Source organism: Hippoglossus stenolepis, chromosome 1 (genome assembly GCF_022539355.2).
Source record: "Hippoglossus stenolepis isolate QCI-W04-F060 chromosome 1, HSTE1.2, whole genome shotgun sequence".
NCBI classification, from domain to species: domain Eukaryota; kingdom Metazoa; phylum Chordata; class Actinopteri; order Pleuronectiformes; family Pleuronectidae; genus Hippoglossus; species Hippoglossus stenolepis.
Window position 1 is genome coordinate 19,369,741 of NC_061483.1, and position 72,089 is coordinate 19,441,829.

At 41.7% G+C, this 72,089-nt stretch overlaps 1 protein-coding gene across 1 annotated transcript; it reads left to right on the forward strand.

The window, feature by feature from the left end:
- Positions 1–12,162: 12,162 nt before the first annotated feature.
- spata17 (spermatogenesis associated 17) lies at positions 12,163–47,343 on the forward strand. The gene is made up of 10 exons (XM_035158738.2): positions 12,163–12,306; positions 12,694–12,783; positions 13,943–14,024; positions 15,471–15,521; positions 18,376–18,479; positions 24,701–24,824; positions 28,437–28,676; positions 32,137–32,285; positions 33,013–33,109; positions 47,196–47,343. The coding sequence occupies exons 1-9, from the start codon at positions 12,239–12,241 to the stop codon at positions 33,095–33,097; spliced, it is 993 nt and encodes a 330-aa protein (XP_035014629.1). The 5' UTR covers positions 12,163–12,238; the 3' UTR covers positions 33,098–33,109; positions 47,196–47,343.
- The last annotated feature ends 24,746 nt before the right edge of the window (positions 47,344–72,089 follow it).

Here is a 72,089-nt window from a genome sequence, read left to right on the forward strand (position 1 = left end):
TTTCTTACACCCCAAGGATTATTAATCAAATATGAATGTTTCTTTGTATCTATTGCATGTGCTAATTGGCATTTCTTTCTGCACTTTGCTTCAAAATCCGTTCATGTGGTTTTAATCATCTGATAAATGTTGCAGTGAATCACATTTTTAGCCAAAGATCAAGAAGTCCTGTGAGCTAATATGTGATCAGAAATAAGAAATGTATGCTACTTTCCAAAGTGCAGTCATGGGAACTTCAATGTTGGGCACCCCTGCCCTCTATCTAAATCCTTGACCCACAACAAAATACACACACTCACACACACGCACACACACACACACACACACACACACACACACACACACACACACACACACACACACACACACACACACACACACACACACAAAAGGCTATTTGGCCAGGCTAGTCACCTGTGGCCAGGGCTGATTTCTGTTGATTTGAAAGTTGGATTGGTCGTGTGATCAAAGAGGCTTTTGTGTGATTGGTAACGGTCAGGGTGTAATGGACGATATGAACTCTATAACAGAAAAGTCTCATTACATTATGCTCACATATTTGTGTGTGGTGTTTAACCGATGAAATTAAAGTAAATGTTTCATGGAAAAGTATTTAATCCAGGAAATTACTTTTAGACCTACATAACTTACTTGATGAAAAAAGTTTGAGGTAATGGTTCAATCATAACGAATCACTTAGCAGTGAAGTGGAGAAACATGAGTGTGTATGTGTGTGTGTGTTGATAATGGCCAAAAGGCTAAACCACAAATGCATGTGTGTTGATGCGTGTTATAGTGTGGTCACTAACTACAACTGTAACTACTTTCAAGATACACTGTCTCATATGTACAATGGCGTATTACATATATATACTGTTTTGAGTATAAAGTCATTATTTACAGAAAAAAAAGTTATGATATTTCGAGAATGAAGTCACAATTTAATGCGAAAAAGGCATAATATGAGAATAAAAAAAATGTTCACTAGGAAATAATCAGCATGGGCAATCCATATCCATACCCAAATTTTGATTACCAATTTCATTGTTTCTTGAGAAACTATGAAACCCAAATATCCAACAGATAGCCACGATAGCCTTGTCCCACTACAAAACATGTCTTTATTCTCATAATATTACAACTCCATTCTCAAAATCTCTGTGTTGCCCTCCATCGTATCCCAATATTCAAGTATCACAACATTTTTCATCTGCTCCTTTACAGCAGGAATTGAAATCTTTTTCTTCGGGTCCGTCCTTCATCACAGATTCTCAGTGTTCTCGATGTTTCTGTGACAATGACAAGTTTGTGTAAGCGCCTCAGCCGTACAACAACTGAACCGGGCTGCACCTGAATGAACATGTACACATCTACACATACCAGCAACAGAGAAACACTTAGGTTGAAGCATGTGAGCTGTACTCCCACATGTGCACACACCACAGTCACACCCCCACTCACACCACAAACAGATAAATGGGATCATGGGCCTCTGTAGCCCATGAATCATGCACAGAGGCCCATAAGGGCCAAAGGTCAAGGTCTTTATGAGGAGCTGAAAGCCCCCTGCTCTGAAACGGAGAGTTGTAATGTACCTTTTGCCCCCTCCTTTTCTCTTTTTTCCTCTCTTTCAGATAAGAGCCAAGCGATTACAAGATAATTCTGGAAGGAAAAAAGCTCTATCCATCCACATGGAGTTTGGTTGTTGTGGTGGTCGAGTGTGGGTTTGGTACCTGTCTGGGTTGGGAAGCAAAAGTGACCGGCATTGTGCCACAGACGCATCAGTTGCTATGTCGGCTGGTATTTAGTGTTCATGTCTATTTGTCTGTTTTCCTTTGTCCACACATGTCATTATTTGTCTGGACCCAGAAACAAGTGACTGAAAAGTGGATTTACAGTGGTAACCAGTGTAATAATCCTTGTTCTCCTGTAACTGTCAAAACACATACCATCCTGTCACAGTGGTGGCCAATTTGAGTGCAGGATGCAGAATATGAACTGGCAGCCATGGAAGCAAAGTTCACTAAGGAGGGCACTAGACTACCTCACCCTGCTGCAGGAAACCCCAAACCTGGGCACTCGTAGCGCTTCCTGCCTGGTCTCAGTTTGTGGAACGACTTATAGGTTTTTTCCCAGTGCAGTCTATGTGTATGATGTCATCATTGTGCATGCCAACTGGGAGCAGGATCTGCAGATGGTGGCTGAAGTCCTGGGGTCCCCATGGTAGGACTCTTGGCCAGCCCCCTAAAAAGTGTGTAATTGGGTGGGGGGAGATACAGTGCCTGGGGAACCTGCTGGCCCAAAGGCAGGTGCGCCCACAGCTAGGTAAGTCCATCGCCATTACCAGCTGCCTGAGGGCCAGATTTAAAAATGATGTTAGGTGGTTCACGTGGCTGGGTGGCCTCTGGCTGTGGGGGCTTCATTCTCAACTTTTTGGTATTCAGCAGTCCCCTGACTGATCTGGCTTGGAAGGGAGATCCAGTTCAATAAACAGAGCAGAGCCAGCAGGCATTCAAGAAGGTTAAAATGTCCGACTGGTGAACCACTGTAAACTTCGCTCTCTTGTTAAACCCTGATGTTAAACCCATTTTCCACTGTTCAGAAAAGCCACTAAAACCCACTATGGCCATTGACTGCAATGGGAATAGATACAATCAACATTCACTCTTGGGTCTAATAACTGTGCAGTAGACACTGGTTTGTATCGGCTCCTGCTCCGATCGGCGGTGACACCGGGGTAAATGCGCTGTTTAGGTAAGACAGCCAGCTGAGAGAGTGCGTACATTTTTGGAATGTTTGTGATGTCAAACATGATGCATCGGGAGAAAACAGAGAGATGAACTCCTCTACTGACAATGGGAAAAGAGGTATCATAGACGGACTGATGGGATCCCTTTGGTCCCACTCACTATTAAAGAACAACAACAAATCTTTCACTATTCATTGGGTTAATGTTTCTAACTACAATGCGTTGGAATCATTCTGTCAGACTGAATTGGTAATTCATGCTCAGCACATGGGCTTCAAACTGGTGCTGAAGTTCACATAATTACATTAATGTACCATTATTCTACAAAGCCCCATCATGCATCCATCCATCCATCCATCATTTATCTATACGGTTTATCCTTTGAGGGGCACGGAGGAGCTGGAGCCAATCCCAGCTGACATTGGGCGAGGGGCTGGGTACACTCTGATCTGGTCGCCAGGGCCGACATACAGAGACAAACAATCATTCACACTCACTTTTACACCTACCATACATTTAGAGTCTCATATTAACTGCAAGTCTTTGGACTTTGGGAGGAAGCCGAAGTTCTCCTTCTACTATAACACGGGAAGAACATGCAAACTCCACACCAACCAGGATTTAAACCAGGACAGTGCTCAGCGCCCTCTATCCATTGTGCATTAGCCAAAGTATTACATTAAATATATGATAATAGAAAACATAGTCAACATGTCCTGTATCAGAAGTTCTTCAACCCAGCATTATAGTGTTTACTGTAGACATGAATGAAATCCTGTGCATTTCTCTGTATAGTATTATACTTATTCAGTCCTCTGGGAACGACACATCCCCAGAGGAGGCTGAACACAAGTTAAGAAGCGTGCGTAAAGGAACTTTGACAATAGCAACATATGTAGGTACAGATGTTCACACAAGAAGATATTCAATGAATCATTAAGTCGCTCCACATGTCACTGCCTCAAATAAACAAGGTCCAATGTATCTGAGCCAGTGCACGTTCCTGTGTGTGCGTGCACGTGTGTGAGTGTGTGTGTCCCTGTTTGTGTGTCAGGGCTGATTGCTCTTGACTTCATTAATCTCTGCAGTGTGGTTATGATTAGTTCTCTGAGGCATGCCAAAGGACATCTGACACACAAGCGCGTGCTCCACACTCACTGTCAGGTCCGGCCGCCTCTCCAGCCGATCTCTCTCACAGTCCAATTAGCTGCGAGCAAAGAGACATGGACCGGCTCCTGTGGTTTACAGGTCACACACACACCACACAAACACGCATGCTAAAGGTTTGTTACACTACACACAGGAGCAACACACGTGTGTGTGTGCGTGAGCCAAAACAACTGGGTGGTTTGTGCAAAGTTGTGCTCCAGGAATGAGATTTACATCATCAAGAGTTTGATGATGTCATTGGCTTGTATTTTTCACTGGAGCTGAACACAGATACCAAATGTAATTTATCTGGTTTTATTATGATTTAGCAACAGGGGAGACAAACAGGGAGAACAAGTCCTCCAACATAAAAGCTTTACATCACTTGTCGCTACACTTGTGTTCAACCATCAGGAGTGAGCCCACTGTGGCCACAATGTAACACAAACTAACTAATGGAGTTAAGGCTGTAGGATGGCCATGGCTTAGATTAAGGTAAAAAAAAAATAGTTGGGTTATGTTAAGAAGTTTGGGTCAAAATGACCCAAATTGACATGGTTATAATGATAACCAAGCAGTTAAGGTTGTGAAACAACACTCACTAACTCTCTCTCTGACACACACACAAACACAGACACACACACACACACACACACACAGTCAAATAAAGTTTAGGTAACCAGTTTAAAGGTGGTAGTTGTGGTCAGTGCAGATATAACAGCAAATATAAGATGATTTTTTATTCTTTTAATACTCATGATTACTATTTATCCAAACATTTTCACCCATCTTGCATGTTTTATTGTTTTAGACTTACATATGTATTATTATATATATTACTAAATTATTTATTGATTTTTTTTAGGAATTATCTCACTGTCACATTTGATGCTTTTATTACATCAAGCAGGACATTTTTTTTTTCATGGATAAAAGGAACAATGCTGATTGTTGGTTTAACATGGGAAATGAACATAAGTGAAAGTCCTGCGTTTCATCAACCCTTCCCACTATCCCATGTCTTGATATTCAGTCGCATGATAGTGCTCCCTTCATAATTACTGTGGTTGCTAGAGGTCGCCCTAAAAATAAAATTGTGACTATATGATAGGCTGCACACACGATCCGTGTAGTTGTTTTCCACAGGAGGACAGACCCACGAGAAACAAAGAGACCGAGGTTCCAAAGAAAACATTGAAAAGCCTGGCAAGACAAAGATAAAGCTGGTGTGCAATGCGAACCAGACAGAGCTCACAAAAGATAGACAGGAATCAGAACAAGAGAGCAAGAGATGAACGTATTAGCAGATGGGTGTGGGGTAGATGAAAAGAACAACTGAAGTGTAAGTGGTGAAGTGCTACAGAGACAGAGAAGATGGGAAATCCTCAGATGCATGCCTACTCCCTGCCATGATCAGAGTATGCACTGGATGATTTATTTTCCCCCTGCAATATTGAGTCCATGGAGGAAAAAAAATCTACATTCCATTAAACTACTGAGGATTTTATTTTGAAAGGAGAAACGTGATCGCTGGTGTGGATGTGTGGGGTGAAGCAATGGACATATGATGTGGCGATCCTACTACAAGAAATATCTACCCTCATTTTTCTCTTCTCCTTTTTGGTTGCTATTATGTTCTTCTCTTGTCCCTCCTTTGTGTAGAGAATATAATAAAATAAAGAAAGTGAAACAAAATTCCTGTATCCGCCTTTGTTGTCCGGATCCACCCCGAAATGTTTTGGTTTCTCTCCTGACCCATTCAGCGTTCTTCCACCAAGTTGGGTTGAAATCCGTTCAGTTGTTTTTGTTTAATCTTGCTAACAAACAAACAAACGGACGGGGCAGAAAACATAACCTCTTCAGAGGAAATATTGACAGAGAGAGAGTCTTGTTTACTAATCATTCAGTACTGATGCTAACTGCACAGTCACACGTGTTACAAAGCAAACTTTCACACCATCCTTTGAAATTCTCTAAAATGCACTTTGTATTTCAGGACTGATTTTGGATACTTTTGAGAGTGTACTGTGCAAAAAACTGAAGAAGATCTCAGGTGGTTTGCAGGTTGCAATGTTTCATGGTCACACAATTTGTGAGATGGTGTGCGATACTGGAGATGTTGTAATTTCATCTGTTAATGATCCCTATTTTCACATCACTACAATTAGATTTTTTTCAAATCCAATTTATTTTGGTAATTCTCGTTTTGACCCTTTACACAGAAAACACATTGCCACGGATGGATATGTGTGGGTCTGTGTGTGTGTGTCAACACAGACAACAAATGACAAATTGTTGAGAGGAAGAATGAGAAGAGTAATGATGGAACAATGATGCCACATGTGTACTGTAGCCTGCGTGTTTGTGTCAGTGTGTGTGCGCGCGCATATTGGGTGTGTGTGTGTGTGTGTGTGTGTGTGTGTGTGTGTGTGTGTGTGTGTGGTGATGAATCTCTCATTGTGACAGTGGGGCCGGCAGCAGCGAATGTCCTTCTGGGTGGGACACACACACACGCGCACACACACAGACACACACACACACACACACACACACACACACACACACACTGAGACACGCATACACAGATGGAAACGACCACACTAATGGATCACCCCTGTCTGCACGCAATCCGCCACAAATAATGATGAACCACCCCTGCATTAAACTATTTTACACAATGCTCAATTCATTATTTCTCTCTCTCTCTCTCTCTCTCTCTCTCTCTCTCTCTCTCTCTCTGTGGGTAAAGGTGAGCTAATAAAGGTATGATATTTCTCCTCTACTGGCACAATCATAGTTTTTATCCATTAGTAGGATATTAGGGTGGGGAATGAGGAAGGGAGGGGATGGGATGGAGAGGAGAAAAAAGAGATGGCTTCAAATTGGTTTAAAAGCATTGCCACTGTAAAAAGTAACAGCAGCCCCAGGTGGGAAATATGAAGGAGCAATTTGCATAGTTTTGGTAAGAAGACCAGGATTAAACCCTCAGGCCTTTCCCAGCTCTAGGTGAGCCTCTCATTCTGGTTCTATCCATATTCTCTCTAACGTTTTTAGTCTCACACAGATGACATCAGCTCCGATTGGAAGAGTTTTAATGTGCAGGGGGAATTTGAAATGTCTCGAAAAACAAATGCATGAATCATAAAGTAATTCAATAACAATTGGTTGAAATAGTTTCAGCAGACACTAAACTCAATTCAGAGAAACACAGAAGGTGCAGCCAGCTTTTGCATTTGTTCCTGTTGTTAAGTTTAAAATAATCATTAAGGTATTTTGTATATATATAATGTAGTGAGACATATCTGACTGTGACCTTTCAGGAGCTGCTCTTTTTAGAATTTGTGAATCAACAGAGAAAAATGTTTTTGCATTTAAGATTTCTTCTCAATTGATATTTGTACATATTCTTTTAAAAAATGAAAAATGTAGTCAGTTACTGTGATAGGAATTTGAACTGGCATAATTTGGGCATATTGACAGTAAAATGATGGAATTAGATGATGGAATAAAAGAGAAGACAGCCCAAAATGTTTGGGTTGTATTTGATTTTTATTTTTTTATTTGCAGATGAGCAGAGAGACATAAGTCTAAAAGATGAATATGTAGTTTTTTGCTCACCTTTAATCTAATAGATTCATATAAAAAATGTATAATATAACCTGTCAACTATTACCTTCACAACTCTTTGCTTTGTTTTTTTCTACTTAATTTCTTCAGTAATCAAAAGGAGAGAATTAAACATATTTACATGGTTTATTCGTGAAATATGTCACCAAATACACATATTTAATTCCTTTTTCACAAAATCTAAATATTGTGTGTTTGTTTCATAATGTGTAGTGTATCAGGCTGTTAAACGGTACAACAATAGGTGAGAGAATTGTTTGACAATAGCCGGTACAAACCTCCTTTTTTGCTGCTTCACTTTGCTCAGTGTGGGAGAGAAGAGAAGAAAGAGTCATTATGGATTTCAATTAAGTGATCCCTGGGCAAAGAGGGATGCGTCAGAGTGGGGGAATTAATGTGCTGCGGACAGATGTTTAATAATAATGGCCGAACTGGCCCTGCCGAGAAACACACATTCCATCCGCCGCACCCCACCGCGGCTGTAGGAACACACACACACACACACACACACACACACACACACACACACACACACACACACACACACACACACACAGGCCCACATACGCAGACACTAACATCTAATCACTCATACACTGACACACACCATAATGATTTATACACAGACACAGAGCGATCCACACACACACACACACATACAGTCACACGCACACACATACACACACACACACACTGGTATCACCATTGGCACTGGCATGTGTATCTGTGCGCGTGTGTGTGTGTGTCTTTATGACCAGTGCTGGCCACAGCGCATATGGCCCTCATTTAGGAACAATGGGCATTGAGAATGACTGGTTGGATGAGCTTCCTGACTGTGAGAGGTGACTGGAAGCATGTTAAATGACATGCCCCGTATGGAGAGATGGAACGAGAGAGAGAGAGAGAGAGAGAGAGAGAGAGAGAGGGGTTTACATGAATAATCTCGGTTAAGGAATCACTGCCTCACTGAGCAGCAAAAATGTTTTGATTGAGGAGGGGATGGGGAAAAAGGAGAGGGAAAAGTAGAGTGACAGAAGAAGAAGATATCAGAAGAAGTGACTTGATGAAGGAGTGTACAAGTGTGGCGGGATGTGGAGAAGTTGATGGCCGGGCTGGGTCTAGAAGTGGGTCATTAGACAGAGTGTAAACAGCGTGTCTTTTTATAAAGTGCTCTCACTCGCTGTTCTGTGTTGTTCTCGCACAGACACACACCTGGTGACACCTAATCAGTGTTGTGGCAGGACGAATGGCTTCCAGCCGTCCTTACTGTCTTGTCAAAAACAACACTTCCCTAAGAATCTCTCCGTCTCTCTCTATCTCTCACTCACATACACGCCTGTCACAACAACATTTCTCCGGTAATTACCAGGGTGGCCTCTCTCCTGCTGGCCCTCGATGGATGGGCCGAGCCACCACGGGTTCACCCCTCCAGCCATAACTCTACCGAGGACGTCTGCCTGCCGCTCCTCACCACTGTGGTGGCCCTCAGACGGCAAATTGGCCTCAGAGAAAGACAAAATAAGATTTTTTCTACAAACGCACAGGCTTACAGAGGAGCAGGCAAACCTGCATCCCGACATGAAAGAGCACGGAGACAGATACACACTCACGGGGAAACACTCATTCACTTTCGTTTTTCTGTCTCGAGGGAGTAATCTATAATGCAGAGAGACTTTTCCTCTGACCATTGGCCAGACAGATATCTTTTCTTGCACAGATACACACACACACACACACACACACACACACACACACACACACACACACACACACACACACACACACACACACACACACACACACACACACACACACACCCTGGTGAGGCGATCATTTTGACAGGTGAATATGGCTGACGAGGAGTAGAGGAGTAGTGAAGACGAGGGGGAAATGGGGAAGGAAGAGTGGGGAGAAATAAACTGATAACTGTATGATGAAGGGCGATAACGTCAGGTAAAGGGGGAAAATAGATGGAGGGATGGACGGAACGAGTGAAGGCAGCTGGCAGATCAATACACAGATCCACAATCTGCATCCAGAGTGCAGGCATTTTTTTAAGTGTCTTTTCTGGGATATTTTTTCCTTCTATCTTTTTACGATTAGCAGTGTATTCCTGCCTCAGTGCAGGCTGTGTGCAGTGATGGAGGAAGAATCTAAGGTCAAAATAAACAAATTTGCAGCAATAAATTCATCTGAACTTGTAAGGACACTAAAAACCTTTTTTGTAATCAATTAATTTTGGTGTTTACTGTTGTGATTCATCATGATAAATGAAATAAAGGCCGTTTTTTACAATTATATAGTTATAAGATATGCTGACCCAGTGTTTTAACCTTTAAAAACTACTAAATTTAAATTTTGTGCATTTTTTAAAGTAGACTTATTATTATTATTCCTATTTTTCTTATTCTTAATATTGACGATCGAGAGGGAAAAAAACGTTTTTTTATGAAATTGGTGAACCATCAAACAGATGAAATATATTAAATAATTTACAGAAAACTGCTCAAGTGGATCAACATCAAATGCTTGTAGACTAAATGTTATGGGTGAAAAAAGACAACACCAACAAACCAAGGGCTAATTTCTCAACTCAGCACTGCATGATGACTGTTTCAAGTTTTCTAAAACCTCAAGATACAATTTATGAGGAATTCAACATGCAAGTTAAATATTTTTGACGTATCAATGATGTGTTTGAACACATCTATGATGTCATCGATGAAAACGTACAGTGAATAAGCCATTGTCATTGTTATGTTGTAAATAAAGTTCTTGTTTCCTAGATGACAGGGAATGCGTCCCTGGGCAGTGTTGCCAAGACAACAGGTAAACTCACGGCTGACAACAGAGAGACAGAAGCTCTAATCGTGGCAGCGGCAGCTTGTAGAGGCACTTCCGGTGGCAACAGAAACTGCCACAGATTTGTAAAGGCAGTTGCCGCGATTGGAGGCAGCTGTCTGTTGCCACAGCTGATGGGGGGCAACTACCGCTGCTTGTGACTTATTCCCTGAGATTTATACGTAGTTTATGAATGTTTATCAGCGTGTTACTGTTCTGAGCACCAATAATAATTGATCTGTATACAGTAAAACATGCTCGTTTACAATGTTGGGCCAGTTCACACTTAAAATGAACTAGTTAACGTTCATATTTCAATTTTTAAAATGTGTAACTAAGTTCACGATTACAAAAATGAACTAGTTCATGTTCGTTTGTTCCATTTTTTCATTGGGGTGATTTGGGTGACAAATTTACGATCACATGTTTAATTATTAATCGATGGTGTCGTGTCATGTCTGCCTGTCGCTCCCTTCACTTTAACACTCCTGACTGTGGGCTCAGCACAAAACTGAGCACAACATGTTGACGAGTCATTTTTCATGATGTTTAAATGCAGCCTCATAAACTCTGGATCGAACCAAACAAACACTAAGTGACGTCATGTGCTGATCAGGTCCTGATAACTAGTGATGAGTGTGTATTAGTTCAAGTGAGAGCAGAGAGGAGGAGGACACAGAAACTCCAGCTCGGTACAAACCACCTGCAGCTTCTGCTCTGATCACTGAGGAGCTGAGACCAGAGAAACTCGGTGTTTTCACTGTTTCCACTGTTCTTCAACCAAGTCACTGACTGGCTGCTTCACGTGAACGAGCGGGTCCCCGGGTGTGTGTGTATGTGTGTGTGTGCTGTCTGGGAGCACACACACTTTTTAAGCATTTTATTGGTCCATGCCATGGTAATTATTTTGTTTTTGCCTACTGATCATTTATAAGATGTACCTGTGCCACACTTCCGACTCCTAACAGCGACACAGAATAAATAACATAATTATTTTTTTGTCAAAGCCAAAGAAATCCAGTCTCCATGAAAAAGAAGTTGACCAGTCAGCACATAATTCAGATGAAGATGAGCACACTAGGTTTCACTAACGATCAAGGAGAACAAGTTAAAGATGTTCTTTTTTTCCTCTTAAGTATTGTGTCCTCATGTTGCTTAGTAATTGTGTTTTTTGAACTGCATTTAAAACAAGTGATATTACTGTTAGATACATGACATGTTCTGCTGTCAAAACACTTTTGAAGACATCATTATTACTTTGCACTGTAACAATGTGAAACAAGTGACATGTGAGTATAACCAGCAGGAGATGCTGGATGTGTGACGTGATTTTGGTGAGAATATACAGTATAGGAGGGAAATTATTGCATATTTTTCATAATAAAAATGTCCACAAATTTGACAAAATCACATTTTCACAAACTAAGCATTGTAGTATAACCAACAGGAGACCCTGGATGTGTGATGTGAATATTTCTGTCATTTCTCTTTTCTTTGTTGCACTTTGTAGACGGTCCTGTGTGTGCACACAGGACGGCTCATATTGATGGAAACTGACCTGTAGCCTGTTGTCTGCCTTACTGCGGTGGAGAAGAGGCCGCGTTTGTGTTTGAACAACGTTTCGCTCATGACTCTGACCCGGGAAGTTCGAATCTGTGAATATGTTTCCAACTTCACCGAACTCTTCCAAACAGTTTGGCAACATAGGCGGCTGGCCTTAAACAGCGTGGCTTCAAAGGCAGCTGCCGTTAAACAGTGTGGCATGAGAGGCAGCTGCCTGTACACATCAGTGGCAGTTTTTCTGTTGACACCGGAAGTGCCTCCACGAGCTGCCGCTGCCACGATCTGAGCTTGCCCTTTTACTATGAAGACATGGCGCAGCTGGTGAAAGTAAAGAGTGAAGCTGAGGAGTTTCAACGGGACTTGTTCCGCAGAATAAGGCACGTGTCTCATGTGTTAGTACAGCACGGATAGATCATGTTAGCGGAGTCGAACCATCACGTTCCCTGACGTGTCAGACGTGCGTTGGTTTCACGTCAGGTTACCTGCCACCTGGCACGTTACCGTGAGCTCTGCTGCTGTCCGCTGTACAACCCTGCTCGCTGTGCATTATATGATATTGTTGTATATTAGAAGTTGGGCTTGAATTCACAATGTAACTCAACTGTAGTAGTAACACCACTTGGGAGCCACGCTACGTGTAACTGTTGGCAGTGCAGATGCTCGTGTTAATTTGATGGGATATGAACGAACTGTAATATAATACACAACAGTGACACAACGTAGCTACGGTGCACAGTTTAATTGTTGTGTCTGGTGTGTTTCAGCCAAGCGGAGGAGAACAGGCAGAGGGAGAACCAGGCGGCCACCAGGATCCAGAGCTGGTTCAGAGCCTGTAAGGTGCAGGCTTACCTCAGGTATAAGATGTGTGGGTGGTGGGTGTGTATTAGCCTAATGAGACTTTGGTACTGTGGGCCTCAGGCTAAATTTAAAAAAAAAAAGAATACGAGCCTTAATATACCAGTTACATATACCAGTTTAATGTTTGCTTTTTCCTCTGGGAGTTGGACAAAATTCAGGGCCGGACTTAAAGAGTGCATTTTAAGGGAACCCCTGATACTTGCTCACTCCCATAATTATCCCACTTGAAGAGCTTTGCAAATGGCCTGGAGGAATAAGTGTCGCTTGCACTCTGCGCTCCTCACACACACACAGAGAAATGAATGTCTCTATCTCCACGCCTGTTCCTATGCTGTGACCCCGGCACCATTCTGCAGGGTCAGCAGACAAACTTCCAGACAGTAGGTTAATTCAGATTACTTTAGTTAATTGATCAATGCGTTAAGTGGATAATTAGCAACAATTTTAGCTGCCTAAGTGCAACTCCAGGGTTGTGCTATACCCACTATAAGCATTGATTTTCTGGGCATATAAATGGCCTTTTGGAAATTGATGGCCTCACTGGAGGCAGGGAATCGCAGTGGACTTGCATTTAGAGTATGTTTGAGGATGAATACAAATTCGCACCACCCACTAAACGGGGTGAAAGGCTCATCGGACATGATCGAAAAGCCTGGAGGATCAGGAACGTTCTCTGTGTGTGTGTTTGTGTATTTGTGTGTGTGTGTGTGTGTGTGTGTGAGAGAGAGATAGAGAGAAAGTGTGTCTTTGTGAGAGCATGTGTTTGTAAGCATAATGTTTCCCTGACCTTTTAATTGAAGTCCTTTACAACCTATTCATTGTATATAGAAAATCTCTCTTGTCTCCATTGTTTCCTCCCTTGTAAAGAGATCACTTTTTTTTTACAGCTGTAGTAATCTTTTGGTTATATTTTGATTTAATTAATTATATCCCATTATAAAGAGGAATTCTGTTCTTTTAGCTTTTGAATTTAGCAGGTTCTCATTTTCTTGCTTTTTAGGTTTTCTTAGCATAAACTCCCAAATGATCAAATAAAGGAATACACAGTTAAATTTACATCCATGTGCTTCTAAATAACTTTCCTCAGTGTTTTGCTCCATTTAAACGACAGAAAAATAACCATCCAATCATCTCCCCAATATGACTTTATTACAGCCATCTGCACAAGAAAGCAATCATTATCCAGAAGATATGGTGGGGCTTCACAGCAAGGGCACGTTTCAGACAAATGGTGAAGGTAAGCCACAGCCTGGAAAGGCTATAGATATATTGATTATGTTATGATAGCATGCATTAGAATTCAATTGCTGTATTCCTAAGTCCCTGCGTCTGACCTTAAGAAATGTAATTCACTCATTACACATTGGGAAATTAGCACTTAGGAAATATGATGCAATATGATAAGGAATTCCATCTATATGGCAACTGCTGGGATGCATATAGAAAAAGTGTGGAAAAGAAAGAGAGCAGGAAAGAGTGGCAGAGTTTGTGCGTGTAATGCATGTGTATGTTTGTGTGTGTGTGCTTTAGTAAAACAAGGCCCCATTTTTTTTTGCATATTGCCTCCAACTGCTTCTTAATTGAACAGATTGTTGATACCGGATCCAATACCCAGCGCTCTCATGTATAATTTTCCCCTGGATTGAGTTTTGTAAACGTATCACAACAAGCTATTTATCATGCCTGTAAATTGACTGTTTGTTAAAGCATAACTGCCAGCCACTGTTTGGGAGGCGTTCAAGAATTGGAAGTGGTGGTTGGGGGGGTGGGGGCTTGAAATAAAGGATGAAGGATGTGTCACAACACACATATGGGCTAAAAAGAGGCTGTTTGGTCTCATTTGGAAACAGACGAGCGCTAATTTGAATCACTCAAAATTGCCACAGTGCACTATTTTGAATTAGCCCTGAGAGATTCAGTTTCAACCCCTCCTCTCTCTCTCTCTCCCTCTTTCTCTCTCTCTCTCTCTCTCTGTCTGTCTTTTTTTTCCTCCCTCACTCTTGCAGACCCTATCATGTGTAATACGACATGCACAAAGCCTCATCTCCAAACATCAAGCTGAATTTACAGCCTCCTTTCAAGTCTTTGTCTCCCTTCGCCTTCCTCTCTTCCCCCCTCTCCCTGTCGTTATTAAAAAAGACATGTTGCGATAGGAATCCCTTTTATGGCTGACTCTCCGGTTTGCTCCTGAAATGTGCCCCCAGTGGTCGGCCTGGAACGTTTGGTGTGCGGCGGCTTGTCGGGTGCGCTGCTGAATATTCTCTGGCCCTTTTGTTAGTCTCTTCTGGCAGCGCTGTCATTGATTATGAAATCCAGAGGAGAGCGTTTGGCCGTCATACATCTCCATTAGCTCGCTGCTTGACTACCATAGATTTTCTTGGCCCTTGTCTGCGTTGGTGTATTAAGAGAGTACCGTCCTCCCCTTGATACAGAGTCCCACTAACCACCCTCTCTCTTTCCCTTTCTCTCTCTCCCCCTCTTTCTCTCCGTTCTCCCGACTTTTCACCGCTCCTCTTGTCTCTCTTGCTCTCCTTTTCTGCCTCCCCCACTTCATTGGCCCTATATGTGCTGCCTCTGTGCAATGTATTATGTATAAAGAGCTCTTTATCTTTGACGCCTGCTGTGGACAGATCAGAGGGCTGGGAGACAAGGTGTAATGCCATCTTTTCCTTTGTGTTCACAGGCGGCATATTTTATCATGAAGATGAATTTCTACGACGAGATGGCGGTCAGGGTAAATATCACCACAGTGTCTTGTTTTAGCAAATGGAGTGTCGTGGTGGGGGGACTCTCTGTGTCTCTGTGTGTGCTGGGAACGGTTGGCCCCATGAATATCAGCCCTTCATCACACAGTTTCATTGCTAACATTTTTTATATATAAATACTTTAATCTTACATACTGTTATTATTTCTCAAAGGCTTTTAATTGGAGTCAAAACAAAAGCAGCGACAGGAGCGAGGTTAAAAGCTTTATTATGCGACTCGCAAATTTGCAATTTGACCAGTTCAAGTGGCGTTCTGTAGTTTGATTTCCTGAGAGCAGGCAGGCGAGCAAAGCTTCAGGCTTCCGGTTTTACGGTGCATGTAGTAATAAACTGATCCAGTGTTCTGATGAGACAGCTGGGTGTGACTGAGCAGGCAGGAGAAGGTGGTCCTCAGGTACAGCAATCAGGTGTAAGACATGGGTTAGGCATGAGGTTGAGGCCACAAACAAAACCTACTCCAAACGAGACAGGAGTTGGCTGAATGATCTGGCAGAATCTTGTTGAATGAGCCTGTTATAAATAGAAATAAAGAGTGGTGGCCTTTGCTGCTGGACGAATCCCAGGTATGCATGTGAGGTGGCGGCAAACAGGTCGATTGATTGCCACACCCAGAAGGAAAACATACGACACACTCGGGCCACGACTAAGAACAAAACGGGGACAGACCACACACTCAAGGGCAGTGGAAAACACAGAGGAAACAAAAGGAATAGGTTGGGGGGCACCCCAACACATGCAGGTTTACAGGTTTTTTATGTTGTTTATGTAGACACCCCCGACCAGTTTCATTCGCAACATAATTGAAATCAGCAATAAAACACAAAAGAAAAAAATTCTCATAATGCTAAATTATGCTTAGTTGATCCTGTATAGTAACAACAGTGTTCACTTTTTAGAAATTACCTTGATCATTCTTTTTTTAATACACGGTGCTTGGTAAGAGGCCCATTATAAATACAATAAAATAAAAAACGTGTATTTTTCTTATCAGTGCTCATGGTCATCAAATGTTCCCTTTACCCCACTCAGCTGCTACAACTCTTAAATTACCGCACCACGGCTGTGACTGATGCTTTGGCATTTTTACACACGGATATTGCACAGAAACTTTATATTTTTACAATTCCTTATAGCCCACTCTTTTGCTAAACAGTTTCATTCTGCCTAAACCATTAAAGGGTTTTATAGGCCAACAAAAAAATCCACTAGTGTTTATTGAAGACACTGTGTCCCTGTCCGGTGGGTTCTATTTTCACATGGGTGGAAAAGTCTGGATTTTTTAAGGCTCCAGGTTTTACACTTAATATAAATCCAAACAAATAAAGCTGACCACCCTGTTGTTGTGTCACATTATAGAAGACACATGAATCCAACAGTAATGTTTGACCCAGCTGTTTTTAGTCACAGCATGAAAGGTGATGTTACCATGGAGAGAAAAGTGGAAGCTTCTGAAGTTCGAGGTCTTTATTACCCATACAGATATAACCACAGTTTCCTATAGGAATTTTAAGAGAAAATGAAATGTATGTGAATTGGATTGCAAAGTAGCTCCGTGCTTTGCAGTGGCACAAGATACAGGTTTTGATCCCCATAACAAATTTCTCTGCAGTTTGTGCATTTGCTCTCTGTTGTTCAATAGTCTTTACAAATACCGTAATAAAACAGTGTAGTGAAAATATAGCTCTAATGATTTCTCATATATCCTGCTAAATATTGTTACTGTGTGAGCTACCCTTTGCAATCTAAGACTCTAAAAAGTCTGAGTCTATAGTCTTTGTTCGTGTATATGAAAATGAATTATATAGAAAGGGAGAGGAAGACCCTGTGCAAAAGTAAATGAAGGACATCTGTGATCAAGAAATATTTAATGCGTAAATAAAGAGAAAGTGGGACGCAAAGGGAGAAACAATCATCTCAGATCCCCCTCATGACACTTGTCTTGAATCAATTTTGTTTCTATTCTTTTTTTTCTCTCCTCTCCTGTTGTCTTTATCACGGCACGGTCGCTAACAGAGGATAATGTATTAGGGCCGTAATAGAAACCAGTGTTTACATAGCGCACCCTGGATTTGTATTAGATTCAACAGCATTGATTTCACTAGTCAACAAAGGTCAGCAAGAACTCAGGAGGCGGCAATTACTTTATTTAAAATTATCTATTGACTGGCAGATCAATGCTAATTCTCATTTTGCTCTTTGTTGTTTTTTTCACCATCCTCCACTCCCTCTCTTCTCTCCTCATCCCTCTTCTCATTGTGTGATTATTCTTTTACCTGCCATTGTTTTAATCTCCTAATTAGTCTGAAGGACATCCGCCCCCTTGCTTTAAAATGGTCCACTGGTGTGTCTGGGTGTGTGTACTAGCTAATCTGCAGCCTCCACAATCAATGTGAGCTCATACAGTTAAATGTATGAGGCTGTGACAGCTGTCTGTTCCACCTTGGACTGTCCCTCCATCACTCCAGAGGGAAAAACAAAAAGTGCCTGCATGTGTTTGCATGGTTTAAAAAGTTGTCTGCAATTTGCATATGTTAATACCATCATCTATATGATTCTTTCTGTGTTAGAAGAGAGAGAGAAAAAAGCACAAAAAAAACGGACTTTTTAAAAATTTGACATGAAAAGAATGCAACATCCCCACGACATATTACTTTGATTTTGAATTTAACTTAAGTTTGTGTTAGTGTTTCATGTTAGTCACTGGAATGATTGCAATGTGAAACAAAGGATTTCTTTCAAGTTAATAAATAATGAAGTATATAGTTATGACCCTGTCGGCTTGTGTTTAAAAAAAACAACCTGTCATGCTTTAATTCCTCTCAGATCCAGCGGAGATGGAAAGGATACTTTGTGAGGAAATATATCCACAACTTCTATGCACGCAGGAGATATCTGGACGGACTCTCCAGAAAAAATGAACTCGTCAGGTAAAAAAACAAACAACCCAAATGCTTCTTTATATGAAAGAGCAGACAGTTTACTTGTGGTTGCACGAATCCTCCTGATTTATTTAAATTTTTTATGGATGTTGTACAAGTTAAAACAAAATGCTTCACTACTTCTCTTTTTTCCATTTCTCATCTCTCATTTTTCATATTGTCCCTGTCTCACTGTGTTTAATATAATTTACCCTTCATGTGTGTATTTAAAATATACAGCGTTACCCATCGTCTACTATATGAACTGGAAGGGAGTCAGCTGGTACATGTCAGTCAGGATTGACCTGATTAGTGTATAGGCAATTGGCTAAAAGGTGTACTTGTGTACCCGTAACCTTAAAGAGTGTGTGGGTGTGGGAGAGAGAGAGAGGTGTAGGTAACATCTGCACTTCCATAGTGTTACCTAAGAAGGAGAGAATGGGGACAGGGGGAGAGTAAAGGAATGAAAGAGACTGAGACACATAGTGGTAGAGTGGAAAGAAGAGAGAGAGAGAAGTCCTCTAAAGCGCTCGGGGCGAAGAGAGAGGGAGAAGTGAACGATGTGAAGAAATTAAAAATTAGCCTCTGATTTGAACCACAGCTCGTGCATTAATAAAACACCCTGTGCTCCAGGGCTTACTACTAGAGATACGCCATCTTTTATTTTTGACAAAAAAAAAAAACCTATCACGTTTATCTAATAGTCACATTTTTAATGTTGCTAATATATTTTACCAGAAAATATCTTTAGGCCTCTGCTAAAATTAAATGTAAATTTGTTAAAGTGCTCCTTGGATCACTGACTTCCCCCTCATTTCCCCACAAGCGTTCCACCTTTCCTCCACACTCCTTGCCCCTTTTAGAGGTTGGTGGGGTAGGCTGTTTAAGTCCATTAAGTGTTGCCACCTCAGTTTTATGTCACACAAAAACAAACACACACAAGTATTTAGAAATGATACCAGTGATGAAAGACGCAAATCATGATATCACTGATGAAAGACATAAAGGTAGTACAATTTCTTAATCAAACGACTCATTACGAAGCTTTTACAGTTGTCAGAGTGAAAATACTTTTGTGGATTATGTGTATTTAAACCAATGAATACACATTTTATAAAAACGAGAACATGAAGCAGTAAATTGGTATTTAAAAGCATTACTTTACGTCTCAGCTTATTGTAGAAGATCAGCAAAAATATTGCAGCCCATAACAATAACATGTCCTGACAAATAGTAATGTATATTTCTATAATGTCATCCACATCTCTTTCCACCTTTTCTACATGCTATATTTCTAGAATAGCTAAATACAAAGAGCAGAGATGAACTAGATTAGACCAATGTTGGAGTAAAGAATTATGCAAACAAATTCGAGTTTAGGACGGAATAGAATTTTACCGCTTTTGTTGTATTATTTCGCTATGAATTGTCTGACACCTGCAGTCTCTTCATATATATATATATATATATATATGTGTACGTACACACACACGCACACCGCCCCTCCTCCACAGCGGTTTGGGGTGTGGAGGTCACTTCACTTCTCTAGTTAATGACATGTTTATTTAGTGCGGCTGGGGTCACGATCAATTAACGCTGTGCTGGTATTTATTTAAAATATCCTCTCTGTGTTAGCCGCTAAGCCCTCGGATCGCACGCTGCCTGATCACTCACCCCGCAAAGGCCCACTTTTTAATCCAGCAGCATGCTGCCTCCCTCTGTCGCTCTGTCTCTCTGTCTGTCCGACCCGCTGCATAAATTATTCAAAGTTGGACTAATGGTTCCCATTTAGTGCAGGCTGATCGGCTGTGCATGGTAATGATATAGGAGTAATACATAGACTGCCGAACCTCTCTCACTCTCTCTATCGCTCTCGCTCTCTCTCTGTCTGTGACTCTCTGTCTCTCTTTCTCCCTTGTGTCAGATCTCCCCCGCACAAAACCATCTGTGTCATTTCATTAGGTACAGCATCCAGCTAATATGTGCTACTTACACCACCCTTTTCTTCTATCCCCTGCCCTCACCTCACCTCTCTCCTTCAATCTTTCTTCATGTCCTCCTCCATCCGTTTTGCTCTATACCTTTTTCTCCCTCTCCGCCACCGGTTCACCGTGTCTCAGTGTCCATCCTCATCCATCCTTTCTCTCCTTCTGCATAGCCTAATGAAGTCAGGACCCCGGCGCAGTCCCCACTCTGCCACAGTTTTCCTTGATACCCCAACAATTTATCACTTTGTCAGGGAGACACTTAAAGTTCCTGGGCTTTAATAAGGGCATTCAGTGGGACGATGGGGGCAATTAGGAAAGAGGAGCGAGTCGGCTTTGCATATTTACTAAATGTGCTGGTGTCATCGCCGCCGCCGCCACCAACACGGACTGTTGACTGCATGAATTATTCCTCTATCTGCAATAAACAGCTGGGTAATTATTACTGCCATAATCAGATAAATAATTCTTCCTGTGATGTCGCAACGACATGGCAAAATCTTTTAACTTATCCTAAAGAGAGCGGGAAAAAGGGAAGCTCGGGGAGAATTTATAGACTTGGTGTTGCTAGGCTGAGCAGCGCTGGTGTTTTTTTCTTTTCTTTTCATTCCTCTCTTCTCTTGCTACGCTGTCTCTCTTTCTTTCTCTACTTTTTTTCCTGTCTCTTCATTCCTCCCTCTCTTGTGTTCCTCTCAAGGACATTCATGAAAGGAGAGCTGCTGTGGTGGAGAGAGTGCGGGCCTGCCTGTATGGCTGCCCTGCGATCACTCTCCGCTTCTATGCGTCAGTCTTTCTTTTTTGCTGCTCTTTCTTTCTGATCCAGTTTGGGTGGAGACAAGTTCACTCCTTCAGTCTGATTGGATTTGTATATTCAGTGTGTGTGTGTGTGTGTGTGTGTGTGTGTGTGTGTGTGTGTGTGTGTGTGTGTGTGTGTGTGTGCGTGCGTGTGTGTTGAAGTATAATCTGGGTGCTGTGTCTCTCTGCCTCTTTAGGAAATTACTTTTGAGAGTGAAACAGTGAAGAAAAGTATAGAAGATGTATGAAATTGAAAATCTTTCTCTCTTTTAGAATATTAGAAACATAGTTTGGGCATCATTTCAACACTGGAATGGTGGTTTGCTTCCCCCTTTTTAGTGGCACTAGTTTTACTACTTTAGTGAATTAGTTAATCAATCAGTAAGTCACTTAAATGGAAACTGTGTGTCATGAGGGTGTTGAAGGCTCAATACATTGAGCTGGTCACTGTCTAAATTGACTGGCTGACTTCCCCCTCTTTGCCAGCTATTGAATCATTTAATTGGAGCAATTAAAACAGCCAATCAGGTCAAGTCTCCATTAAATATTTAGAACCTGACCAATTAGCTGCTCCGGTGCTGGACCGGACGACCGCAGGTTTGGCCTGCTGTCCCACAATGCCTCACTTTCTGATATCCCATCAGCCCTTGACCCCCCGCTGTGAACCAGGGGGTAAATAATTGAGGAAGATGTGAGAAACGTAGCTTTACTGTATTAGCCATTTTAATAAGTTAACAGTCCAGGGTGAAAATGTCAGTTAGGATTTCAGTTATTTGAGAGTAGTTCAAGTGAGCTTGATTAGCTTGTCCAACAGTTCAGCAGCCATCCAACGTAATCTGTAGTCTGCTCGCACTGCGCTATATCATGACTTTATCAGAATTCAAAGCAATGAAGTCTTACAGAATAATGTCCACATTCTCAGTATGTAATTGAAAGTAAACTTGAGAAAGTTATGGATTACAGTTCCGCTGTTCCTAAGAACGTTTTTGTCAAATCAGATTTGAATGTTCAATACATTCAGCAATTTATTATATTTTTCCTCTTTATTGAACTACCAGATTTTTGAACAGCAATTGGCAAGATGTTCAGGGTGACAGCGTCATCTGTGCAATTTAGTAAACAAACCAATTTATCCTTCCCAGCTAATGCAGGCTAACTTGCTAACTTACAATGGATCGGAAATAAGCATACCATTTTTTTTTTGACACTAGATATCAAACAATGAGATATGGGGACACAGAGACTTTACTGTATTAAGTTGCTATAATTTCACTACTACGCAGAAGGCAGGAGATAATATTACCTTGGACCCTGAATGGGCAGTTACCTCTGTCGCTCTCAGTCTAAAGTTTGACTTGAAGAATCACAGTTGTCTGAAGTGTGTCCAACTCACAATTCAAATCTTCAAAAGCAAATTGAAATGTTTTGTTTCTCCAAATTTTGTCCCCTTTCTTTCTTTCCTTTCGTTTTTTTTGACTCAGTCAAACACACACACACATACACACAAGCAGAGAGCACTTGCGGCGTGCAGAAGAGGGCTAATGAGGGTTGTATGTTGTGGCGGCTGGTTGGGTCGACACAGATCGAGGTGCCTTCAGCCGTTACAAATCTGTTTGGCTTTTGTCCACTACACAGCAATTAATAACACTGGGGCTGGGGGCAGGGAAGCAAAGGTCAGCCATTCAGCCAGACATGCACACACACACACATACACACATACGAGTAGAGGTGTGTGCACATGATGCATGGACATTGATACACATACATGAACATACACACTGATATAATCACACTTTAACACTGGCAGCTCAGACACACACATACATATACAAACTGGTTGTGACCTCTGAAAACTGCCTGTTTTGAAACAGTATGAATGCATGAACCAACAAAACTAAACACACTTAATTTATATTTTAATACACGTAGGCACCAATTGGTTTGTGAACCTGAATGTTGCACAATAAACCAAAACTTAAAGTTAACCAAATAGGGGCCAAGGAACCTCTATATATACACACACATAGACACAGAGATATACAGTACAGTCCCACATCTATACACACAGTCTTAAATAACTGTGCTTTATATTACACACACACACAGAGGCACATTTATAGACCTGCTCTCATTCTCACACTCCACACACACACACAAATACGTGCATACACACATGCACACACAGCGCTCTGCATATTTAATTTATTTTGGAATTTAATCTGGTGCTGAGGAAGGAATGGGAATGCAAAGGCAATGACAAGGGTGTTGTGATTTCTTTATAAATGTCAGTAGCTGCAGAATGTGTTAACCTCACGTTACAGACACACCGTGAACATTCAGATTTGTGATTTGAGGTTTTTAATTGAAAAGGGAAGTTGGGCAGAGAAAAAGGAGAGTAAAGAAAAAGGAAAAAAGACTAAGGATTGTTGATGAGCTTTGACTAAACTCCTATTGGAACTGCTCTTGTTGAATTAGATTGGTTTTACTCGTTGTTTTGTGTGTGTGTGTGTGTGTGTGTGTGTGTGTGTGTGTGTGTGTGTGTGTGTTTTCACATTACCATGGCATGTGTGTTTTAGTAATTGTTTCCACTTCCCTTTTTAAGTTATTACCCCCCTGCAACAATAAGGCTGTGTGATTGCGGAATGAAATTGCTGTGTATGGGCTTTTAATGCATCCCATTTAGCCAGATTCGCTTAACAGATGTCACAGACAGACCTGTCCTGGCTGCTGTGATGAAATATATCCATCATCCTCCCACTTACAGCCTCTCGCACTCTCATTTAGCTTTTTTCCATCCCTGCAGTCTCATTGCCTTGTTTTTCTCCCACAGCTTCTCTGTCTTTTCATGTCCGTACCAGTGTCTCTGTTACTGTTAGGTAGTTATTCATTCATTCTGAGGAAACTCAAGGGAATTGAAAAATGTATGATTAAAAATGTGTTTTAAATACACTCTCACACATGCACAAACACACCTTAAGTTTACATTGTGCACATGTCTCTCATTCTAGTATACAGTTTTAAGATGTAAGCTAATATGCAATATAACTCTTTAAGTTATATGCAGTATTTATAGTTATATCGCATATTACTTGGATTTGTTTAAAAACGTTTTATCAAAAAGTTAAGTCTCATATTCTTATAGCAAGTGATGTAGAGTTAAAATGCTATTTAGGTGCAGCCATCCAATCAATCATTGTTATTTAGCAAACAAAGATATGTTATACAGGGAACTATTACTCAAGCATGATTTATTCATTTTGTTTATGTTACTATAAAATATTGTGTAAGTGTAATAATTAATTATTAATTAATGTTACTTATTCATCTTTTTTGTGCTCTACAGTTTGTATTTATATTTATATTTTACTTTGATGACTTTGCCATCATGTACATTGGTATGACATTTTGGAATTTAAATTGCATGTTTGTTATTGTGTGTTTTGCCTGTAGGAGGGAGCTGGATGAACTTGAGGAACTTCAGAAGAGAGAGAGAGATTGTGTGCAGGTCGTAAAAGAGCAAACAAACAGGGTTTACCAAGCGCACCGGTTACATCACCTCCTCAGTACAAAGCAGGTTGGTTCTCACACAAATATCTCACCAGAGGCAAAACTTAAATGGTGGTACGTCATTTACCACGGCTACTTGAAGCAAACATGTACTGCCTGTTTAGTATCATCCGGGTATTTTGGTTTGGGTTTGAGGCATTTGGAGAAACTCTTGTCGATTGCTTATCAGGGTTGGGCTGATATGCAGCAACAGCCGTAGTTTCTGTGGCGGTGAGAGCTTCTCGCAGGATTTAGATTTTCCCCCAAAAAATAAAATAAAAAATCCTGCCCTGTTTTTCTGAATTAACGAGATAATTTTCCTAAAGAAAAAGAATTCTGGATTTTCTTTTTTCCTCAAGTGAATGCAATACGCTTCCGTATATATTCCTGAGTTGCTTTATACATCTTTTTCAATTAGTCTTGTGGACTGGATGTAGCTTTGAGGCTGGAAGTTCCCCACCACTGCTTTAAACCTATCATAATTATACTAATCATTTTTTCTAAACTGAACAGTAATTGTATAGTTATGGCTCACATAGAGTAATAATTAGTAGTTACTCATGTTACAAACTAATATTCGCTTCATAATCCGTAAGTGCAATATTGACTTTATTTAAAGTTTCAACGGTGAATGAGAAATCATGTCAGATACACACTTACACTTACAGCAAATTTGTCATTATCTGGTGTCGCGGTGGTCTGTGGTCGGTTAAACGTTTGATCTTGAGAACTCAGGCAACATCACAGACTCACTAAACTTTGTACAAAGGCAGTCATGTAGACATGGCAGTACGTACGTGCACATGAATGCACATGCGCAGCTAAACATGCAGCGACTTAAACAGGTAATGAGGTACAACTAGGGAGTTGCTTCACAAACTGGCTGTAGTTTTGTGTGAGTAAGTGTGTGTCTTCATGGCTCTTCTGATGTGCTGAGTGGATATTTCAGTGATTCCCCTGGCACAGGTGTGTGTGTGTGTGTGTGTGTGTGTGTGTGTGTGTGTGGCATCCACACATCTCTGTGACTCCCTACTGGGATCATAATGAAGACAAAGCACACTGGTCACTGTTGATTCAGCACCAACACTCCTCTCACTTTCTCTATCTCTCTCTTTCTCTCTCTCCTGCATACCTATGCAAACAGCATCGTCATCATCTGGCTCACTACTTTTCTTCCTGCGAGTATCCTATGTTCTTCTGAGATGCTCACACACTCACAACTTTAAAACGTTCTAATATGAAAATAGTGTAAGCTGGAGTGCAGCAGAGTTTGCATTTGTTGTGTCATGTTTGACTCGGCAAATGCTTTGGATTGCATTGGTTTGTATCATTTCGCATATGAACTATTTTGGCTAATTTATGAATAGTGAGAATAAAGAAAGAAAGTAGAAAAGTTTGTCTGTTCTTCCCCGCCCTCTGTCCATCTCTTTCTCTCTGTATATCTCTCTCTCTCTTTCTCTTTCTCTGCATATGGCAGGGGACTCTTTCCCTTCGTAGCTTTGACCTTGTCAGCAGTGAATAGATGGCTCTCCCACACAGTTCATCCTTCCTCACTTCTCGAACCCAAGCCCACACACACACACGCACGCACACATGCATGCACACTTCACACACACACACACACACACACACACACACACACACACACACACACACACACACACACACACACACACAGCTTACCAAAAGGCCCCAAGTCCCTCTGACAGAGACAGAGAAGGTGTGTTCCTGAGGTCAACATCATTGCTCTTCCCGTAGCTAGGTTGGTACTCTTAGGCATGTGTGTGTGTGTGTGTGTGTGTGTGTGTGTGTGTGTGTGTGTGTGTGTGTGTGTGTGTGTGTGTGTGTGTGTGTGTGTGTGTGTGCCTTTAGGAGTGGTGAGATTTACGTTTGTGTATGTGTTTGTGTGGTGTGTATGTCCCCATCCTTCTGTCCTCTCCTGTTTGAGGTGGATCTGTGCACTCATCTCTATTGCATTTCATAAACTGATAGTGAGCAATAAAGAAATTGAGTTTTTTTGTAATATGGTGGTTATTCAGTCACTGCACAATTTTGAAAAAAAACACTCAAGGCATTGTAGAATATCACGTTCCCAAAAATGGGATTGAGCTAAGAATTGGCAACAGTTTTAAGAAGTGATCTGCCCATCATGACACATTCACAATAATGCATTAGCTCTTCTGTCAGCGTCATGAGATTGAGATGCATCAGTAAGAAATCAGCTCCTCCAGTTGTGTCTACATCCCATAGGTGAAGAAATTAGGGTCACTGGAGTTGAATTAATATCTTTCAACTCACTTGACATTTAAAGTGCTCATTGCCCAATAATGAAACATTTACTAATTAACCAGTCTGTTAATATGTTATTTTAAAAGAGTGAGGTTTGGGTCGATATGGTGGGAGTAATTTCCCACTTAAGCCTTTTCTCTCTTCTCTCTCTCTCTCCGGTGTCCGAGTCTTTTAGAGTGGCCTAAATAGCAAGCGGTGTTATTAGCATATAGAGTAGATACAGAGTCCTCCAACTCCAAGCTTTGGTCTGGTAATTAACTTACAGCCAAAAGAATCACTGTGGTTTGAAAAATTATTAATGAGTCTGTCTGTGGCAAATCTCTACCTCACTTCAGAACAGCGGAGGAAACGTATTAATTTAACCTGTGTACACATGTGTATTTGTGCTTTTGAGAAATGAGATACAAGTCTTATACGATGCCACATTTGAGACAGATGCAGTTATCCCTGTAGTAGGTTTGGTACAGTGTCTGTGTGAAGTGCACACATTGAACTGCTCCAGCCAAGTATTTTACCTTCGGTTGGACAAGTTCCCAGGTGTATGCTTTAAGGCTCAGACATACAGTAGGCTGATGTTGATAATGCACCACAAAGTTGATTGAAGTGATAAAGATGTTCAAATAACTGTCTTTGAAGACCCTTACGGACACAGGTGGATGACGACATTTTTGTCATGGACTCCAAAGTTTACTCTTGCAGATAAGACAGAGAAAGAATAAATTGTCCTTTAGTGGTATGTGAAGTTCCACAACTGTTGTCAATGGGAGCACATCTTTTTTTGTTGTCACAGTTTCCACAAGTTTGGGGTATTGTGGTTAATATGAAGGGCAATAACTAGGTAGACCAAACATGAAAAACTGCATGAAGAAGTTTTTAACAAAACTGATGTTTGAAATTACCTTAGAACATTGAACGTAACAGTTTAAATGTCAAACTGTTGTCTGTTTCATTTTAAGCTGTCCCAGGAGCCGGCTGTTCTATAATTTTCCCTAAAATGGTTCCCCTGACAAACAAAATTACTTTGTGGTTTTCCCAAACTCCAAATGGACTTTAACACAATGTAGTGATCGGGGAGTAAAACACCCAGGAGGATATCTAAAATCACAAAATCACTGTCCTTGGTTTGAATCTGCGTTTCATCCTTACTCCATTTTACCTGATACTTTCAGTTTCAGTTATTATTTCTAACATGTATATCTCATAGCCAGTGAGACATACATGTACATGTCTAATCAAACCACATTGCTCATACGGATACACTGTCTCCCTCAGTCTCACAATTTCTGTGTTATACAGGGTTAACGTCTCTCCCTCTCTTGTTCTCGCTCTCTCTCTCTCTCTCTCTCTCCAGTGCCCAGGGGTCTTCAACTCTCCATTCAGGCCAGCCCCCCATGAGACAGAGCTGCTGCTGAGGCAGGTCAAGTACCAGGCCCCCACCAGACTTGTTCCCATAGGCAGGGCTGGTCTCTTGGGCATGCCTGACTCGACAGCCCCAAGTTTCCGTGGGAGTCTTGGATCCCCATGGATCAAACCCACTAGAACCGGCTCCTTCAAGCCCATTTTGCCCCCCATTGCCAACAGGAAGCAGCAGGTGAGAGGGTCAGAGCTATAGGGCCATGACAGACACACTCAGGTGGAGATAGGTGACAATTATATAAATGAGAAACTCGACTGACATACAGTAGATTGTAAAACCTCTTGCAGATGCTTTATTCCTCCTCCTTTCCTCATTCTTCCCCCTCACAAAGTAATGTACTAATTATTAGAGCTCTCTAACATTCCCTTCTTTCTTTATGGAGGAGGGTTCTTGATGAAAGCACAGAGCCTTTTAAAAGTCCTTTTAAAGAAGAATGACATCATTAAAACATGGCAGACGGCTCTCTTGGGGGCTACAGCTCAGAGCCGTTTAGTGTATTTCAGTGAGCACTATATGTGTGACTGTGTGGCTGTGTGTCACCATCAACCGTAGCTTTACCACAGTGCCCATACACAGCTCTCATTTGTGTTCCTCATCAATACAATGTCACCTATTCCACCGGTATGTTCCGTGCTGTGATAGGCACATGTGATTCGTATGTAATATTACTTTAGTGTGGAATTCTGTAAGTGTATTGCCTCTACCAAGGAGGTCATGTTTTTGTTTGCTTTTCTTTTATCCAATCGTATATATTTAGCAGGATTATGCAAAAAACTGTCGGACAGGTTTGGGTCAGGAAAGAGCCCATTAATCTTTGGTGCAGATCCGGATCAGGGGGCGGATCCAGGATTTTTTTTTCACTTTAACATTGTGAGATGAGGTGTTTTTCAACATGTTAATTCCTCAGATAGTAATTCAGGAATCTTGATGAGAAATTCAGGCATGTTTAGAGGACTGATATTTGTGAGTGATTGAAATGTGGTTTCATAAAGGGACTGTTGACTGTTGGCTGTTGGCGGAGGTATGCACTTATACTGAGTGCCCTTCTAATGTTAATATAGAATTTATTTTGAAGGTACTGGCCAATGGAAGCATATATCTAGTGTATAATATGCATCAGAGAGACAGATATTATAACAAAAATGTAATTTAGTATCTAGTTGGGACTAGACAGAGCAACATGGGCATTTCATTGAAGTTTTCTTTCTTGATAAGTGTTGGATGCATTGTTGACTCACAACTCACTGGGACTGAATAGAAGTGTTATTGTTAATGTTATTGTTTTCCCAACAATGACCTGCTAATTAATTCAGTCCTAATATCAAAACCTCTGTTTAACTAGAGCAGTAAAGAGTTGCCGTCAGCTTAGTATTTATCTTATTACAATTTACCATAGTCCAGTTGTGCATTTGTGGCTGTGTGTTGTGCATGTGTCAATGTAGGTGTGCGATTTTGTGCGTGCTCGTGTGTGTGTGTATGTTAACGATTTGATGAGGAGTCACTTCAGCATTTGTGTTATTTACGCTCTATAGCTCTTTATGGCAACGTGCTTTCCCTATTATTAGTTTCTAGCAATGTAAAACATACAGTAAGTGAGCAGAAATGAGGCATGGGTTTGTCTCATTGTATTAGCTGCACTTCACACACACTCATGCACACGCACGCACGCACACACACAGACACACAGACAGCTGGCTGTAGTTAGAGCTAGTTCATTAATGATGTCAGGAAAGTCTCCTTGTGCTGACATGGAGAAGAATACATCACTTGTGTTTATACACAGATGTCTTCCTCCGTCTCGGCCTCCCTGTGTTTCTTTTGTTTTATGCCTGTGACTCGTGCAGGAAGTCCCCTTCTCTTTCTTTCTTTCTTTCTATTCCCATCCCCACTCTCCCCCTCCCACTCACCCTTCCCTCTTGTGATAACTATCTAGTGGTGATGGATAAGGTTGAGGTGCTGGCTGTGGAAGTGGTCAGGCCAGGCCACCGATCCTGTGGCGATAGGAGCAAGGACAGGGTCCCTGTCCCTCCCTCTTTACCCCAACCCCCCCAAACGACTCCCCCCATCCTCCCTCCTTTTTTAACAACAACAACTGAAGGTCACCTCAAACATAGCAACAACATTTAAATTAATCTAAACTACACAAAGTTTACGCATGACTTTAAAAAAACGAGTGTATACACTACAACTACACAAGTTTAGAGGATGCAGTTTGTTGCTTATATTCACCAGACAAATAAAAGTTTCAACATTTGTTTGGTATATTAACTCAGATGTCTTTTCATGAAGAATTGTTGGCATTTCACACATGCTGTTCTCACCAATGGAAAACAAAAACAGCATCCCTGCTATTTGTCCAAAAATAGAATGAATAAACATAGGAAGAAGAGATTTGCATTTCTACACCTTTCTTACATCAGTGGCAATGTCCTCAGCTTCCCTTGACTTATTTAAAAATCACCGCCTGTTTTTTTGAAATTACAAAAGCTTTCAAAGATTTCAATTTGTTTTTTCTTTGAAATCTCTTTAACATTTACTTTTTATGACAGTAACCGTAACAGGGTTTCACAAGTGTTCTGTGTCTTCAGAGCAATCGTGTGACAGTCACAATGGAGTCTTGAGGGGATGCAGCGGGGGAAGCGAGGTTAGACATGGATTGGCCCAAAATCTTGTTGCTAAAAACAACCCTTCTCTGTCTTTGTAACTTTGATCTATCAGGAGGCATCAGAAACATCACTCCAGGGAAGGAGTCACAATGTCAAGAAGATGGTACATGGAGGAAAATGACAGACAGCTGTTTCAAGTTTAACTGACGTTTTCTGAGATTTGGTCCCAAAACTCTGTGTGGAAGTTTGAGGGGAAACACAATATACATGTTATGCATCTCCAATTCAAGCACTCAAAGAAAGAATCAAAGATAATGATGATGTTCTTTTATCTTTGTAATTTTATTCTTAATAACTCAACATAAAATACCAAAACCAATGATGTGTTTAATCTTTTGAAGTCTAATTTATCCCTGCATCATATAGCACCTCTTTGTTGTCAAAAGTTGTTAAAACACATAAAAAACAATGTGGGTTACATATCGTTTAACTTTTCTCGTGTGTTATTTTCGAAGCGCTACACATACACTGACATTTTCTACTTTTTGATGAGTCCTCTCAATGAGCTCAGTGCTGTGATGTTGCCAGAGCAGAGGAAATAAATGCAAAGAAAATGACAAATAAAAAGAGAATAAAGGATATTATCAATGGGAACAGGGAAAATTAAGTCTTATGAAATAACATAAATCTGTGGTTAATCAGACAAGATATGCAGCTCAATGTGTATGTATTTCCTATTTTCTCCATCTTTGTTCATTCTCTTCCCTCTGCATCCCATTTCCTCTGACATGCTTAGTTTTACTCTTTTTCTCTGTCTCTACATATCAGTTTCTTCACTCTCTCTTTCTCTCTGTCTCTCGACTTTTCTCTTGGAGAGATGCAGTGGATTGGCCTCTGGTTTTAGCAGTAAGCCATCCCTACCTGTGGGAGAGGGATCAGAGAAGGAAAGAGAAACAGAAGGATACAGTGATCATTATCTGATTCTTGTGTGTCTCTGTGTGTGTTGGTGTGGTTGTGGGTCTGCACAGGGTCTGTTCCAACAGCCAGGGGAAGTGTGGGATCAGTGCGTGCGTTGTCCTGACCTGACACTGCGTCTGCAGACGTCTTACACTCAACTGGAGGAGGCCCAGAAACAGCTACAACATCACAAGTCCACAACACTCCAGGGTGGCACACTGTGAGAACGATGTACACACACACACAAAACACACAAATTATACTATAAAAGCATTCTAACATACATTCAATGAACATACAGTAAGTGTTTAAAAGCTTTTCTTTGGTTATGCATTTTTTCTTGCATATAAAGCAAGATATACATGCCTGTGAACACAATATTCATACAACATTAAATAGAAAAACGGACAAATCCTTATTATGAAAACTAATGGGTGTATGCCAGAGGATTATTTCCAGACTGCTTTATATTGTGTTTTTTAACAGGGCCGTAGTCTATCCATGATTTATTTCAAGGCTTGGTTTTAATTAGGGATTGTGCATGTGAATGCGTGTGTCTTCACTAAAACACTTGACTATAGCCTCATTACCACTCACAGGCTTATCTATTTTGTGTGTGTGTGTGAAGTGCTGTTATTAACCCTCCATTTGATCTGTCTCTCACAATAATTTCCCTGACTACAGTATAAAAGACCACCCGGCTTTGTAGCCACTCCAACCTTTATCAGTCATTTGTCACACAAATAATTAAATGAATAAATTAACATTTTATAAAGGAACTTGCATTACTGTGTTTTAACCAAGACTTTCCTTCTTTTTTTTTGTGTTGTTTATTTATTTATTTATTTTTTACATTTTCTGCCTTATAGATTCATGAGCAACCTGGTGACTAACCTGAACTTCAGCCTTGAACCCTTTCTTGTTTTTTCTTGTTATTCTCCAATCAGAGAAACAGGAAGAATGAACCACAGCAACGATTCCTTCACACAGCCAGCCTGCGCCGAGAGCTTCAAATCGCAGATGACACACTGACTCCAACAGGAGGTAGGTTTAAAACTACAAACACAGAAATTATTGATATTATTGTTATGCACATTTAGTTATTGGATATATAACACCGGAAGTCTTCATTACAGGTCATTTACCCACCTACTAAACATGCTGTGCAGAGATGCATTGCTGATAAATGCTTCCTTTCCTGCCTCTAAGGTGAAATCTCACATACTTGAATTTCTTTCACATCTAATGTAGATGTGGTCCACCTGCATTAACGGTCCATCTATAACTGACTGCTGTCACATATGGTCAAGATTGTTGACTGAAGACTCACAACAACACATTTTGTCTAATGTTACAATCATTTTGCCTGTCTGTCTGTCTAACAGAGCTATTGTGAGTCACTTCATTTAAAGTAATTTAGCTGAAAATCAATCTGACTGTGTTGGGAAAGAGTTTTTCTTAATTTGTCATCTCTTGTTAATGGAACAACCTCAACCATATGATCAAAAGTCTGAGCGGCTGAGAGAAGCAGAATGAATGGTCTAAAGGGAAGGAACAGGAGTTTAGTGTCTGCTCTAGGTTCGTAATAATCCTAGAATAATTTAAAATTGGTCACACAGTTAATAAAGATGCTGGTCTTCATCTTTTTGCTTCAACGTCATCAGGATTACATTAAATCCATGTCTGGAGCTTGGTCATGAGGTCAGCTCATACACCACCTTTCAACCTGAGGCAGACTGATAGCAGTCATGGGTTTATCCAGGGGTTGCCTGGGTTTCGCTCTGAAAGGTTTCTTTTCTAAAGGAAAAGAGGAAACACTGAAGCGGTGCGGCCTAACCCTTTCAACTTGAGTTGAACAAATTTGTCAAAAGTGACAGCAATTTAATAAATCGCCGCTCTCCATCACACACATATGCACACCCAGCCACACACATACACACAATTCCCACTCATGCCCTCCACTGCCCCCTCTCCATGTATACGTAAATGAGGTATATGCATGTGTGTGTGTGTGTGTGTGTCAGTATGGTAGAGGGAGAATGTGTGTGCGTGGGCCCTGCAGTCTGGTCCAGGCATTAGGTAATTGACTGTGTCTTTGCTCAAGGCCTTTCATGGATCACCGTCCTTTATTAGCTCACTTCCCAGCACACACACACACACACACACAGCAAGTTTCCCAGCAGCTCCACCCCAACCTCTTACCACCCACCACTAGCATCCAGACCCAATTGCCCGGAAACGAGGAGTGAAACAAGAGAGAGAGAGAGAGGAGCAGGCGAAGGGGGAGAAAGCGGCGACAGGAGAATGAACTAACACTGCCCCAGGAAGTGGAGATAAATAAGTAAGGGGAGTGAGTGGGCGGGTGAATGGGATCTCCTGCAGCTGACAACAGTGGTTGGGGGAGTTGGATCAGTTTTGCTCAATGGATCTATGCTGTGTTTGTTTAATACACTATTGATGGAACACTTGTAAGGTATTTGAGCATGTGTGATACATGAATATTTTCAATGATGCCACTAAAGTGAAAGGCAGCAGGTGTAATTTAGCTCACAGAATAATAGTCATTGTCAATCATAGTGAGAAACTGTCCTTTAAAAAAATGAGCACATAGGTTCTCTGCCCAAACAGAACTATGACCATTATGCTATCATTCTGTAAAATGTACATGTTTACTATTGTAACCGCGATGAAATTCCATCATTGTTATTGTAATCATGACAGCGAAGGTCCTGTCCATACGCCTGCTGCTGCTGGGCCACTTTTTCAGGAGACGGTCTCAAGTGTTGTATCAGAGACTAGGGACAAACAACGTATACCTTTCTTCAGGTTCCTTGTTGGGGGAGATCACTGCTCAGCCTACATGCGTGCAGACATTTGCATAGTATGTCAGGCCACAAGTCAACCAATCAGTGAACCCTGTTTAAAATAATGGCAAGTAGGGTGATGGTAATGGTGGACCAGAATATGTGCAATTCTGATAGCCATGTCTGACAGCAGTGAGAACACAGGGACTTGGCTTTGGTCTTGAAAAGTCGTAGCATTTATTTACTGACAGTGTAAAATTGTGCCGCTCGTCCACAGCTAAACCATCATTTTAAACATAGTGAATGTTTTTGCACATACAAACATTCTTGATTATTTAAGTATCTCTCTGATGGATGTTACATAATCACATGTTCTTACTTGCCTTAACAACATCTGCACACATGTACACGCAAATGACAGGCCCCCCCACCGCACCCCCCGTCACTCCCTGTGCTGGCTGACCTCTATTTCCTCGGTGATAACTTTGCTGCTGCGTAGGAAGTTGTTGAAGAAGATAATAAAGATAGTTTTGTCTGCTCTCAGCTCAGTCATGTCATGCTGCTGTCACTCAGAGCTCATCGGAGTTCAGCCCCCCCACCTCTTGTTTCTGTCTGTCGCACAATCTTTCCGTAGCCCTCTCTATTTACTCTCTCTTTTCTCTCGCTCTGGTAATTAGTGCATTAGTCCTATCGTTGGCATCACCCCCAGCTACAGCAGCAGCCAGTAGAGCTTCTTGTCACAGCTCAGAGGGCCAATGGAGTGGACAGCTCAACCCTGGTACTCATCATCTTCCTACCGTGCCCAGCCAGCCTCCCCCCAGCTACATTATCTAGCTGTGTTATCCAGCCATGCTCCTAATTATTTTCAAGCCCAGCCACAGCCCTCTCACCCAGTCTCTGCCACATTACCTAGGCCTGCTTGTAATCATCACCTAAAGCTGCGCTTCAGCCTTCGACACAGCTCGTAGCCTCATCATTAGCATACCCCAGTTTTTTCTAGTTTCAGTCCGTAGCGCTCTGGCTTGACCATCACAGCTCTTGGCAGTATGTAGCACAGCACCCCCAATCCTAACCAAGCCCTAACAGCCCATGAGTCCTGGACCTTTATTTACCTTAGCCATCTGTGTCACAGCAAGAGAGTGTATCAATGCCAACGTGGCCCAGCCTGTCAGGACACACACATGTTCACACATAATCACGTCACCAATCCCCATCCCTCCAGAATCCCAATGGCCTTAGTCAATTGCATGGTACTGGCTGAACTTGACCCAACTCTACTCGCCCTTTTTAAATTCACCATTGCCAAACACTGAGTACACTGCCCTGCCTTGGTTTCCTAGTACCCACTGCAGAGATTTGCTTCATAGGTCAGTAATCAGCTGTTTAATAGAACATTAACTGATATGTACAACGGCATATTAAGGCCATGGTCAGAAATTAAAGCAGAAAACTTAAATATGCTGTACGACTATAAAGTCATACATTTATGGGGAAAACTTGAAAATTCTTTGAAATCAAAGCCACAAATTTGTGAGATTTTCTGCATCAGGAGCTACAACACAATAGAAAGCAAGTTATATACAGGTTTTCCAATGGTTTTTAAATTTTTCTTTGAGTAACCTTTATTTCCTCAAGCCTCTGAATCAGATTGTGTTTGCAAGTTTGTCCCCCACTCTCTGCCTGTCACGCTCACCACACAAAACATAATAAGCTAATGTACACTCTCCAGATTCACTCAACCCCCTTATGGTTTCTTTTCTATCTTTCTTTGAAATGGTCTTCTTTCTATATTTTAGGTTTTTTTAATGCTTCCTCTCAAAACCCTGCCCTCTCTTTAACATAGTCTCTGCTCCTGCTCAAAACTCTTGGCACAGATTTCCTGTACTTCAGGTTGAGTCCCTCTCTTCGCACGCAGCCTGCCTCTATGCACTTGAGAAACTTCTGCTGTCCTCTTGGATTTATGTAAAATGATCCGGTCAGAATTCCCCCCAACAACAGAATACGGCAGATATGACGTTGACCGATAAAATAATCACCGCCTGATTGCAGCCGAGGTTTCTTTGGCTCCGTCCTGCAAATGCCATTCCCTCTTTGCCCGCAGCCTTTGCCTGCCAAAACCTTCATCTCCTCAATAAATCTTTTTCACTTGTACGTACGTTAGGTTCACCCATTTAACCATAAATGATTCTGGGCTAAAAGCTCAAGCACATTTCCTTCTTGTTGAATCCAATTGCAGTAGAGTAAGTATACTCATAGGATTAGATCATCTACTGCAGGTGGTTCAGTGGCAGCACAATTCTTTTTCTTGTAAATTTACAGCTTTTTTCTTGTAATAGTTTTCCCGTTGCCCTGCTCCATAGTATGTTTTCTTTACCTGCATGGCCCTCTTATTGTTAAAAAGTTTAAGAAACCAAGAACTTTAATTGTTGATGAAAGTACTCAGAGGTTTTTAGCTTCTGCACTAACAATGACTAATTCAAATGTGAATGTGGGAAAGCCCTCTCTGTCCATTTTGTGGTTGTGTTATCAGCTATGTCACCAGCGGAACTGCCTGTAACCACAGAGGATTGCTAATTAGGGGGCTACGTGCTAATCAAGTACACTACAGTGAGTGGTCACGTCTGTGTCTGTCTGTGCTCCGAGCCTTTCCTTCCCCTCGCATTAGACTGGCACCCGTCACAACTTTCAAAAGCAAGCATCTGAGCAGAATCATCCCTAGCTGCCACACACCCAAACACAAGTTTGCACAGGCATCCCTGCCATCCTCAACACATGTACATAGACATATACAATGCCTGCACATGAATACATGCATATACACAGACCACTGCATATATATAACGTTGCCTCAGGATTGTCCTTGTTACCGCCTCTCGCCACAACACACACTCAAACGCACACCCCCTCTCACACCATCGTCTCCTCCCAGCTACTCTGGTGTGGCTTTATGATTGTCATTATTGTGTTGTGGGTGCGAAGCTTCAGGCAACAGGGACAGGAAAAGTGTGTCTACATTTTTACACGCACACACCGGCTCCCTCTTAATGGCCTCAGCCGTAATGCTTCAGAACGATCCATACGACTGATGTATGAGGGATCTATTTAATGGGAACTGTATTCATTAGCAGTTAATACCTTAACTTAAATAGGCCACCAGTAGAGACAATGGAAGTATGGGCAGGGGCAGCAAATGTGTGAACTCGTATGTGTCCAACTTTTATGTGTGTGTCTGTGTACGTATTTCATATGTTGTCATGTCCTTCCATCTATCCAGCTCTGCTGCATTAGTGTCTAGGTAACTGTAGTAAGAGAGAAAGAACGCTAATTCTCCATAACCATTTTATGGCATGTGTAAAACTCTGCAGCCCCTTCATTTGCACAGCCGTAAAACATTCCCCCCGCCACACTCCTTCCTACTCAGGACCTCAGATTTATCAATTAGCACAACACTTTGCTTCCATTACAGTGGCATTTTGCACCGTGAGGCCTGCATGCAGAGTAACGATGAGAGGCAAGTGCACACAGCATGGTATTAAATGGACAGTCTCAATTAAATGATTAGCAGTCATATTTTGGTGTGACTTAAGAGAATTAATGACATTAAACTATATTATTTATGTTCAAAGCTGTTGGACCTGACTTGACCAAATTAACTTGGGTCACTTCAGACCAATTTTTTTACTTAATTGTATGAATTTGTGTCAAACGCCTGTTTAAAACTAATAAATAAAAATGGTGATGGCAAATTAACATAAACACAGATTCAAAACTCCCGCCATATGCAGGATTTAGTAGAAGATTTAGATTTATGTTTTGGGCCTGGATGCTACTTTAAGGCCCAAGTCAAGGCCTTTCCAGCTGGAATCTAAAACTAAATTATAAACTGGACAACTAACAAGCAAGCAACAAAAAAATTGAAAACGAAGTAACTATGGTCTGGTGTTTTTTTTTAATAATTTTCAAGAAAACAAATATTTTTTTGTATTTATTCTAATTGTCTTTGGTGTTCCTGTGAACATTGATGAATACAGCTAAGAGGCAGAGCTCTGCAAGTAAATTCTTTCATCTAGAAAAATGATAACATTAGGCAATGGAGTTCTATAGAGCTAAATTTCTGCTGGGAAGACAGAGAGTTTAGATGAATTGAACTAAACTGTGTAAAATTATAACAAGTAAATTAAAATCATAATGATGAAATTATTGTTTGTTGAGATTTGATTGTCTTAACGCAATTACTAAGAAAACAAAACCCCAGTCAGAGGAAAATGCAGCACAACACTTTTAAAATGGACTACAATGTTGATACCAAGATGGCATTTTAGTCAACCTAACAACAAATTCTCGTGTGCTGACAAAATATGCTATTTCAGGAAATACAACAATAACCCAAGATAAATAACTTAAGATAAATGCAGAAAATGCTTTGTTGTCATGGTTATTCTGAGGCGAAGTCAAGATATAGATATTTAGATAGTTTCCTCTCCATGTGTACATGGATGTAAGAGAAAGCAGTCAGACAAGCCGGATAAGGATGTCTGTGCTTTATTGGACCGCCTGTCCCTGTGCAGATATGCTCCACTGAACCATACTGTATGTAGTGTGGTATAATCACCACCTCTCTCTATCTCTATCTGCTGCCATCACTCTTTCTTTCCCTCCCTGTCTTGTTTATTTGTTCTCTTTTTCTCAGCCTTCATCTGCAGTACCTAGCTGCAACTTTTTTCAGCCCCTCTGACCCCCACCCTGTTTCTCTTAAACCAAGTGTGTGTGTGTGTGTGTACACGTGTATTTGTGGGTGTGTGTGCGCAGCCTATCAAATAGCTGAGTGCACAATACTCATACACAGACACACAGACTTAACTTGAGGAACATGACAGCCCTCTCATACAGCTGTGTGTTGGCGATTGAAGTCAACACTGCTGTGAAATGCAAATGGGTGTGATGAAGCTGCCATGCAAACAGACACAGAGGATGCAGCAGACAGCTGATACACAGACTTACGTGTACGTTTCGCCATCCTAAAAACCTAAAGAATACATTTTCAGATTGCAGGTAGATGTGTTTTGATGCTCTTGGGCGGCCCGCGTGTGTTACACTGTTCTGTTTGTCCTGAGGAATCAATGTCCATTGTTGTTCTCAAAACTCTTTTTATAGTTATTGCAAATAGGATTCCCACTCCTAACTGTATCTGTGGACATTATCTATCTATTTTAACTCTGTGTGTGGGAACCTTGTCTTTCCAATTTGTGTTTATGTGTGTCTGTTAGAAAACTTGGTTTTGTACACCTGGTAAACAGCCCGATGTTTATGTGATAACCATACCTCTACCTATGCTGTTAAACGGTTGATATATGGGCATGTGTGTCTTATTGCAGGCTCATGTGCTCACTGGCCAGCACAGGGAGTGTGTGTGGGGGGTTGGGGTGGCAATGGGATCTGGAAAGGGAAGCAATCACAAACACTTAAACCTGCAAATGGCCTTGATGTCCTGCGCTAAGCAGCCTGTGTTGACTGATGAGCCTGTTAACCCTGGCTGAAACAACTCCAGCACGGGGGATTAGACAGCAACGTTGGTCCCGGCCGTTCCTGGCCCATTTTGCATGGGAATTGTGCATATTTAATCTAAGGTGTGCTGAGGTGCAAAGACAAGCCCCCCTCTTCTCCCTTTCTCATTATAGATGTGTAATAGCACCCTGAGGCAGGGGGGCCTTAATTCACCAGCCCCAGCCCCAGTCTTAATCTTACGCTCAGCCCCCACCTTCCCCCGGTGCCTACCATCAACCCAAATCAAAGTCCAGGTCCCAGCCCTCTTCCCAAGCTTTGTCTCTCTTAGTCCTGTCCTACTGTATCCCTTAAGGTGTCACCATGCTTCAACCAAAGTGTGTTAGATGATCACAGAATGTGTGTACCTCTCCACGTCTGATAAACGGCTGTCTGGCAATGTTTGTAATTTTTCAAAATGGCAATTGTCTATTTGAAACTGTACCCTCTTGTCTCCAGAGGAGTTTGCTTCAAGAACACCACAGGCTTTTAGCCTATAGTCTGAGAAATATGATCCATGAAGTCCAGTTTGAGTAACAGATTAATCATTTGAAAGATTATCAGACAGCAAAACACTGCACAACAGTTTGTAATACTCAAAGATAGGATTAATAACTGTGGAAAGTTAACATGGCTGCAGCTATTTCATCTGCTGTTGCAATGGTTTATTTAATATTGTGTTCACTTTACAAACTAATGCAACAGGAATGTGCCAGATGACACCACAGAGTTGCAGCAAAAGTTGAGGTGTCTCTATGTTTTTTTTTAAGTTTCTACATAGAGGCCCTGACACACCAGTCTGCACGGCAGCGATTGGCTCCGGCAGTCCCAACAGAGGAAAACTTATCTACAGGCAATGAGAAAAAGAGTCAACTACCTATTTTAGCTGGATGACCCACATTTAAACCTGTAGCCCTCTTTTTTTTTATCGATGCAGTTTTGAAAGTAACCACAGATGAACATGTCATTTGTGGCATTTATGTCATCCCCAAATTTTCTGCATGGATGAAATACAATTATAGACTCAACTATGAAGCCCCACATATTGACTGTAATCAGACTGGTACATAGAGTAGACAGGTCTCGCTATCTGAGACCACATCCTGCTTAGATAGCTAACATTCATTGCCATGTTGCTTGGTTAGCTAAGGTACCAGACCAAAGATTCTAGCATTAGTGTAAAGTTGCTTACCATAAGCAGCTAAGTGATGCTTGCTGGTTCGGTGGCGGCGACCTGAATAACTGTTGACCTGTTAGCTTTCATTAACAAAGTAGTGATTATCTTTTAGCTGTCACCATCACCTCGGCCCGACACTTACCAACTCATTCCTTCTGTATCTGTGTCCTCGTCTAGAGTTGCGGCTGCTTTCTGTTTAAACGGTGTCGGCCTTGTGTCCTCATGTTGCATTGGGCTAGTTGTGAATTCTGCATCCGTTCCCTGATTAATGCGATTGAGTGTCAATGACAGGAGCTCTCTGAAGCATCTCTCTGTCTAATTCCATCTATCACTCCATCTCACCCTCTCTTTCCTCTCATCCCCTTCTAATCCAGCCAACACTTCTCTCTGCAGGACAGAACAATTAATGTGCACTCTCATTTACTCGCTCTCTTACCCTTATGTTTTTTCCCCCCCTTTCCCTTCATATTCCTCTTCAAACAATGTGGCTTTTCTCAAGCATCTCTCGGGCATCATACTTCTACCTTATGAGAGAAGAGTGTGTGTGTAGGAGTTGGTGTGCATGTAAGAGGGACCCCAAGCTGTGTGTGTAATTTCTTGTTTGTACATGGTTCCAAACATCTTTGGCCACTGCAGAGCAGGGGGGAGATATATGGAGAGACAGAGAGGTTGAACAAGACAGAAAAAGATTGAGAGAAAAGGAAAGAGAGGGGGGAGATGGGAAAAACAGGATGATAACAAAAGCAGCTCGGATTTCACAGACGCATATTTCATCAATCATGTGAATAAGTCGTGGTGATTATGCATGGCGGTGGCAGGCCGAGGGGGGGCTGATTACCATACACCATAAAGGCTGCTTTCTTATCTCACACACACTGATTAGTTTCTGTCTGCAGATAGCCTCTCACTCCTTGCTCTCACACACACACACACACACACACACACACACACACACACACACACACACACACACACACACACACACACACACACACACACACACACAAATACACTCATGGGGTGCATCTATCTCTGGCACACGCACACACACACACGCACGCACACACATACACTGATAAACACATACACACATAATACCGGTAAATTCCTAGGTAGCCAACATCGATTTTATCTGGCGGCAGTTGGCCTACCCTTAAAACAAGAGCCTCACATTGTTAATTGGTTTTACTTCAAGAATTGTCATAAAAAATGTACGTTATTGGTGCATTTGAGTTCAGAATTGCACAAAGTGACAACCACGCAATGTGACACGAATACAGTCTAGCTTATAAACAGTTTAATGAGATTAATCAAAGAAGGACTTGACGTCATTGTGGCTGTGGTTCAGCTATGCACAGTCAGAAAGGACTCAAAACAAAGTTGGATTTGCACTTCTACAGGTAATATGAGGAATCTATCCAACCCCCTTAAAGGGAAGCCTCCGAAGGATCATGTCAGTACAACCCTACGCTCTACTCTCTACTCTCTACTCCCTACTTTCTCACAAGATCCCAAAACATAAAACACTGATGCATTAGATCAGTTGAAATAATACGAACAGAAGATCTTAAGAAGATCGTGATTTTATTTTATTGGGAAAATCACTTCTTAACTCCAATGTGTAACAATTTAACAAAACACGTTTGATTTAATTCAAGATAAGGTTCTTTCTAAAGAGAAGAATGTTTTCTAGAAAAGCCCCCTTCAACGTCTGGAGCTTAAATTTATACCAACAAGTATGTTGTCTACCTTTTGTTAAATAAATTTTTTTGTGTGTGTACCGACTGATCTCTGTGAAACTGAATCCAAATCATCTCATTATCTTATTCTCCAGCTGATTTATTGTGCACCTGCACTGTAGGACATTTTCTGTGAACTGTGGCCTTTACATGACGCAAAACAAGAGAAGGAAAAGTGAGACGGGAGGAGGTGAAGCTGGGGCGAAATTAGCTACGTATGAAAGGCCTCGCTTTGTGTCTCAACCAGGGAATTAGAAATTACTCTTTTCTCTGGTGCTTCCTCTCTCTCTCTCTCTCTCTCTCTCTCGCTCTGATATATAATGTAAACTAATTTGGTAACCAGGCTGGAGCTGCGTTGTGCTGTCTGAGTGCCTGCATGTGAGAAGTGCGCCTGGGACGCATTAGGGCCTCCTGACAGGGGCCTGGGTGAAATAAGTGAAATTAATGGAGCTCCTTTCATGTCGGACAAGGCCGCGGCACCCCTTTCACGCCGCGTACAGTCACAGAAAAGTCAATACTTTTTTATTACTCCTCGCTTGCCCTACATTCCCCGCTACAAGTGCTCTGCTCGCTAATTGGTTTCAGTTTGCAGTGAAAGAGAGAGAGAGAGGGAGAGGACTCCATCCCAAAGAACACTGAAGCAAATAAATCAATCTCATATTTTTTCTCCGCGCTGTCTTTTTTCATTGAGCAACATCATGGCAGAGAGAGGGAGAGATAAGAGAGAGAAATAGAGGAGAGAGGGTAAATGGTTGGTTAGAGCACGCCTGGTCCCCAGGGAGCATAATGATATCTGGGAGCCTGTTAATGGAGACGAGTGGTTAAAGTGGTCTGGGGCCCTGGCCAGGTCACCCCTGGGGGTTTCTAACCAGCAACTTCACTTCAGTTGGCGTCGTGTGCTGCGGGCTCAGAGGCACAATGGAGCATCCCAATAATATACGAATGACAGATTTGTGAGATGACATTTATCTCAGCTACTTTATGTGTGTGTGTTCATGTGTGTGGTGACGTTGGAATGAGTTCAAGTTGCATAAAGGTGTCTTAAGCGACATTTGCATATTGTTACGTTTCCTCAGCCACTGACGTCATCAGTTTCAGTACGTTTTGTCCCCTTTTATGGTGCTGACTTATTAGGACATCTTTTTCAAAATAAATTGATTTGCAGCAACGTACACATACTCCATGTGAAGCTTTTAAAATTCTAAAACAGTTGTATATCAACAAGAGTATATTTATATAAGTGTGTGTGTGCATGCGTTTGAGTGTGTACTATATGTGTCTTGTCTGTCAGTGTGGTGTTCACTTTTGTACTAAGCTTAAGTGGCAGTGGGGTTAGCCTCTTTCAGAAACACACAATCACAAAATGATGTGACACTTTGAAGCCCTCCCACCTTCTCGCCCCGCCAGGCCACCACCTTCTTTACAGGCGCACACACACACACACACACACACACACACACACACACACACACACACACTAATCAGCCTCGAGTTAAAGGGAGGTTCCACCAGTCTCGTTTTCTTTCTGTGTCCCAGCTTTCACAGCTCAAGAGTGCGGGCCAGGGCAGGTTTGGGGGGGCTAAAAAAATGTGTGTATGTGTGTGTACGAGTGTGTGTGCATATGTGTGTGAAGGAGCTGTCACAGTGGGCTGGCATCACCGTCCACTTTGCCATCTCTTCCTCGGCCTGACAAGTCCCTGCTCCCTACCCTGTGGCCAATACACACACACACACACACACACACACACACGCACACACACGCACAGTCACACACATTATATCCCTGTGTCTATCTCTGTCTCACTCCCACACGTATGATATATGAACACACAGATCGCAAACTCACATGTATTGTTCAAATGACTAAATTTATAAGCACACTAACACCTATCCAGATGTGCAGACAATGACATGGTGCATATTACACAGTGAGTGTGTTTGACAAAACATGCAGTGAGCTCTGGTCAGTGATGGTAACACATCACGTTCACGTCAATGTTTCTGCAAAATGGAGCTTTCATTTCAAATTCAAACTGGAATTGGCTTCCTTATCGTTTGTGTGGCAGAGTTTCTATTTGTGTGGCATCACTGTGGTCGTTGTGTGTGTGTCTGTGAGAGAGAGAGATCTTCTCGGCGTCAGATCGCGGAGGGGTTTTGTTTGTTACAAGGACAGGCTTGTCCCCGCCCCCAGGCGCAGGCATTACGATGATTGTCATGGCGATGGAGTGTGAGTGACAGGCGGGATCACATGTGGTAGCCGGGGAGAAGGAAGCCCGAACCGCCCCAGTCCCTGACATTAGTTTGTCCTTCATCAAAACTTTACACTCGTTTATAACTACTCACTCCCACTGTTGGCAAAATGTCTCTCGTTTTCTTCTTTTATTTTTTTTTTACCATCTGTGTCTCTTATCTACTCAATTCTCTTTCTCTATTTTGTTTCTATTTCTCCTGCTCTTTTTCTCTCATTTACATTTCATTTAATATCGTTATTCTGTATTTCCACTGATCTCTCTCACTCGCTTACTCACTACTCAATCGTTCTCTTCGTCTACCGCCAGTGCCAAGTTTTATTTATATGTACTGTGTGTGTATATATATATATATATATATATATATATATATATATATATATATATATATATATAGAGGAAGACAGGGAGAGAAAGACTGAAAAATGTGCTTTCCAGGTGAAGAAGCCAAATTAGAGAATAGGTCATATACAGGGACACACACGAACAATACATTAATTGAGCAACCACACATATTTTTTTTTATTAAGATGTGTTTCTAGATGCAAGCTTGTGTGTGTGTGTGTGTGTGTGTCATGAATGCGTGTATATGTGTGTTTTTTGGTGAGAAAGCTGGAGTTTTTTTGTGCGTCGCAGCAGAAAAGGAGGTCAGGGTTTGCACGGAGACTCGGGTATTCATCATTAGTCTGCTGCCGCTGCTGGTAATGCTGCCCGTTACAGCCGTGATTAAGAGCCCCGCTTAGTTCCAGCAGCCGGTGCAGATGCACAAACACAAGCGCACTTGTGTAGTACTGACACAGCTTTGGTACCTTTACAGAAAACTCCCTTTTACACCATCGCCCAGGTCAGTGTGCATTCATGTGTGTGTATGTGTGTGTGTGTGTGGGGATGTTGTTTGGCGGCTGTACCGTGTGTGGCCCTGAGCAGGCTTTAGGGTCTGATGAGAAACCTGTCACAGTCACTCATGAAAAGAGCAATTCACACACACACACACACACACACACACACACACACACACACACACACACACACACACACACACACACACACACACACACACACACACACACACACACGCAGGAAGTCGTATTTGTGAATCATAGTGGATTAATGTACACTTCTATTCCCATTTATTAAAGCAGGAAACTTATACCACCCACCACATTGCATCCAGACATCTCCACTAATACCAACCAATTCAACCTGACCTGTTATATTTACAGTGATTAAGAATATATCAAGCATATAAGATGCAGATCCAGCATGTGAAGGGGACGGCCACAGAAGAAAATGTATTAATTGAGAGACTCACCGATTGATAACATTATGATCATGTGATCCGGTAACACACGTGTGACACTGAGCTATCATACACTGGACCAGGACCCTGAAACTGAAGCAGTTCTGCCATCATTCATGTTGTTATTTACATTTGTGCTTTTCCTCATCTCATAATTGTTTTGGTCTTGTGATTGGTTTTGCATATTTTGAAGTGGGGGACAGCTTGGGTTTGAACAATTAGACCAAGCAAACAAAAAGATTTAATGTCCCTCTGTTTTCATTTTCTCTCCTCCCTCCTCCTCCTCTTGTCCTCTCTGCCTTGCCTCTCCTCCCCTCCAGCCGCTCAAGACAGTGTTCGCCACCTACGTCTGTGATAAGTTCACTCGTCTGCAGCATCACAAGGAGTGGAGCATCGTGTGATACGCCTCCTGCTGGCCTGAGAAAATGAAGGACGAAGTACAAATAAAAAGAATGCTTATTGTCTTAATCGTATTGTTTTTATTAAAGTGTGAGTTTTAGCTTTGACCCATCAAACACTGATTGTCTGTCTTGTCCTGATGGCACGCCACTTGTGTAAAGGACTGCAGGAGCATGAGGTGTCATCCAAGTGTCCGCAAGCCCCGACATTCAAATTCGACTCGAAACGGCGACATTTACACAATTTTTTAAGCCTAAATGTTTGATATCGTTTGCTGCAGACGCGTTAACGTTTGCACGCACACAACGCACACACTGCACGCAAGTTCTCACCCAAGGGTACACACAGGTTGCGGTAGCATCGCTCTTTCCAGTCGCAGACATTGAGGCTGAAAACATGGTGTAAATGATGCCGCTTCAAGTCGACTTTGAATGTCGGGGCTTACGGACACTTGGATGACGCCACAGGAGCAGCCAAAGCCAAGTGAGAAACCAATAACATAAAGGGTTATGGAGATATGTTGAGCCACTGACAGAGACGATTTCGGGAATTATTATACTAATGGCATTGGTGTGCGTCTTTGAGAACCATAATTATCAATGTATGAACTAAACAGTGGCTGATTATGCAGGGTAGCATAATAATCAATCCATCCATCCATCCATCCATCCATCCATCCATCCATCCAGGTACTGACATTGGATGTGTGTGGGGGTACAGGTCCCCAGCCTAGGGCTTTAATGTAGAGACAAACATTCACATCAATGGGCAATTTGGAGTCACCAATACGTTTTGGACTGTGGCAGTAAAGCGGATCACTGAAGGAATGCAATGCAGGCACAGGGGGACATGATAACTCTACATAAAACCCTGACTGGACTGGGATACATACATTTGATATCTCAGAAGAGTCAGGAAACACATTTGCGTTGAAACCAGTGAATTTCCACCATGTTTGAAGACTTTTATTCATGTATCAATTGTTATGGTTCTAAAACTTATCTTGAAAATATCCTTCACAAATGTACATCGTCCTTTTTATACTGAAACATTTATAAAGACTTTTGAAGCTTATGTAAAGTGAGAAACTAAATTATTTAGACCAACTCTGAACTTGTGTGAAGACTACACATGACAGCTCCTCCTCCCAGGCCCTGAGGCAGAACTTCGTCATGAAGTTGTCTGTTTTGATGGTGAAGTATAAAGTGAGTTCAAAGTCTGAACTCTTCATCACTCTCCATCTTTGGCACAGACGTGACACTCACACATGACGCAAAAGTTTTATCATTAAATCTTGCAGTAAATTCCCGAACACAGACTTCACTCCTCCGTCCTCACTCACCTGGTTTTCCTTTCTTTCCTCTCGGCCCCGTCTCTTTTCTCCTCTCCTCTCCCTCTCCTCTCCCTCTCCTCCATGTTGCTGGCATTCCCCTGGGCCTGTGCTATAAGGCGTGGAAGAGGAGCAGAGACAGAGCATTTAGTAATGGCTTCTTAATGGGCTTGTCGACAGCCACATTAGAGCGCACAGGCAGCGGGCGAGGCCGGGCAACGATATGCCAAGCCAGATGCCGTGCCAGCTGTGGCACTCTGCTCTCTCACTCATGCTCTCATTTGTAATCACATTTCTCATACGGATGGACGCCATGTGCGTAAAGGAGAGAAAGCAGACAGACAGGCACGTCCCCTCCCAGTTCCTGTCAGTTTATTCTATTCATCTGCTCTGCTCTGTGTTTCCTCTGTTTGTTTCTATCACTTTCTTCTCCACACTTTTAATTCATAAAGGAGTACTCACTATTTCATTTATTGCAATCTTAAAAACCTGCTAAAACATTGAAAAAGAGGTACTTTGGGTAAAGAAACACAAACCAATCCTCGAGTGAACACGTTTTAAAGAACTTGTGTGTATTTATTCTTTCTTATTCCTTTCTTATCATCCTGTCTCTAAATTGGTTCTTTTATTGAGTTGAGTTGAGTTGATTTCTTACAGATGGAAGTTAAACCTAGACTATAAAAATAAATTGTTAATCTTCCAGATTTTAGGGTCCATTAGGGGTTGATTCTCAGTCCAATTTACTATCTGTTGAAAGATGTACATCCAAAGAGGATGTGATACATAGATTCATTGAACCTTTTTCAACAGTAACAACTAGAAGGCTGCATTGATTTTGCATCACAGGGTTATAAAAGGCACAAAAATCTGATTTAAACAGGAAAGAAAAAACAAAAGAAGACATGAAAACATGAGTTAAATGTAAAATTTAAAGAGCAGGGACTGAAGTTTAGCAATACAAGTTTAGCAACTAAATGAACAGGAAACTGATGCAGGAAGGAAGGAAGGAAGAGTATGATAAAGTAAATGGAAAAGGAAGCCAGAGAGAGGGAGGAGTGATTAAATGAATAGATGGATGATTGAATCAATTAATGAATGTTAATGTGCTACACTGTAACCAGGGACCCGGAATGTCATTGCCAAAGGTCTTATAGGTCTCCAGTAGGGGGAGCTATGTGTCATTGACTCCAGTCTGTGTCAAAGACCTTCATCAGTACAATAGTGTGTGTGTGTGTGCTGCAAAGACTGAATAGTCAGAAGGTGGTTCTTTGTTTCCCCATCTGATCTGATCTCGTTGCTACCAAACCAAATTTCCCTGCGTCAGCGATGATCAAGTGTGATGAGGACGCAAAGAGAATGAGGTGTGTGTGTGTGTGCACGCCTGTGCATGAGTGTTTTGTTCATCTGTGCGTGGCAAGTCGTCCCTATACATTGTGTGTGTTTATGTATTGGCAGCTGATAGTATTTTAGGAGTTGAAGCCCATATACAGACTGGTGGCCCTTTACACCATATCGACAGCTGCCAATTGTCACTGCTATGACTGACAGTTCTGTATTGATGGACGGGACCTGCTGACAGAGAGATGGAGGACAAAACAAAACGAGACAGAGGACCATTGGTAGAGAGCATAGAGGAGAGAAGAAAGACTGGCTGAGCACACTGAAACTTTCTCAAGGTTATGGGAAGGAGAGAAGAGAGGAGGAAGGACAATGTCGAACCTGGGTCTGGATCAGTTCACGTTCAGCTCTGTAATGGGGGTAAGTTTTCCCTAGAATTCCAAAATTGAAAATTGTTCATATACCAAGGTTTCACTCACTTACCCAATGTGTGGATAGTGGTGATGATACTCCATAGCAAGGGCTCCTACCACTGCGGAGTCAGGAGAGAGAAGAGCCTTAAATCAAGATGAGCGACTGCAGTGGAGTGAGGGGGGGCAGTTGCTCAGAGGATTTGACCATGGACTACAGGTAAGAGGATGTGACAAGGATGCACTCTTTTTTGCGGCCTCTCTCCTTTATTGACAACACTCTGTAAGCGAGAAATGGGGAGATAGAATGGTAAAGACATTCAGCAAAAGGCCGGGTCAGAACCAAACCTGCAGCTGCTGCAGGAATCAAGGATGTGATCTGCTGTAGGCTGTATGCAGTGTGGTGTTAAATAGATTCTAAAGGAGCAATACAACATGTTTTGTCAGAAAAACCTTAAGATTGACATTTTGACTCACTGACTGGCCTCGTTTGTTTGTTATTCTCTGCATTTTAATAAAAAAAAAACTCCGCTGGTGACTCTGCTGAGAAGGAAAACATTGTTAACCTGTTTTTTGTTGTTTCTCATTGTTGAGGCAAAGTAGTTTTCGACTGATCTGACATCTTTGTGTCTTCTGATTGACCTTCGCAGCCTTTCTTCGACACACACACACAAACACACCTCACCAACACAATATATTGTACATACACGCACATGCACTGCACCCTCACCTCAGGAAACTTGTGGCTAATTCCATTAGTGGGAGGAGAGAGTATGTAAATGAGGGGAGACAGCTGGTGGTGAAGGGAGGTTGATGGAGTGAGCCTGGGGGCCCAGAGAGATACACCCACACACCGCAAAAAACGGAGGGGGTGGGGGGTAGTACTGTATTATATTATTGTACAGCTACACCTAAATTCCCTTTTTTGCACCAACAAAATAAGAAAAGTCTACATGAAGTGTAAACCACAGTCGTTTGTTATTCTTAATAAAAGCTTTTTTTTAACTTTTTATTTTATTTTATTCCGTGTCCAAATCTGATTGCACACGGGATATGGAGGATGTCAGTCCAGCGTGTCAAAGTGGGATGAGAAAGATGATTGTGGAGATAGATGGAGTGATAGATAAAGGGAAGGGAAGAGGGAACCATGACAGATGCTGTGTTTATCATTCAGGAACCTCTTGTGATGCTCACTGCTCAGCTTACACACACACACACACACACACACACACACACACACACACACACACACACACACACACACACACACACACACACACACACACACAGGTGATGGTCCTAATCCTATTGTGTATCTGCAGTGACCACAGTACAGGACTCTCATCACCTGTCACCCCACGCATGCATGCACACACAATATAATCCTCTCAGTAACTGTGATGGAATTTAGAGGGGATTTAATTTTTCATTAATCTTAACAGCACGCTGTGAATCATGGGAGCAAAAACTAAGCTCCTATGTATGTGTATATGTACAAATACACACTTCTTTTTTTATTCTTTTTCAATATGTTTTCATGTCACTTTGATCCATCTGTTATTCTGCCGTACCAGCATATACATTTGCTGTCTGTTCAAAAGTCTGAATAACAGGTAACAATGTACGGTTTCCCTGCATCTATTGTTCTCCACAGAGATATATATGATTCCTTTTCTCCCTTGTGGCATTTTAGCATTATATCATAAAAGAAATTAAAATGAAAGCTGCCTATATGGGGCTGGAAAATGGCTGTGGGGGAATGGCTATAGATGGGAGCTGTGAGGGTAAAGGCTACTAAATGGTTGGCGAGCACACGTCACACCGTGCACAGGAGCAGCATGTAAAAACTGTAATTGGGTGGTTTTGCTCTTTAAAGTGAGGTATTGTTGGTTGAATGTGATGTACTGTGTGATTGACAGGAAATGAGAGAGGAGGCTGGGCAGTCTGTCGTATCGCTAATGTGATAGGCAATGCCTTGAGGACACACACACACACACACACAGAGATACACACAGACACACACACACACACACACACACACACACACACACTCAAAACAGAGTGGCTCTCTTTCTGTTTCTCTCCCACACACACCTCAGTTTTCTCAATCTATCTCCATTTCAATCTCTTTCCCACACACATAAACACTTTTGTCATTTTTTGTCTCCTCACACACACTCTGTGTCATTCTTTAATTCACTCTTTCACACACACCTATAAACCTACTCTCAGTGTTTGGCTGTGTGGCGTTTTTACTGCTGGTTAATAATGAGAGGAGAGGTGTGTGACCCTGTCAGAAGTGTATAAAACTGACCCAAAGAAACCAGACAGGGGCCAAGACCCCCCCAACCCCAGGGGCATGGAGTGTGGGTGTGTGGTGTAAAAGAGAGAGAGAGAAAAAGGTGTGTGTGTGTGTGTCTTCATCCCCATCTTCTCATGGGTGACATATGTGGGATCATTTACATGCTATTACCTTTCTACTGGATATGATGCACTGCGCACACACACGCATGCTCACACACACACCAACACACATAGATCGGTGAATTGGCCTGGTGTGATGCTCCTGTCAGATGTCAGGATGCAGATGGGATGGGATGGAGGGGGGTAGGTCACGTCTGCTACACACTCACAATCACACACACACACTCACACACACACCTGTCTTGCCCCCCTAAGGTGCCCAGTTACTAAGAGAGTTGTCAGCATGTCTGCGTGAAGCTTCGACTGTTTGACATCTGCCATCAACCCCCCAAAATACACACCCACACACACACACACACGCACACTGTATCTCCCCTACCACCTCCTTTCAGAACAACAGAGCATCTCCCAGTGATCAACATTTAGACACAGTCATCACTTAGTGGTCCCAGCTGCCAGCGCACATACACACACTCCTCAGGAGAAAGAGCATGAGAGAGACGGGATGTTGGAGAGATTGAACCACAGGCCAGAGACGAGTTGGGACAGAAAGAGAAAGGAGGTATAGCCCTCTGTCCCTGTGTGTGTGTGTGTGTGTTTTGTGTTATCAGCTCTCCGTATTTACACTCACTGTGATAGAGAGACAAGTCTACATTTGTCCCACTTTCATACAAGATAATGAAGCTGTCATTTTCAGACAACTTCATTGGAATGGTACAGGAGCACAGACTGCTGCTCAGGGACACACACACACACACACACACACACACACACACACACACACACACACACAAACGTACACATGCACACAACGCTGCCAGCTATCCCCTGGCCCCCGTTAAGCATATGTCAAATATAACCATGTATAGAAATTGAGATTGTGTGACATATGTACAGTGGCTGAATGGCAGAGACACAAAGCATAGAGCAACACACACACACACACACACTCACCCACGCTCATATCTTTAACATGCTAACAGACAGACAGCCCTGATAGCGAATAAAATCAAATCAACCTTGAATGGTAAAACCCTCTGTGAGCACTTGTCTCCTCTTTACAAGTCAATTTCATATCCTGTAGCTCACGACAAATCTAAAGAGATTTGGGAACAATGTAGAAACAGACTGCAGAGGGAGAGGAATAAAGTGAGGAAAGTGAAAGAGAGTGTGATAGACAAAGAGGGACGGCAGACCTTCAGGGGATTGTGTGTTAAATTGGGGTTGAAAAGTCATAACAGTGCCATCGTTTCATAACTACAAGTGCACTGCGTTGCACCACAAGATTAGATGGGATTGTTATTCTTTCCGACAGCTCAGTGGGATAAAACACACAGCATTACTTAATGATGTTGTGGGTTTGAGCTCTTTGTCTTTTGTCAGGCTGTCAAAATTAATAAGAGTTTGCCTTTTAACAGCCTGTGTGGTTTTTTGTGACACTCAAGGCAGACGTCTTTTTTTGAGTGTCAGCACTAGTTTCATGGCATAAATATAATATGATCAATTTATTATTAGTTATTATTACCTCTGACAAGGAGGTTATGTTACATCACTACTTGTCTGATTTTACTGAATCTTGGTGAAGTGTAGGACAAAGAAGAACCCATTAACTTTTGGAACAGATTCAAATCAGGGGATTGATCCAGGATTTATTTTCTCACTTTTTTCAACATTTTGAAATAGGAGTAATTCTTTTTTTGTGAATTTCTCTAGGAATAATGAAGCGACAAATAATCAGGCATACATGGGTAAGGCTGTCGCTTTTTTAAAAAAAGAGCCTATGTCCCATCCACTAACATGAGGGAGGTGAGATTTATGACCTTTACTGCAGCCAGCCACCAGATGGAAATCAAGAGAAGCTGGTTTCACTTTTGGGGAGCTGTCATGTCATCCTTATATGCAGTCTATGGTACAAGTTGATAGTGAGCGCTCTCCGCTCTCCGCTCTCTGATATATTATAAGCTATTTTAATAAAATATCATTTTTTTCTTTGTACCATTTATGTATTGCCACCTATCCTTAAAGAAATAGTTTGACATTTAAGGAACTACATCCTGCGTTCTTGCTATGGGATACATGATATGATCAATACCTTATCAGTAGTACAAACAAAAATAAATAGCAATGTTGTACTGCACTGCTGTAATACTAGCTGGAGATAGACTGCAAAAAGAATGGCCAAACGTGAAGCTCCAGAACATTAGATCCTACACTTCCCATCACTTCAAAGTCTACATCTATTGTTTTTACTGCAGTCCCAAGCAAATATAAACCTGATGACATCACCGGGGTTATTTTTCTAGAATCTTCAAAGAGCTACAGAAAACAGGACACAACAGTTTTTACAGGCAGAGAAACACTTTCATTATGATGAGTAAACAAGTATTCTGTGCACAATCAGTACAGAGCCCCTTTAATTGTTCTAAATAAAGAGGAAAACATTCTGCACTCTTTGTCTTCTCATTTTAACGGACTGGACAACGGGAGGAAACTCAGACCGGGACCGAAACAATGAGAGGCAGAACTGTGTCGTGTGCGAATGAGAGAAAAAGAAGAAGAGAACAATCAGGGAGGCAGTTAAGTTTTTTTTTATTTTATCCAATCATCCTCATACCCACTCATCTCTGTCTATTCAAAGAAGGACATAATTACAGCTTTGAGTATTTAGCCTCATAATTTACTCGTTCTGTCACATTATTTACAACTCCCGCTCTCTCTCTCTCCCCGTCTCTCTCTGCCTCCCGTCTCTCTCTCTCGGCGGGGGTTCATTCACCCCTATAATCTAGTCTGTTAGGTCCAATCCATATTCCGAGTTATTATCACTCTCATTTGCTTATTAAGTGAGCCCTTGTTTTCTTCAAATAAAGTTATAATTAGAGATTTAGTGTCGGCAGCTTGAAATACTATCTCCTCTTTATGGAATCTTGGGTGGGATGAGAGAGAATCGTGTTTTATCATACTCGAGGAGTTAATGAGGATGTGCACAGCTTGATATTGTGTTTGTATGTGTGTGAGGGTGTGTGCGTGTTTTCTAATTATGTCTCTGTGACAGCTTTCTGGCCTCCAAAATACCCATATACTGTATACCCTCTGTTATTTTGTCTTCCCACTGATTTATGTTAATGAAGCCCCGCACAAAAGAGGGAATATATTAGTTTGTGCTTTATGTTTTGCTTGAGATTAAATAAAAGTAATATTATTTAAAGCCATAGTGATTTAACTCCTCAGCATTGTTTTCAATTTTTATTTCATAAGAATTCATGCATATAAGGGGGTGTTATGCACAAAATAATACACTCTTTATTAGTGTAGTTAGACTTGATTATATTCATAGGAGAATACTAATGCATCAGACCTCATTCAGTGTTCGCAGCTTTGAATATCAATCACCAATACTTCCCGAGGATGATCCACTGATCCATTCTTACCTTCGCGTGACCCACCCCGTGGGCCCAGCCCTGTCTTTGAGAAACCGCAGAGTGGAGTACATTAAGACACGCCCCAGCAACACACTGATTACATATGCTAGCTACGGTAATGAGCTGAGCTGGACACTGGAAGACTGCTGCTGTTTATGGCAACTCATTATCTGGCCCATTGACCAGAACTGTTCCACACATCATAGAGTCCTGTGTCCTCTACATCTACTCGACCATCACTCTCTCTACTTGTCTGGATGGGGGGTTGTAATGTGTGTGTGTGTGTGTGTGTGTGTCTATGTGTGTGTGTGTGTATGTCAGTGTGCCAGTTGGCGGTTAGTTGAGTGGACTGGCTTGTGTGTATGTGAGAGGTAAGACGTGGTTGTTGGATGGATGGATTGATGGATGGAAGAGGAGATCTGTGCGCTTGTGTGCGCGCATGTTTGCTCAAATGCGTGTTTACATAATGAGAAGTTAGATGATTCCTAAGCTAATGATCTCACACCCGCGCGTGCAGCATTACACACTCATTTGGGTAATACTTTGTGCTGTTAGTTTCATTTCAGAGTGTGTTTGTGCGTTTCTGTTTTTGATTATGTGCTTTAGTGTCTCGCTCGAGAGTGTGTGTCTGTGTGTGCACGCGCATGCTACTATGATCGCCTGCCAAAGTAAAGTGTTTGCAGCCGAGAGAGACAGGGGCGCTAAGCTCAAGGGCACATTTGTTTCAAGCTAATGATAGAATGTAAATGGAGCAAATTTCCTCTGCAAGAACAGAAGCTCGCTTGCTTAACACACACACACACACACGCGCACACGCGCGCACACATACACACGCACGCACACACACGCACATGCACATGCACACACTTTCATACTTTTGCACATACACTCACATAAAGATACACTTTTTCTCATGCACACACACACACACACACACACACACACACACACAGAGAGCGGCATCATGTTGATGGAGTGCAGAATCTCATTACACATCTAATAGAATAAGTGTAGTGTGCGTATGGGGAGAGGAGAGGAGCAGCCAACCTGATTAGCCTTATCACTTTATTATGCCGCTCCGCACGCAGCACACAGGACAATTGCATTAGAGAGGAGCAGATGAGCTGAAGGCAAGGAGAACTCAGCAAACACAGCCTTAATTGATTCCTCACCAAATTAGCAGGGACAGGTGGGGGGGGGGGCTCGCTGGCTGGGTGGCTGCTTGACTGACTGGATGCTTAGTCGGGTGCTTCGCTGAGTGACGGACTTGTTGACTTGTTCAGCGGTCGGCAGCAACTCTCAACGCACTGAGTTACGTTGAGAGTGGCTGGCTGTTAACCGACTGGCTGGCTGCATCAGAGGCCTCTAGCCGAGTTAAAAGTGAGGAGAACTCAGCAAACTGTTTCATGCTTTCATCGATTCCTCCACAGATTAGCAGGGAGAGGTGAGGACCTCAATGACCCTCTGACGGACTGTGACTGAGTGATTGTCGGATGGTGGACTAGTTGACTGACGGGACGACTGACTGAAAAATGTGTCACTAAGTGGTGGTTCAGAAACAACGCAGCCTTGTATGCCGCTCACCTCGACAACTGAGGAAAAAATTGCAGCCTATCAGTCTGTCCTGCCTCTATTTATTCAATATATATGTGTTATTATGATCCTCATTTTTTGAATTTGATTGAAAACTAGTTTCACCTGCTTTAAATATGGCTGTGAATCATCCATACAAAACATTTATTCAGGAAAACATATTTGATTTTATTTAGCTCCTCTATATTCTGATAAATGTTAATTCACGTTTTTTATTTATTTATAATTTTATGAATTCAATGAAATATTAACACTACGATAAGAAAAAAAAAATAGCAATCAAAGCAATCAAAATATAATATGAGACCAATACGACTCAAAATAAGTCCAGTTGTTTAGTGGATTATGATGATGAAATATATTCTTGGACTCACAATAGTGGTAAACCTCTAGAAAAGTAGCCTGAAGAGTTTATATGTTTATACAAGAAGTTGCACCGACATACTTTCTTAACTGCGCTCCGTGTATTTATTCCTGTATAGAAGCCTGGTTGCTGGGTGCTGCGTACGGGTGGGCAGAATGACATGGTGGGTGTTATGGGAGGGGGAGATATGGGGTTGGGTGGGTACACAAGGGGTAGAGAGTTTGTCTTTGTCTCTGTAGGTACGCCCGGGGGGATTGTAGTATAGTGGAGGTTAATGAATCTGATTGGCTGCCGGTGGGTTTTCTGCTGCTGCTGCGGTTTGCACACTCGCAGAACTTCACGTTCTTTATTTTGCCAGGTCTGGCTTCGACACAGTGCTGCATGAAGGACAGAGTGGCTGACAAAAAAGTGGGCTAGGTTTTATTAAAAGTGGGAAATGGGCCGGAACTTTGATTCCGCTCTGTCCGAGAGCTGAATTACGGATGTTAATACGAAGAGTTTGCATGCATGCAGACACACAAACACACTGACACCTGAAACACGGCAATGCACAGAAACTTTGGCTATTTTCATTATTTTAACAATAAAAAAATATAAAACATTCCCATAACCTTTGACTTGACAGTAGAATTTTTTAAGTAATAATTTTCACTAGGATCCACTTTCCCTCCATTTTTATGGATCTTAATCTATCTATGATGCTGATGGGTTTTCTATTTTTTCTGCCTGTAAGGTGGATTTGGTAAATCAATAAAACGTAGTTGTAGAACTTCACACACAGCTTTAATATTGACGTGGCTTCAGTAATCACTGTATGTGTTACTGTGCTTCATGCTCTCTGATTGCAACGCTTCAAATACACACAAACACTGATCAATATTCATATATTTATTTTTATATTTCTCATTGTTAACATCATTTTTTGTGCTTTCTATTTATTTATATGCTGGTCAGTTATGGTTCGATATTTATATTGAAGCAGTGAAATTTACACGCATCCAGTGCTTGAATCTTACTTTCGTCTAATATCTGATGACAACTTTTAAAGTGGCTGCTTGAACTCATTACACATTGATGAAAGCCAATGTAGGATACAAATATTATATCTCTATTAATTTTAAAGGAAAAGTTTTATGTTCCATATTTTCTGTTCAGCACCATTATGCCGCCTAGGTCAATGTAAAAAACAACAACCTCAAAACTTTGTCTAATTTAAAAAAAGATTTCTGTTAATTTGATTATAGTAATTGTAATGTATTACTGATAAGATAAAGAACAAATTTCTGTATTTTTATTTAACATTGAAAATGTAAATATTATGCACCATACTGCTGCAAATTACTGTGCGCCTGCTGCTGACTGCTGTGTGCACCAGTACAATCAGCATGCATGTTAATTGTTCATCTCTGATCTCTCTGATATCTGGAAGAAAACAAACAAGACAAGTCCTAAACCAAAGAAAAATCTAAGTTTGTGTCTCCACATACATCTGGTTACACCTCCGTATGTGAAGCTATGTGTGCGTCTACACACAAGTGCACGTATTCCATCTATGTGTGTGTGTGAGAAACTGTATGTGTGTGTGCTAATGAGAGTAGGGGGGAGCGGGCCGTCGCAGCAGTGCGTCCTCTGCTCTCCCGGCAGGTCACTAGCGACAGATGTTCTCAGCATATGTGGCGAATTAATTAGCCGCTAGTAAACAGAGGGGGCTGCCGCCATGAGCTGCCGGTCTGTGCTGCCGCCGAGTCGCAATGGGCCGCCTTTTGTCCAAATTCCTCTCTTCTCTCCATCCTCCTCTGGTACATAGTTACAGGGAGCATCATTCATTTTGATCAGTGGACCCATAATGAGCCGGGGCCACGTGCATGTTTGAGTTTTGTGTGTGAGTGTGTGTGTACTTGTGTTTCCAGTGTGTGTGTGCTCATGTATGTATATTCTGTGGAGCAGTGTCTCATGAGTTTGGAGGCAGAGGAGGATGGCGGTTGTGTTTGTGTGCATATGTGTATATATATCGTGAGTGTGTGTGTGTGTGTGTCAGCACCCCATCATTTGGACATGGCAGTGAGCCTGTTTTTGTGATGAGGGATCCCCTTGATGACCTAATTGGTTGATTGAGGTGCATCTGTGTGTGTGTGTGTGTGTGTGTGTGTGTGTGTGTGTGTGTGTGTGTGTGTGTGTGTGCACGTGCCAGGGCCTCAGCATTCCCAGAGCTGGGAATGTTTTCAGAGCCTCAGAAAAACTTGGCATAGAGTGGAAACACTTTGAGAGCTGCTTGGATAAACACACACACACACACACACACACACACACACACACACACACACACACACACAGCAACATATTTGGGTTCATCCATTTCACTCAGCAGGCACCAGCAGTGGATATCCAGCAGTTTCAGAGTGTGAATCACTGAAAACTGTTGGGGGAATAAACATTAACATTGGGCTCTTAATCAAATGTTTAATTGTAAATTGTGACGTCTGTTCAAACTTCAAAGAAGAGAAATCAGAGTCACACTGTAAAACTTTTTGATTCAATTATATTTGTATTTTAAAAACAGAAAAAAAGTCTGTGAGCAACAGTGTTTGTGTTAGCGCGTGGTTTGGTGTGTGTGTGTGTGTGTGTGTGTGTGTGTGTGTGTGGCAACAGTAATGAAGTTGTTAGTTAAAGTGGCCCCCACCCCTTGGGACTGGCTTAAGCTGTGTGTGATTGCTTAGGGATCGGGCAGATACACACACACACTCATCATTATCCACACACACACACACACACACACTCAGAGTCATTACTCCATTACGCACATGGACTATTGATTTTCTGCCATCTTTCCATCAGGTGAGAGCTTGCCAGGGAATATGGGAATGAATGCCTGGCTAGGAAAATCAAACTGTCACTCCTCCTTTCCTCTCTTCCTCCCTTCTCTCCTTCATTACAGACAGATGACAGGTCAAAGCTGCTGTCGTTCACTCCGTTGTTTTTCCTCCATCCGTCATCGCTCAATCACTTCTTGCTCTCGTACATCCTCATCCAACACATCTCCAGATTACTTTGGTGCCCTGATCTTACCTCTCTTCCTCCTTTCCCTAAACTACCTTCCCCTGTTTCTTTTGCACACTTCTCTCTCTTCCTCCCTTGAAGTGATGGATTCGGTCCTCTTGTTTCTTTTCCCTTTCCCCCTCTTATCATCCTTCTTTCCTCAAGTCTCCAACACTCTGAACAATCAATCCGCTGGCACCTCCTTCCTCCATCCATCCATCCCTAAACCCCTTATTCCCCTCTGTAGTCCCTCTTTTCCCGTATTTCCTCCAGCCCCCCCCCCCCACCCCTTCCTCGTTCAACTCCTTCCAATCACTTATCTCTTCTTCTTTTAATATAATTTCTCTCCTGCATCTTTCTTTCATCTCCCCTTTCTTTGTTCCAGTTAAACATTTATGTCACTTTTTAACCAGACAGATCTCCATGCCCTGTCTTCCTCTTTTCCTTTCCTTGCCTTATTATCTACCTTCTTTTCTCATTTTAAGTCCTCAATTCCTCATCACGTCCTTTCCTGCTTCCCCTACCTTCCCCATCCTCGCCTCCTATCCTCCCTCCTTACTCCCCCTCTCTTCCCATGCTCTAACCATTCCCCACCCCTTACCCCTCTCTCTCTCTCTCTCGCTCTCATTTCACTTCCTGTCCTCCCTCTCTCCCTTCCTCCCTTTATTTCTCTCTTCCTTCACCTCCCGTGTCTGTTCCCTTCTCACCTCTTCTCCCTGAGAGGAGGATATGGGATCAGAGGATGTAATTCACTGACAAGGGTATCTATATTTAATATTAATGGGTGCATAGGACCCTTCACTCTCACACTCACACACACATATGGACACACACATGCTCAGTGCCAAATAAAGAGTGATCAGAGGCTGTGTGAGGTGCTGCGTTGTACCCCTCCAGGATAGATGCCTCGTGGACACACACGCAACACACACACACCTACCCGCGAAGCACTCGGCACTCCAGGATGGATGTGGCATCATTAGGCAGAGGAGTGTGGCCGTTCTCAGCAGAAACGGCCACGCTGGCGGTACACATCAATCTAGCACCGCACGCTCCCTCAGATACTGTCTCTTACACACACATACACACACACACACACACATGCAGACACACAGACACTGAGGAACAGAGGAGAACAGTGAGGGTACAAACATATACTCACACACCACGGGCCTTGTAATGTATCTGCCGCTATCTCTCCCGCTTTGTGTTTTTCTCACACACACACACGCACACACACATACAAACATGTCCACTCACTTACTTTGTCTAATTTATTTACTGTTGGAAAGTGCCACCAAGGAGAAAGGGACAGAGAAGGAGAAAAATAATGTTCATCCTCTTTATCTTCTCTTCCCTTCTCTTCTCTTCTCTTCTCCTTTGATCAATTTCCTGTACAATAAATTAGATAATTTTGTTAATATGTATGTTTCACGACCAAAATCCCAATTGCAAAATATTAAGTCTGAGCAGATGATGACCAGAATATGTTCAGAAAATATCCAGGTACTGTCGACACTGCATATTCCACCTGGTGAATTAAACAGTTCAGTTCAAATCTTTATGGTTTAACAAGAGGAATTTCTTCTTGCAGTCAGAGAGCTTAAATCATGAAACAAAAGCTCAATGAAATAGAGCAATACAATAACAACTAAAGACATTAAGTGCTGTACTGTACTGGAACAAAAACACACAACAGCTCTAAATCTTAATCTATTGACACTTGTGCTATAAGTAGACAGTCATGTATGTCTACTTATAGCACAAGTTTACAGTAATACAAGTAAAGCACATTATTGGCTGTTACACTCAAATGTGTTAAATCCTCTCCTGTTACAGAGTCATGGAACACATGCTTGTTTCTCCTCTTCATACAAAAAGCATAAAATACACTGGTGTATGAGTTATATATATATATATATATATATCTTATCAAACTTTGACGACAAACTAGCACATTTTATTAATTTATTTTTATTTACATCGCACCTTCATTTTCTTTAAAGAAGTTTTGAGAAGTGTATTGAAACATCTCCCTCATAGAAAAATGGCACAAAAACGTGATAAAGCAACATACTGGAGGAAGTGTGTTCCTCAGCAGCAGTGTTTTAACTGCTGAGCACCAGTGATACGTGGCTCAAGGGGAACATAAAGGGAAACGCTCCTTCTCTCTACATTTATGGTAATATTCTACATTTTGAATGACATTTTCTGACAACATTCTCTCTATTCCCATCAATTTGAATATGTTCATCACATCCCAATAATCTCCATATCTGTTGTTTTTACCTGAGGCATATGTGTTCAGTGATTCAACAGTAATATGTTACAGAGGAAGAGTCCCACGCGCGGCCACTTTAATATGGTGATTTCCAAGTTTAAAGTTTCGTATCAGTGTATACGCTTCAGGTGTTTCGGCGTATTTTAGTGTTTTCTGCCGCTAATGATCTCCATATCAGAGTTGTTGAGAATAACAAGCATCTACTACAGATACCATCTGCCTGCAGGCTACACACAGCCTTGTGCTTAACTGTCTGTGGTGTGTGTGTGTGTGTGTGTGTGTGTGTGTGTGTGTGTGTGTGTGTGTGTGTGTGTGTGTGTGTGTGGTGTCTCCTTGGCTTCCATTGATCTGTGGGTATCATTCTGTATCAAGTAATAGAATGTGTTGGGACAGGGGTGATATTTAAATGAAAGGGGATGTGTGTGCACATGACGCAAATATCCACCTATTCTGTGTGTGTGTGTATGCGTGAATGTGTGCGCGCGTGTGTGTGTGGGACGAGTGCAGAGCAGAGTTTCTCTCCGCTCCTCCAGCCGACAGACGAATAGACGGCCCTATTGGGAATCAATGGTAAAACTCAAGCCATTGAACAACTGTCCGCCTTTTCAATTGTATCCCGTTTGAGAAACAATTTGACAATAACGTCAGCCTGAGAAGAAAGACACACAGTCGATATAAAGGGAGAGCCGTGTGAAGGACAATTTAGAGAGCGTCATCATCTATATGTGAGTGTGTGTGTGTGTGTGTGTGTGTGTGTGTGTGTGTGTGTGTGTGTGTGTCCTTTGTCCCAGTGTGTTTTTGGACAGTACTGACAACAGAGTATTGTATACCCTTCACTGATAAACAGCTTCCAGAGTCATTAAAACAGAGTTAGTGTGTGCATATATACACACACACACACGCGCACACACACACACACACTCACACATGCACAGTCAGGCACAGCGAGATGAAACTGCATGAGACCAAAGACAAATGTTTCAAATAGAAATTTAATCACAGCTCAATGTACAGCTGAAACTCAATTTTCTATATCAAGTTTAAACAAGGAATGGATTTATTCAGATAGTGAAATGATGAAGGTATTAAATGAATATTATTGAACGCTGTAGGTTGGTAGATGAATATGAAATCGCCACACACTTAAGAGTCTTTATCTTGTGAGAAACTGCTCATGAAAACTAGTTTAAAGAAAAATGATACAGGACATTTTTGCCGAACCTGACTGCCAAGTTAAATCTGAAATCCTTTACCAGGAAACAGGATGTGCTGATTTTATAGTAATGAAAAATAAATATTTTAAATTATAATGCTCCATGGGTGATTTAAACACAAAATAGTGTATATAGATTTTATAAAGTCAGTAAAAATGAAAGAAAGTGTTTCTCTGAACCTGAATCAGATTTATGAAAATATAGTTCATTGTGGATGAGGTGTAATCTAACAGTACAAATATGATCCCACAAGATCTCAAACTTTTTTGTGCACTCTTTATAATTCATGCACAGTTTTCTTTACAGACTCACTGTTTTGTTTCGCTGTCCCATTCTCTTGCTGCCGTCCACTTCTCATCCTACACAGGACCTCAAGTTCTAAAAGGTCCTTTCATGGAATCATATGCATGTGTGCAGAAAACTGTACATGCCTTTATTTTTGTGTCCATATGATTACCTAAGGGTGTGTGTGTATGGTTCAGTCTGTGCGTGTTTCTGTGTGTGTCAACAGTGTTTGCATGTGTGCTTTTCAGAAATGCACACTTCAGTAACCATTAGTCAGAGTTTTTGATTCTTGACACACTCACACACTCAGGCAGACACATGCACACCGCAGTGTCTTCTGTTAAGTTATTTGCTCAAATTGTGTGTGTGTGTGTATGTGTGTGTGTGTGTGTGTGTGTGTGTGTGTGTGTGTGTGTGTGTGTGTGTGTGAGGTTGATTAAGGCAGGGGTCCCAAGGGCTCTTCCCCCCTCTCATCCATCAGTTTGATAAGTCCCTGAACAGGCAACATATTGCCTCAGACACAAAGACACGACCAGAGGTATCAATTTACAACTGTCACACACACACTGACACAACTACATACTGTCAGGTGCATGTAGGTTGACCACCACGCAGGGTGTAACACATACTGTAACACACACACACACACACACACACACACACACACACACACACAAAGCCCAAGACATCTGAGTAAAGGGCGGAGGTGAGGGGGGAAGGGGAGACTAAAGGTCTGTGTGTGTGTTTTTGGGGCCATGCTGAGCTGTACAGAAAAGTGTTCAAGAGTTTTTCATAGTTAAAAGAAATATATATATATATATATATGAACCTTCCACAGCAGTTATATTGTCCAGCTGTTTCGAACTGAGAGTTACACAATAAATAAGAAAGAAAAGGTTAATAATGTAGCTTCGGGATCAGTTTATTCATTTTGTTTAATCAATTCAATCATTTTCAATTATTTTTCTTTGACCAACACCATCACTTTCGTCTCCTTCATTGTGTGTTTTATCCGTCTGTCCTTTCACCGTGCATCTTGTTCTTCACAAATAAACCCTCTCAAGCTGTGACCAAAAGTGTAATAAATTAAATCTTGCAGTTCCCCCAGGTATTGTAAGTTTATTTATTGGTCCCTGCACTGTAACATCCAGAGCCAGACTGGTCCTGTTTGTCTCATTAGCTGTGGACAGAGCGGCTGCCCGCGTGTGTGCGTGCACGTGCGCGTGGATCAATAACCATCCTAGAGGTGTGGATGGTGAGGGGCAAGGCCAGGGTCAAGGTCAGCCGCCTGGTGTTAGGGAAATAAGTGGATAACCAGATGAGAACGAGTGAAAGAGAGATTAAAGTAAATGAATTATGGAGGAGAGACAGAGGGAAAAAGAAACAGAGATATTAAGTGTAAGTGGCATAATATATTCTCATTAGCCTTATTGGATTATTGTGAGTAAAAACAAATCCATATATGAAAATGTTTAATTTTTTTTATTTAGATGTCGATGATCGTTGATGTAAATGAAGTGAAATATTCTTTTCTACATTTAATCCTAAAAAAACATTGTGCTATACATGTGCTCTCAATCTGTGCTCTCACAGATTATGAAACATATGGTCTCACCTTGTTTGACAGTTTTCAGATTATTTGGAAAATTGTAAAATGTTTCATAAAGAAAAATTAAGTGTTGAAGTAATTTAACACACTATTAATAATGTTTTTTTGGATAACAAAATTAATCTACATAAAAATGCAGATATATTCGGAATAATCTGTATATTATATACATAAACAATGGACCCCACTGTCTGCACACTGTGTGAGGGCAAGTTGGAAAATACCATTCTTTTTATACTCCTGCTTTTTTTTATGTAGCACATAATTTGGGTTTCCGTCACTGCTGACAAACTTCTTTTTCCAGTATAGTTTCATCTGTTCACCACACACACACACACACACACACACACACACACACACACACACACACACACACACACACACACACACACACACACACACACACACACAAACACACACTCCAGCACATACTTCTCGGTTTTGCTCTCTTCGTAATTGAATCAAATTCTCCACCCAAAAAAAGGGTGTCAGCATCTTCTGTTCCCTTTTGCATTGCGACTGAATGTCCTTCCTCCTTCACTCTGTAAACTGCAATCATACAAATGACTCCACAGGCCGGACGGAGCTGACCAAACCTTCAGTCTTCACAGAGAGACGACAGGGAGGAGTTTACATCGTTCTCTCTCTTTTCACCTGTCTCCCCCTCTGACCGTCTCTCTATCACATGCTAACTTAGCTTTTCCACATCGCATAGGCACATCAAATGAGGTCCACAGTCACACACACACGCACACACACATGTGCACACAGTCCTATTGTCATGATAATGGATTTTGTGTTGTTGGCTTTAGGGTCAGGAGGTCAACATAAGCTTCTTAATGGACTGTGAAATAACCCTAACTGCATTAACCTCCCAGATCTCACATCTCTCTCTCACACACACACACACACACACACACACACACACACACACACACACATGCATTCTCATACATATACATGTATACATGCAGACACACAGACACCCGATCACACACACACACACACACCTTGCTCCCCCTCCACACATAAACACACACTGAAGCTCAGATGCGATTGGATTGGTGTTTAATTGGCGGGGCGATCGCACCTTGAGGATGGCGAGAAGATCCTTCAATCAGATGGAGTGATGGAGCGAGGGATGAAGAGGAGGGAGGAAGGGAGTAATGGATGGATGGAAAACAAATGAGCGAGCCTAAGAAGAGGACACTGTTGAGTCACGCAGGGCCGCGGAGCTTGTCCTGTGCCTGGACGCTGGTAGAGCACACACACACACACACACACACACACACACACACACACACACACACACACACACACACACACAAGAGCTTACATTAAGATAATGTGCTGTGCAAATACTGCTTTGCCTTTTAGAGTGTATTAGAAAGTGGACGATGTTAAGTTGGTATATAGGGAGCAGGCGAGAGGCTGCCGCTGGCTACGTTTGACCTCAGCCCAGTGTCATTCTCCATATGTCCTCCTCTAATACAATTATTCCTCTGTGTCTTTGCAGACGACAAGTGACGAGTGGTGCTATCCATCCATCCATCTATCAATCCATCCATCTAATCATCTAATTTCTTTGTTTTTGGCTTCTATGGCCAATAACTACAGTTCCAATTTTCAATAGCATGAAATAAAAATAGAGTAAAAACTAAAAATGTTGGCAGATTTAAAGATGTTATATTGACAAACAGACTAAATCAATTTTAAATTTCTCCTTCCCTCTTCTCTCCTCCCTTCTTCTCTCCTCTCCACTTGTGCCAAATGGGTGTCTCCCTGAGTGGGGATCACAGAGGATTTTGGGGGAGATTTAGCCGCGCGTCTTAAATCAGTCTTAATTTTTGCTCTCTGCCATTAAAGAGCCGCCATTAAGCTTTTCTCTCCTCGCCTCATTTCCCTCTTCCTCTTGTTTCACTTTTTCAATTTGTGTGAGAGGGGGAGTTCACTCCTCATAAAATTTCACTTTGGCCGGCCTATCATTTGCATCTGAGCCAATAAATAGCAATTAGCATTAACAATTAAACCAGCCAGTGGAACCGCGGGCAGCTCCCTGAGATGGCCTGATGGATGGGAAGGTGGTTAGGAAGGAAGGGAGGGAGGAAAGGTTTAGTGTGTCCGTGTGTGTGTGTGCGCGCGTGTGTATTTGTGGCTACTTACATGAACTCTCACAGGGCAATCCAGTATATCTTGCACTTTCATTTCCTTCCCAAAGCTAATTTATCTACTGTCTCTGTGGCCTAATCACAACACACACATATGCAATGTGGGCAGAAATGCCAAGCTGGCACACCAGTTGGTACTCAGATATCCTGCAAATTTTACTTGTTAATTACTCTCATTAAATAACAACTGTTTTCAGTGCTCCATATTGTTTTATAGTTCTGCTCCTCAGAACCGCGTCCATAACTAGAGCTGCAGTCAGCAGAGCGTGCAGCTCCACCAAGGCCACTCAATCCTACACATCCATCTCCGTCTTGTAATAGGAGCAAAAAGGAAAAGGAAGTTATATGATCATCTCTACCAAACTATTCTAACTCTTATATCTCACCACTATAAATGTATATGAGTTTTAGTAACGAGACCAATACATGATTTCTAAAGTAACTGAACTTTTTTTTTTTTAAATGCTCTGACCTCAAACAGTTGAGGAAAGTTGGAAAAATTCTTGGATCTGCCCCTTTATCCACATTAATTCCTACATTTTATGAATTATTCCCTGGTTCTTCCCTCCACCACGTTTGGGACATATCAATCCAGTTTTTTATGTAATCCCTCTGACAAATTAACAATCACACACAGGTGAAAACATAACCCTCCCTGAGGGAGTTAAAAATATGATTTGAGATCAGCCCCGCCTGATAGTGTGCGTTAATCTGTCCTGGGGTTGACACATATTTATTTATTTGTTTTATTTAACTTGGTGTGTGGTGTGATGTTCTCCCTATTGATCCCCAAAGGGGAGATTTGTCATTTTGGAACATGTTGGAAGTGTACCAACTTTTCAAGTTAGTGCCTTGCTTACAGTTAAAAAAATTTATTTTTAATTATAATTTTACTCTAACAAAGTAACCAAGTATAAAAGGGCCCAAGCACCACGCAGTTCAAAACTGAGGGCTCAGTGAACCATGAGACTGGGAAGTCAAGAGCATTGTATACTGAATACATTTTTAAAAAGAAAGTAAAATGTTAATAATTATGAATTCTATATTCTGTATTTGTTACTTAAATAAACCACAAGTTAAGGAATTTATAATTATGAGAAACAGACTTTGGAGAAGTCAAAAATATAACTAAGGAAAGAAGTACTGATAAGTTTAATACTTTAATTACTAAATAATCTGCCTTTTATTTTCACCACATTCATGTCGACCTTAATTGTCAAAAACCCAAAGTGACATAGTATAATTGCTCATTATGTCCACCCAGCTCTCAGAACCCACAAGATGTTAAATATGTTGTTAAATAAAATGTGTAGAGTGTGAAATATCTTAGGAGGCCATTTATGAAGGTTAATACATTCATTGGCAGTAAAGGTTTAATATTTCTGCTTCAGTTTCTTCGTTTCAGCCCCTCAAAAAATATAAAAAAAACATTTACCGTATTTTCATAGTTTATTAATCGATTGATTCATTGATTGATTGAATGCAGATCAAGAACTCTGTCTCATGATTACGAGATAATTTCCTCGTCATTACACGTTAAACTTGCAGATCTTTTTCCTGTTATGTGATACAAGTTTAGATTTGTTTTCCATAATCACTGTATAAATTCTTTGGACATTTTTAATGAAGAATGTCTCAGATTTTTTGTCTTTGGTGAATGTGATACGTTTTCAAATACGTTCATGATTTTGTCCCCATCCAAATATAGCAAACAGTTAAGCTTAAGCTGACACCCACATGCAGGCACTCTGTCTCCATGTCCCCTACCCCCTGTGTGCACCTCCGCTGCGCCGGCAGTGAGAATATTGTTGGTGGCTGGTGACGATCAGTCCATCTCCATACATTAATCACCACCAATAGAAAGCCCTGACACAGCAACTACAGCGGTGCCACTGCCCTGCCTAACAAAGCATAGAGCAAGGACACACAGCGCCAACAGCAGAAAGACCAAAAAGAAGAGGGGAGAGAAAGAGAGAGAGGGTGTGTGTGTGTGTGTGTGTGTGTGTGTGTGTGTGTGTGTGTGTGTGTGTGTGTGTTGAGTGTGGAGGGGCAGAGAAAGAGAAAGAGAAAGAGAAAGAGAAAGAGAGAGAAAGAAAGAGTGGCAACGAGACGTGGAAATATGGAAATGTAGAAAGAAAACAATCACGCTTGACGTTTCCCTCTCTGTCCTAACCTCTCTTTTTCCCCCTCTCTTTCTCCGTCTCTCTTTTCCTCTTGTTCTTCTGGTTTTTATTGTTATTACCACGGCAGCGCCATTAGAGAGCTCTACGTTCTTCTCCACTGGAGCAATAAATGAAGAGGGCCACACTCCTTTTTTTCCTCCTCATCCTCTCCTTTCTCATCCCCTCTTCAGGCCCCCCTCTCATCTGCTTCCTCACCTCCCTTCACCTTCTCCTCACTTCTCTCCTCCTTCCTGATCTCCATTTTTCTCCTAATGTCATCTCACGTCTTCTCATTTTGTCTGATTACCTCAATTCCTTCGTTTCTCTCCTCTTTTCTCTCTCTACAGGATTTTTCCTTTCAGTTTTCCTTTCTTTATTTTTTCTTTTTCTGTGCAAAATTCGGTCTTACTCTCTTCCTCCTCGCTTCTCATTGTAATCTCGATCTTTAACACAAACCCGATGACCTTAACCAACTTTGCAAATGTCACGTACAGAGGATGTAAAGCGCAGTCATACTTGTTAGGGACAGATGTTGCATCCGTGACAAATCACCTGTGATTAAATGCTGGTTTTTCTGAGGACAATGGAAACATGATGGACCATTAATTTGTGGCCCAAACGCACAAACACAGCAGTCAAACACCAACTAAAGAGACCTTGCGTTACCCTTCCTTAATGTCATCAGTGTTGTGGTGCAACACCGTCATTAGCCTGCCATAACCAGCTCTACGACAGGCCGACTGTCTCTTAAAGAAAATCATGGCCTGCACATCTGAGAGTTAGTATTGTGTAAGTGTTGCTTTTCATGAGCAAACTGCTGAGAATTTACTCTGTTACCACTTTGGTTCTCTGAATGTTGCTGGATTTCACCAACAGCCTGAGACAAGTCAACTATTCGTTACTTACCAAGCACAAAACTTCAGAAAGTTTAAGCAAATTAGAGTGGAGTGTTTATCTCTAGAGATTGTATTTCAACAGATGAGGAGAGTGAATAAAAAGTGGAATCATGTGTTTACTTGATACTGTTAACTGATAGAATCAGAAGTGAGATTTTGTCTTCACGGAAACTATGGACATATACAGATGGACGACGCTTCTCCACCTCTTCCCACTATCCAGAAATTAGGCCAAAATAACCCAGATACAAACGCTCCGATCTTGTGCCGAGGACGTCACTTGAAG

Bases quoted from the DNA above. Each gene is read 5' to 3' on its own strand.
- spata17 (XM_035158738.2), top strand. From the start codon at position 12,239: ATGGCGCAGCTGGTGAAAGTAAAGAGTGAAGCTGAGGAGTTTCAACGG. The intron at 18,480-24,700 runs GTAAAAAAACAA...TTTTGCCTGTAG, and splicing joins AGAAAAAATGAACTCGTCAG to GAGGGAGCTGGATGAACTTG. The intron at 32,286-33,012 runs GTGAGAACGATG...TTCTCCAATCAG, and splicing joins ACACTCCAGGGTGGCACACT to AGAAACAGGAAGAATGAACC.